The sequence below is a fragment of the Quercus lobata genome, chromosome 1, assembly GCF_001633185.2.
Source record: "Quercus lobata isolate SW786 chromosome 1, ValleyOak3.0 Primary Assembly, whole genome shotgun sequence".
NCBI lineage: Eukaryota > Viridiplantae > Streptophyta > Magnoliopsida > Fagales > Fagaceae > Quercus > Quercus lobata.
Window position 1 is genome coordinate 29,575,549 of NC_044904.1, and position 72,089 is coordinate 29,647,637.

Below are 72,089 nucleotides of genomic sequence, written 5' to 3' on the forward strand. Positions count from 1 at the left end.
ACACTAGCTTCTTTCACAGCTCCTCGTTATGTCCCCGTTGATGATATTACCCTCGATTGTGGCCGTGCCACTTCAAACATTTCGAAGGATATGGATGGGCGAGACTGGAGTGGAGACTTTCAGTCCAAGTTCTTCCCCAAAGACGAACATAATCTCAAATCTAATACCTCTCAAGCTCCAAAAGAAGGCACCATAACAAAAGCTCCCTACAAGACTGCACGCGTATCTTATTCTCAATTCATCTACGTATTTCCACTCCCCGCTGGCCCGAAATTCGTTCGGTTGCACTTTAACCCGGTTTCTTACTATGGTTTTGAGGGGTCTAAGCCTTTTTCACTGTCAAAGCAGGCTCGTTCACCTTACTTAGAAACTTCACTACTGCCGTTATTCTTGCTGATTCTTTGCAAAACCTGATTGTAAAAGAGTTCTGCATCAACGTTGCAGCCAATCAAAAATTGAATCTAACCTTCATCCCTTTTTCAACTACTTTGATTAATTTCTATGCTTTCATTAATGGAATTGAGATTGTGTCCATGCCTGAAAACCTGTATTACAGTCCAAAAGGTGCACCCATAAACCCACTTTGTGTAGGCCAAAGTCCTACGTTCTACATAAGCAACAACATGGCACTCGAGATGGTTTATCGATTAAACGTGGGTGGGAACTCGATATCACCAACAGAAGACACTGGCTTATTTAGAAAATGGTCCCCGGATATAAAGTACTTCAAAAATTCAGGCTTAACTATTCATAATGCATCTTTAATACCCAACTACTCTAAAATAGCAAATTACACAGCACCAGATGATGTAATCGGTCTGCAAGGACAATGGGCTTAGATAGCAACAAGAACAAGATGTCTAATTTGACGTGGGAATTACCAGTTGATTCGGGATTTCATTACCTGGTGAGGCTCCATTTCTGTGAAATAGACAAACTTATATACTTCGTTGGCCAAAGACGGTTCATCATATATATAGACTATCTGTTAGCCGAATTAGGTGCTGATGTAATATTGTGGACCGATGAACGCGTTACGCCTTTTTACAAGGACTATGTAGTAAAAATCCAAAAGAAGGGAGTTGAGGACAACAACCATGTTCTCTCCATTGATCTACACCCTGATACAGGAGCTACTTCTGACGATGCAATTTTAAACGGTGTGGAAGTGTTCAAACTGAGCAACTCAGATGGTAACCTCGCAGGACCTAGTCAAATGCTGCCCTCTCTACCTGCTGCCTCTACAACCAAGGAGTCCAAAACAAAGAAAACAGTATTCATTGCAATTGGAAGTGGTGTGGGGATCTTAGACATTGTGGCAATCAAGCGCTTGAACCCTGAGTCTCGACAAGCTGCTGGGGAGTTCAGGACTGAGATCGAGATGCTTTCTCAACTTCGCCATGGCCATCTTGTCTCTCTTATTGGATATTGCAATGATGACAGTGAGATGATTCTCATCTACGAATACATGACAAATGGTACCCTCAGTGACCATCTATTTGACACCAAAAACGATCCTCTCACGTGGAAACAAAGACTTGAGATATGCATTGGGTCCGCATGTGGTTTGCACTACCTCCACACGTGCATGAAAAACCCTATCATTCACCGCGATGTGAAGGCCACCAATATTCTATTGGATGACAAATGGGGGGCTAAAGTTTCAGATTTTGGATTGTCCAAAATGGGTTTGGATCAAGCTGTTGTTACCACCAATGTTAAGGGTACACCGGGATATTTGGATCCCGATTATGCAAGGCGTCTGCAAGTGAATGAGAAAACCGATGTGTACTCGTTTGGTGTGGTGTTGTTGGAAGTGTTATGTGGCCGAAAGGCAGTGAATTCATGTGACTCAAGTTTGTTAGTCTATCACTTTTTGCTTTCCAGTTCATGTTTGAGTATTTTACTTATATATATTCTGTATCATGGGTGGGGGTTGTGAAATGTATATATTTTGCATTAGCATTTGATGCTGTACAGGGCCTTAGACAAGAACTTTTTTTTTTAATTAATTTTTTAAAATAATTAAAATATGCTATTAATTCTGCAGCTCGATCCCTACTAATATCACAATACGGCAGACCTGTAATTATTTCTCATTTTTTGTTTTATGACTGAAATTTTATTATTCGTTTCTTTTAATTTTGTTGATGAGATTTTAAATTTTATTAAGCAAGATCACAAACATTTTAGTTTTGATCATTGCGTGGATGATCAGCATAACTGCATAAGTGTACCTACTCATTAAGGATAACTAAGTGTAGGATTTGCATTTTTGTGAAGAATTTGCTTAAAAGAGCTGCTTGTATCACTTATCTGGATGTCAGAATTTATATTTATAAGTTTTCAACGTAGGAATGGGAATTAATCTAGTTTAGTAAGTTTCCGGACTTAACCTGACTCTAATACTACAATTTGTGAATTTTAAAATTTATTTTTGGGTTCAAATATTTAAATCTGCTATTTTTGAGGAGAATTTGGATTTTGCCTCATAGGTAGCTGAATTTGACCTAATTTTGTATTCAAATAACAAAAATAAATTTATATTATAAATTTAAATGTATTTCCAATATAACGTCATTTATATTTTGAATGACATAGTAGCATGTACACCAATAATGACAGGAAATAAAATATACACAATGAAATGGATTTTATTAATTTCATTTAAATAGAGAGAATTTTTTATTTTTTTTATTTTTTTTAAAGTAAAATTAAGTGCACTACCTGGTGGCAAGTGGGGAGGACGTGAATGCTCGAAATCGCCTCGGATTCAAGACGTCTGGCCGATCTTCTGATGAGAATTAAGCTGATTTGTGAAATCAATTTCGACATTAATTTGACAAGCTCGGTAATGTTGAGCTGAGGTTGAATGAGCCTATGCTTGTATATATTGTAAATAATTTGTATGGTTTTTGTACATTCAAATAAATTGTGAGGGGTTGATTATATACGCAATAGAGTTGATATATATCAAACACAAAATCCCTTGAGTGAGACTAAAATAAAGATTTTATTAATGCTCCCTTAACTTTAGCTCAATCATGGATCTGATATATATTGAATAGACATCTAAAATATAGTACTGTATATACTAAACTACCCCCTCAAACTCGAGGTCTTAATTAATTAAGGAGGAATCCATCTTGACTTTTGAGACGAGATCCTGAAGACGGAAAAATGGATGAGACTTGGTGAACAAGTCAACAGTTTGTCTTAAGAGGAAACTAAGAATAGGTGAAAACTCCCTTGTTAGAAGTGTTAAACAAATAAAATCACAATTGATCTCAATATGTTTGTTAATAAAAGACATCATTATGGGTGATTTGAATGGCACTGCAATTATCATTGTCAACAGGTGTACTAGTGATCAAAGAAGCATACATGTTAATCAAGAGCCAAAGAAACTAGAGTAGATCAAAGGTGGTAATCGATACTGTATTTTGTTCACCTTTGTTTTGCCTGTAAAATCCCAATTTGAGCAAAAAATAAAAATAAAAATAGAATATATTTTCATTCCAAGATCAGGAGAATGTTAGATTTGATGTTACTTATCCCAACCAAATGTTGGAATTATCAATTTTAAATGCCAAGGGAAAAATGACTAAAATATCCTTTGTTGATCAAGTTTTAATCGAATTAACTGAGGGTCAAACAACTTCAAAATTTTATTCATCTACTAAAATTCATCATTTTGTATTAAAATTGACATTTTCTATTACTTTTCCCAAGTTCGGCCACGGTTGACCTGGGTCTAACCAATGTTTGACCAAGATTTGACCGTTCAGTCTTGATAAATTTGGACTCACATTATGAACAATTGAATTCTCTTTAAAAAATGGCTCATAAGTCGAAATAAGACTTGAAACAAGCAAGATATTGCAAAAACAGTAAAATGGAATCCATCCAACACTTGTGTAATACCCTGCAAATATTAACATATTGATTATTATTTTATTAATTACGTATTTTACACAACATAAAAAGGAGATTAAAATTTTTATAAATGGTTTGCATTGAGAGTGGCAACTTTGGGCTGAAAAAAAAAATAAAAAAATAAATAAAATTTAAGAGATTGGACTTTGTTTAGAAAACCCTAGCCCACCAACCTATCTATATAGTGTGTGTTTGTATAGAGCGTTGCGCGTCTACGTTTCACGTTTTCTACGTTTTCTTTTTTTTCTTTTTTTTTTTTTATTCTCCCCAGCAGCAATTGTTGACCCGGTCCTCTGTGAACAGTGCACTTGTGCACTGTTCACGGGTCCCACAAACTCCACTTTTTATCAACTTTTTCATTAAAAATGGGTCCCACAGCATTATTCACACATTTAAAAATTATTTTGCTACAGTGTTTTCAGTTTTAAGTTTTCAGTTTCAACAAAATAAGTTCTATCCAAACAGACCCATAGTATTAAAGAAAAAGAAATTGTTCCTCTCCTTTTTAAGCCGCCAGCTTTTATTCCCACTCTCTTATTCTCACTGCCCTTCCCCCACACACCTCTCGCTTTCTCACCAGACCAACCTCTTTCAATTTTTTTTTTTTTTTTTGGTTGCTAAAAATAACAAGTTTTCTAATTCGGCGAGCCTTCTGGTAAGTTCATCATCTTTAATACATTGATATCAATCATAAATTGATGCTTCTTTTTTTTTTTTTTTTTTTTTCTAAGAAAGCCGGTTACGTGATAAAATAAACTTTACTGTAAATAAATTTTAAAAGCAATGTAATATAGTGTCCATTTTTAGTAATTAAATAACATAATATATATTTTCACACACTTTTTTACTCACACGTATTTCCAAAAGAGTAATACTATAGTCATAAATTATTTTACAATATTTTTACAAACTATCAATGTGACAAATTCTTATTAGTTCTAATATGGACTCACCACTAACATCACATTTATGTTTATCAATGATTATTTGAAAATTACTAAAACCAAGAGTCCAAAACAAAGAAAACAGTGTTCATTGCAATTGGAAGTGGTGTGGGGGATCTTAGTGGTACTCACTTTAGTGTGTTGCATGGTTCTCTTGAAACTAAGGAAGTCCGGGCACTATGTTTATTATTATCAACTATCAAAGTGCTGTTGCTGGCATGATCCATACAAAGGAAAGTCAACAAGGAAGAAGGCTTCATCATTACGTGAAGAACTATGCCGCCGGTTCTCAATAGACCAAATCAAAATAGCGACTGATAACTTCCACCAAGAACTGATTATCGGCCGAGGTGGTTTTGGGTATGTATATAAGGGTTTCATCGATGAGAGTATGATTGTGGCAATCAAGCGCTTGAACCCTGAGTCTCGACAAGGTGCTCGGGAGTTCAGGATTGAGATCGAGATGCTTTCTTAACTTCGCCATGGCCACCTTGTCTCTCTTATTGGATACTGCAATGATTACGGTGAGATGATCCTCATCTACGAATACATGACAAATGGTATCCTCATCTATGCAGAGACGGAGTCAGAACTTAGAATTAGGGGGAGCAGAAGTATAAACAAAAATAAATAAATAAATAATAATTTGAAACTCCAAATAAACATTCATTTAATAAACGTTCAACAAAATATATATATATATATATATATACAACATTATTGTTATGTTATTATATGGTCAATAATCTACAATCATTACACACAATAGACAAATACTATGCACACAAACATTCAACAACTAACCAATAAATTTTAAAGTTACAAATAATCTCTTTAATTATTTATCCAACTTTAATGTTTTAAAAGATGGGTCATAGCAAAGCTTCAAATCTCTCTCTCAAATCTCAATTTTATTTTGAATTAAATTTTTTTGGCTGATGGGTTTCTCCCTATTTGTTTGTTTACCTGTTTTTAAATTTTGTTTATTCTGATTTTAAGAAGTACCTCTTATAAGCTTCCTTTGATCTAAAAATCAGTATGGATTAAAGGGTGTTTCCAATAAATCTTATTGTGGAATAGGAGGCACAGTTTTTGTGCAAGAAAGTTGAGTCACTTCGCCTTAGTAATTTTACCAGGTGCAGTGAATAACGCCTTACCAAATTTCTAATATTTACACAAGTTAATACCTATATAAAAGACACTAACTAATAGACAAAAACACTAAAGACAAAACTACAAAAAAAATTTAAAATAAAATAAAAATATCACAAAACATCACAGGCTATTGCTAAAGACAAAACTACCAAAAAAATAATTACAAAACATCAATAGCAATATGTGTTGACTGTTGCGTGTGGTGTTGTGTTTTGTCAGATCCAACCTTTTCATTTATAAAAGAATGCTAAAGACAAAGATGGGTCTTGGATCAGATTTTTACCTTTCTTTTGACTCTTTCTCTCTAGTATGTTCTATCTTTGAGTCTCAGGTCTCTCCGTCCCAGGCTCCCAGCCCCAATGTCCTTGATTGGCTGACTCCGTATGCTAGTTGCTTAGTTGCTCTGTGCTCTCTCTTAAGTTTTTTTTATAAGTCACAGTGTCAAGTGTCAACACATTATTAAAAGTAAGTCATCCTAAACAAGAATTCAATATAAGATGAGACTTGAGAGGGATACCTTTGCTTCTTCTGCCGCTGGCTACTGAATTCCTCTCCTCTGTGTTCAGCTGTAAGTTAGGTTTTCCTTTATCGCTTAGAAATCCCCTTCTTTTTCCCTTTTATTATATGTGTGAGGTAAGTTAGGTGTTTCCTACTCCTAAGCTAGGTAGATATCTAATTAGAACTGGCTTTGATTATTATTATTTTTTTTTTTTTTTGGACTTAATTTTTGTTGTTGAGCTATTTTTTTTTTTTTAATAGCATTTAAAAATATCAATAATATTATTAAGGGGGTAAAGTGAAATTTTATTGAAACAAATTACTAAAAATAATATATTATATATATACTAATTTTTTTTTTTTTTTTGAAATCTGGGGGGCCACTGCCCCCCTAGGTCCAAGAATAACTCCGGTCCCTGTGTATTACTCCGTCCCTGTGTGGAAGTGTTCAAACTGAGCAACCCAGATGGTAACCTCGCAGGACCTAATCAAATGCTACCCTCTCTACCTGCTGCCTCTTCAACCAAGGAGTCCAAAAAAAAGAAAACATTATTCATTGCAATTGGAAGTGGTCTGGGGGTCTTAGTGGTACTCACTTTAGTGTGTTGCATGGTTCTCTTGAAATTAAGGAAATCCGGGCACTACATTTATTATTATCAACTATCAAAGTGCTGCTGCTGGCATGATACATACAAAGGAAAGTCAACAAGGAAGAAGGCTTCATCATTACCCGAAGAACTATGCCGCCAGTTCTCAATAGACCAAATCAAAATAGCGACTGATAACTTCCACCAACAACTGATTATCGTGTTGGGACCCAAATAATATTATCAACAATATTAGCAATCCAAAATAATAATTACACACAAGAACACAAATATTTACGTGAAAAACCCTTTCTTCTTAAAGGGAAAAAACCACGAGACAAACTCCGAATAATTTCACTATTATCAAATCAATTACAAATTTTTGTGTATGTCTCACGACTAAAGAAAAATCTCTCTTATTTTTCTTTCCTCTCTCACACACACTAATTATCTCTTTCAAAGGCGGCAATCCTTTTGCTCTCTCATTTTTATTTTCTTCTCCACGTGGCTCCCTCTTGGTTGTTCTCTCTTCTTTTTCTTTCTTGTGTGGCTTCCTCTTTCTTTGCTCTTGCAAATACTCTCTTTGTATCTTCTCGAAGGTGGTAGTACCTTAGTCTCTCCTTCTTGTGTTCCTCTCAAGCGAAAATCCATTTTCTCTCTCTTGGTTTCAAGCTCTATTTTCCCTTTCCCCATAGGAAGGACCCTTGAGTCAAAGCCATCAAATTCTTTGTAGTATTTTCTATTTATAAGACTCTGTTACTATTCCCTCTTAGACTAGGAATACATTACTTCTTTAACAAGGAGTCTATTCCCTTTTGGACTAGGAATACATTACCTCTTTAATAAGGAATAAACTTCCTTCCACACCAAGAAATAGTCTTTCCTTCTATAACAAGGAAACCCAACAAGGAAACTTAATTGACTTTCCAAGTCACAATTGGAATTTGAGGCAATTTCCCAACATATCGGCCAAGGTGGTTTTGGATATGTATATAAGGGTTTCATCAATGAGAGTATGATTGTGGCAATCAAGTGCTTGAACCCTGAGTCTCGATAAGGTGCTCAGGAGTTCAAGACTGAGATCGAGATGCTTTCTAAACTTTGCCATGGCCACCTTGTTTCTCTTATTGGATACTTCAATGATGACTTGCATTGTATTAATTACAGTATTGAACAACCCAAGCATACTCATTTATATATAAATAATACATTAAGGGTCTATTTGGTTGGAGGGGTGGAAAAGTGTGAGAATAGAAAAGATTTTAATTTCTCTCCTTTTTGTTTAGTTGGAAGTGGAAAAGTGGAGGGATGGAAAAAATGAGTTTGTATAAATTTACTCATACACCCTTGTTAAAAAATGATGGCCAATTAAAATAGAAAAGTGACAAACAACCAAAAAAAAAAAAAAGCAATCACCCAATTTATTAAAAAATAAAAATCTTGTCCAAAAAAAAAATCATGTCAAGTTAAAAAAAAAAAAAAAAAAAAAAAAAGAAGAAGAAAAACAAAACAACTATTACATCCACAACCCAAAAAAAAAAGGCAATGTGCCCACCCACAGGAAATAAAAAACAAAAGAAAAAAAAAGGGAAAAAGAGAGAGAAAAGAACTGGACATGGGCATTTTTGTTCATTAAACAGCCTTATTTTCTTCCTTTTGCCTTCTCTCCATTTGGGGAGAAAATTTTTTGGTGGGCCCGGGGAGAAAACATCCAGGCCCACCATTTATTTTCCTTCCTCCCTACCCAACCAAACACACTCAAAAAAGTTTTTCTTTCTATTTTCTCTTCAAAGTTTTCCGTCTACCTTATTTCACCTCCAAACAAACACACTCTAAGTGTCTACTTAACCAATAAAATGTTTGAACAATCACCAACTTTACTATTTTTTTCTTGAATCACTAACTTTATAACAAAAAGTTAATTATTATAACATGATAACAATATGCACATATATAATAAATCCTATATATTTCTTAATTATTAAATTATATAAAGTCATATTATGTTTATACTATATATGCACTCATTCGCACATAACATTTATAATGAAAATAATAAATAAATAACACACAATTAGTATCGAACACACACTCACATACAATATATAATATAAATTTATAATAAAGAGAGAGACGCTCACAACTTACAAACGCTCACACTTTACTTTTAGAGTTGGAGAGAGAGAGAGAGAGAGAGAGAGAGAGAGATATGATTTGTATTGTTGTTTGGCTTTGAAATAGGTCGATCTGTGTTGTTTTTTTATTTTCAGTTTGGCTAATCTATGATTAGTATGTGATCAGGTGGTGGTGGTGCAAGATTTAAGCCAAAGTGTATAATTATTTTAAGGGTAAATTAAATAAGTAAAAAATCATTTTATATATAAATTTTTTTCAAGTCAGAAGTACATGTACAGCCCCTAAATTAGGGTTTAATAAAAGTTAAGTTCATGCGAAAATAATATTTTTCTAAATATAACATTTTAAAGTATTTTTTAGAAAAGTGATGAAATTTTTTTCCTTGACATTAAATTAAAATAAATGCTCTCCTGATATATAACCATAGGTTAATATTAATATAATATCAGGTTAGTGCCTTTTGGATGAAAAACCAATGGAAAACTATACACATCGGTACAGAAACGTAGGTGTTTCGTGTCGGTTAAATTACCGGCCATGCCGGACCTGTTTCAGCCGTACCAGGAAATATATTAGGTTTCGGTCGGAAATTAGATACCGAATCGGAAGAAACAGCTGTTGATCTTAACACACACAGTGACTCCAAAACAATGTCAATCAACGTTGACTAAGATTTCTTTTCAAACCTCTCTATTGAGTTTATTAGTTAATGTCAAAATAATTGTAATTATATATATATATATATATATATATATTAGCGAGTAATTCCGAAACAGTATAAAACGGTACGCCGAAATAGGTCAGTACCGAAATATTCCATTCCAATAGATAAACCAAAACGGTCACCGAAACGGTATTCATAACATTGTTTGATTCTACCAAATCCATCCCACTTATTATCTTTTTAATTATCTCATCTAAACCTTTTTGTTGATTTTCTTTTTTTTGGTCTTATTTTTTTTAAATAAACCTATAAGCTTAAATAGTTTAACTGCTTAACAGATTAACTTTTACCAAATAATTGAATTTATAAATATACAAATAATATATATACTTTTAAATTTATTAACATATATATATATATATATATTTAAATATAGTAGATGACACTATGTAATTTGTGTTAACTTAATTATTTGTATCATTTGTTTTCTTTGTATGTAATGAACAATTAAGTTTTCTGTTTTTTATATCGTGTGTTTTTTTTTGGTATGCAATGAACAATTGAAGTAATGTTTTATGGTAAATAGGGATTTTTGATGTAATGTTTTATGGTAAATAGAGATTTTGTGTGTGTGTGTGTGTATATATTAAATATATAAAATAGTAGTAAACCTGAAACGGTACATCGATATTGACCGGTATCTGAAATATATCGTACCGTTGGCCAAACCGATACAGCCTCTAATACGGTATTGACTTCCTTGTATGAAATAACTAAGGATATATATTATATCAAAAGTCGATTTCTTTTCTTTTTCTTTTTTATTTTTTGCTATAAAGAAATCAGTCATATGCCATATAAATTCTTTTCCACTTGCAAATTTTCTAATAATTGATGTCTCCTTTTCTAGTGTAATGTGATACGTTTTATTTGGTATTATTATTTCAGTTCTCACCAAACAGTACTCACCCACTTCTTTAGTATTAACTCTTTTTAATTTGGAATAAAAAAAAACAAAAAAAAAAAACTCTTTTTAATTTAGAATAAAAATTGTTAATTTTTTTAATGTTTTTATTTTTTTCATTTAGATGCTAACATGACATTTTTAAAATATCAAAAAAAAAAAAATTTATTATGAGTTCCAGTTAACTCAACTGGTAAAATCTTTGATGGTTGAATAAGATATCAAATTAAAAATAAAAAAGACTAAATTAACTGTAACATCAAACTATAGGGACCAAAATGATATTTTCTACCTATTTTAACTGTTGAGAGAAAAAAAAAATTCCTTACACATAAATGTATAAAACTTGTGCTAGTTAGGATAACTAATAGCCTTATGAGGCCCCGTTTAGTAAGCCCAATTAGTCAGACTCTACAACCCAACACTCATGTTCAATCTATAATATGGTTATTTAAGATATAATATCAAACAATAGCTCTAGAGAATAGGGTTACAACAAATTTCATAATTACTGGCAACACAAGTTGTTATTGATTGATTAAAAAGTGATGTTAGTAATGGGCTTAAATAAGAAGTCATAAAAATTTGAAAACTCACTTATAATGAAACTTTTTGTATTTGTAGCATTACTAAATATCAAATTGTAGAAATCTCAGCATGAAGAGATGAATTCTTATTGAATTAGCACTTGACACGAGGGTGTACAATGTAATATTGTATCTTGATGATGTGATTTCTTTCTTGGATGAAAAATGCAAATTCACCCTTGGATCAAATCTAAACTTGAATAAGCATGGGCAGAGCAAAAGAGTCAAGTTGTGGGGACAATAGATCGCTAGGCTCCTGCAAAAACTGCCTTTCCCCTATTGATGTCATTTTCCACTAAAAAACAAAATAAAAGAAAAAAAAAAAAAACAAAAACAAAAACATATATACCTCTCACTTTTTTAAGTAGTAGAATTTGAAAAGTACTTTCTCTTTCAATAAAGTCCAACAAATTGTTCTATTAGAGCATCCACAATGGTGGTGCTAAAAAGCTAAAAATTTACTTTTAGCACCACCATATACAAAAAGGGTGCTGCAATGGTGGTGGTATAGGTAAATTTTTTACCTACATTGCTACAATTCACAGCTATATATGGCTGTGCACTATAGCTGAAAGCAAAAAATAAAAATAAAAATAATTTTTTATTCTACCTCCTATTAAAATATTATTTATTTGTTTTTTTTTTCTATTTCTTTTACTCATCCCGTCATATCTATCACCTCTCTCTCAACTCTCAACTCTCACAACTCTCACCTCTCTCTCTCAACTCTCTCCACTACCGAGAGTCTCACCACCACCAGCCTACCCCGAAGCTCAATATCACTAGCCCACTCCCTTGACCCACTCTGCCAACCCACGCCACAGACCCATCTTGCCCTTGATCTAATTTTTGGGCTCATGGGTTGCAATGTTGATATGGTTTGGGTTTTTGGTCATGGTGGTTGATTGTGTTTGGTTTGCGTTTTTGGTTTGGTTAATCACAATGGATTGGCGGTGGTTGTTCGAGTTTGATCTGGGTTTTCAGTTGGGTTGATCACTGTGGATTTTGTCAACAGTGGATGGATCTAGTGGGTTTTTGGTTGGGTTGATCATAGTGGATTTTTTATTTTTGATTGGTTGTCGGTGGTGGATCATGGTGGTTTTGGGCTTTGATGGTGCTATGGGTGATGTGAACTAGTGGGTGATCATGGTGGTTTTGATGGTTGCTATGGGTTGTGGATGATCATCGTTGTGCTGTGGGTTATAGGGAAATTAATTTTTATTGGGTTTGATATATTATTTTATTGGGTTTTATGTTAAAACAAAATATTATTGTTACACTAGATGATTATTTGCTATCATGATGATTGAGAAATTGTTTTAGTAAAAAAAAAAAAAAAATTGTATAAGTATAATTTGGGGTTAAAAAAATTACTTGTTAAACTAGACGATTATTTGCTATCAGGCGGCAATAGTGGCAGCAGTAGCGGTTGCGGTGGTTGTGATTGTTGTTTATTGTAATGGATATATCATTTTATTAATTATAGTAGATATATTTGAAAGTTCAAATAGTGTAAAAACACCCTTGAACGTTTTGACCCCCAATTTACAAATTAACCAATTTAAGCTTTATGTCAAACAACTAGTGTGCGGAAAATGAACAAAAGCTATAAAACAGAATTGGAAAACAATCTAAGCCAATTTAAAATCACATCCACAGCAGAAAATAAAAGGCAAAGATAAAGGGAAGAGAGATGCAAACACAAGGACAACACATGATGTGTTATCGAAGAGGAAACCGAGCCCTCGGCGTAAAACCTCTCCGCCGCCCTCCAAGCGGTCAATAATCCACTAGAAAATGTAGTTGGGATACATGAATAGCAGTAGACCCTCCAAGGCTAATCTACCCGATGTAACTAAGCCCTCCAAGCTTCTTGCTCCAACGAGGTTGCGCCGAACCTTTTTCTTTTCTAGCTTACTGGATTCCGCTATAATCCATAGCATCCGCCATCCTTGGCATCTTCCAATGCTTCACAAAGCTCCAAAAACTCTCAACACTCTAAATGGGTGTGGGTAGTGTTTGGATAGAAATCTCCTCTCAATAGGTATGACAATGAGAGAGGGAATGAGAAGAGACTACAAAAATTTCTCTCTAAGAATGAGTAGCTCTCTCTAATTGGGTAGGTGTTTTGAAGAAACCTCTCTTAGGGTTTTTCTTTCTGAATAGCCACCCATATTTTGTGGGAATGAGGAGTATTTATACTGGTGTGAGAATGGAATGCAATGAGTCAGATTTTCCAAAACAGGGTTAGCTGGCGACTTAACCTCACGACTTGACTGAGTCGCGAGTTCAAGCCGTGAGCTAACTGAGTGGCCAGTTTGGATTTTTGTCCTGTAGTGCTCCAGCTGGCATGATTGTTCAGCTCCCCTGCATGCTCTGCACGTGTGCTGCTTCTGGCGGCTTGCAACCGCGAGATCCAGCCGCGAGTCCCTGCTTCACTGCACAATCTTGAGCATTTCTTCACACTCTCTCACACACTACCATTACATGATTCCCACATATATACAGGGTTTCTAAGTGCTGTATTACAAGCAAATTTGTCACGGAAAGCCAACACATGGTTGATTAAATTCAACCTTACAATCTCCCCCTTTGGCTATTCCGTGACAAAACACCCAAAAACAGACTCTAGACTTAAATGTGAGTTTGGGAACAATGGCAAAACTCACTCACACCTAAATCTAGAAGCTGTGAAGCTCTTGAATCATATGAACATGAATCTCCTGAAACACAACAATACACAATGATCATTGTATGCAGAAAAACATGAAATGCATATGAAGCAGGCATGATGTGATCAAGCAAAGATGGAGTTAAGAAACAAACCATGGCTTGATCAAACAAGCAATCACTATAAGGTAGTGACCACAATGTTCATTCACACTTGGAATGAACACTTGAACATACAAGCTAACAAGAACAATGCAAGTTACTTGTATGCCCAACACTCAACCAATACATAATACACTAAGTATATGCATTTAGGAACAATCCTACAAGGGCACAAGAGTGACAGTACTTAAAAGAAAATGCATGACATTTAGATAGAAGTATTGATTTAAACAAAACATAAAAGGCTACATAAAGCATGGTACAAACCATAAAGCCTACAAATATGCATAAAACATAACCCTAAAAGCTTACATAAGCAACATGGGTACAAAACACAAAATACTGAATATAAACTTAAACAATATAAACTAAAAGTGCTTAAAGTTTCTCCCCTTCAAAGTGATGAGAAGCTATGATGCACTTGGAACATATATACTTGTAACCTGAAACACTTGCACAAAATACATTAGACCCTCAAGGTAAAGCAAGTAATAAAAGGACAAATATAATGTAACAAGTAAATTACAATCAAGTAAACATGATGAGACATGTGAGCAACTTGATCATACACGAAAACAGTCATATAGAAATGACTACAATGATCACATAGCAAAGAAATGATCATCCGAACAAGCATTCAATGGAGCACAATAGCATAGGGATATATGCATGTCCAAAACACAAAATTGATGCAATACAAGAAAACAAACATAAAGAGAAATAAACAAAACAAAGTTTTCTTATTATCTCAATGTCTTCTCCCCCTTGGTATATGCATCTCCCCTATAGAATATCTTTCCCCATACAAATGTGCATGAGAAATAGAATTTCTCCCCCAAAGGATGTGCACAAGAGTCATATAAAAATGACAAAACACTCCGGTATACTCTTTAGAGTATACTCTCCCCCTTTTTGTCAGGAATAGACAAAGGGTCAAGAAGAAACGAGGGCAAGAGATGAAGGTACGAACAATGCTAATGATGCATGAGGGATGCAAGAAGAATGAGAAAATGAAGCTCAAACCTAAGACAATGTAAAATGCTACAGAGTATAAGGTAGACATGACATGCTAGGATGAAGAAGCAAGGTCTAGACTAATGCATGACAAGGGTAGCAAAGGTGTATGCAAGAGGTGGCTAAGTGCAATGCATGACCAATGCATGAAAAATGCACATGTGGGGCAAGGTGTGTTAAATACACAACCAATGAACCAAACATGTTCCTAATGAGGAAACATGAGAAACCCCAAAGTTTGGTACTCATCGGAGTCCAAACAAGCGAGAAAATGTCTAAGAGGCATTTTATCAAACACCTAGCATGCACACTATGAACAATAAAGTGAAACAATGCATGAACATCATGAAATCCACTATTAATACATGTTCTTTTTGCCACAAGGGGCCAACATCTAATGCAAATTAGCAAAAGAAACCAATCCCATGAAGAAATTTGACAAAGAATTAAGTTTTCCCAACCCCTATGATAAAAATCCCAACCAAGAGCACAAAACTCTCCAAAATATAATCTAAGGATCAAAATTAATGAAAAGAGTTTATACATACCTTAGAAATGTTAATGGAATGAAAAGACCATCCAAATTGGTTGGGTTTTGATGTAAAAATATTGAAAGAGGGGTTTATTTCCCACGAAAAAGCTCTTTAAAAAGCTAATTCTAGGCGTTTCGCGACTGGCGAGTCGCGAGCCGAGTCATGAGTGAGTCGCGAAACCCCTCTATATGAACTCGCAGCTTAAACTCGCAGCTTGCAAGTCACCAAACCGAGTAGCCAAAACTGGCAGCTTGTTGGCAACTCACGCAAGTAGCCAAAATGAGTGGCCAAAAATTCTGACACTTGTTTTTCAAAACAGAACATGTTTAAACATTGAAAAACAAAGTAAGCACGAAACATAAACACAAAAAATGATAAAAATCACTTCCAAAAACATATAAAATGATCAAAAATCTTTTTGGATTAATCAATATATGATAGAGCACACACACATCACATTTAGACAAGTACAATCTTAACAAATGAATAAGACATTCATTGAACATTAGGCATGTGTGTTGTGTGTGTGTATCAAATGTGGAATAATCCTTAGTCTAGAGTGAAGCTTCAATGATCAATTCAATCAAGTCATACACAACTAGTGCTAAGTCAAGTGGTCTATCTCAATTATAAAAATGAACATATATAACCTCCCACGAGAAAATGATTACATACGTTGAAGCTTTTCATTTGACTTCTTTACAATTCATAACATTTGATCATTTTGAATCAAAATATCTCATTTTGAAATCGATGCTTGAGATTTGTGATATTTCAATTTGATGAACAAGCCTTTGGCTTTTTGGGCATCATACATTTTCATATAAGTCGCTTTCCCCTTTTCCTAGTCGAATACTAGTATGTGCGATGGCTTTTGCAGCTCATTATCTCTTTTCATTTTGAGATTTACATTTATTGAGCTTTTTAAGCAATAAAAATAAAAGAGTGGGAAGAGATATAAGCACAAGTCTACGCAAGTATCAAAACCAACATGACTATTGACTAATCATTCATGACAAGTTTGAAGATCGATTTACAACAATCACACAAAGACGTAAAGATTTTTCCCACAAAGATATAAGTGCAAAAATAACAAACTAAGCTCGTAAATGCACAAAGCTATTTGTACAAAGGTACAAGGCCAAACTCACATGTGATATGTGCTCAAACATATACGATCAAACTTTTTGGAATTTTTCACTTTTTATGTGGTTTTGGATTTTTTACTCACACAAAACTAAAATATAAAAGTAAGATCAAAAACAAAACAATGCATACAAATAAATGCAAGATGCACAAAATGCATGAAGATATGACATTAAATGCATGAAGGGTCCTACAAAAATCAAAAGAATTAGATCAAGGACCAAAAGAGCAAAAGCTCAACCATAGGAACCCTTCCTCATCCAAACGGAATGATTGTTTGAAATGAGTGTCTCATGGGAAGTGAGATGAGGGTTGGAAGAATGAAAACCGGAGATGCACATAGACAAGGAGGTAAGAGCATTAACCACTTTCTTCAACAACTTACCATTTTCAATCCAATCCGGTTTAGCTTTCAGAGCACAACTTCCAAAAAAGCTCAAGTTTCTCTTTTCTTTTGATTCTCTTAAGAGCTTGAAACTTAGAGCAATGAGGTCTTAGATGACCAAAGGCACCACAATGGTGACAAACAATTTATTTAGGTCCATTAGGCTTTTTGGGAAGGGATCTAACAACAAAGGTTTGTTCTCTTTTTAACTTGGGGCATTGGGGTCTTATGTGACCGATCACACCACAATGGTGGCAAGTAGGAACAAACTTAGATTCACTCAATTCCCTAGATTGGGACCTAAATAGAGGCTTAGGCTTAAGAGCCTTTCCCTCCACTTTTTGATTTCTTTTGTGTGGAGGAATGTACACCGATTTGTTCTTTGAAATAGAACACACAATAGGCACAAAATCGGGTACCACAACATGATTGCAACATATATTTTCTTCCATTTTAGTAACAGGTTTAGCAATCAAACACTTGGCATGCATCTTAAGAGATTTATTTTCAGATTTAAGATCATCAAAAAGTTTGTTAGACAAAACAAGTTTAGCATCCAAGTCCTTATTTAAACATTCAAACTCTTTCAGCTTTTCAAGAAAAATTTCAGCAAGATTCTTATATTTCTCAACCAATTTGTTGGATTCATTGAGTTTAGCAATCAAATCATCCTCTTCACAAACTAACTTGCTTAAATTCTTTTGAAACTTCTTAGCTCCTTTCTTTAAGAGTTTATCAACAACACCCATAGATTCAAGTAACATGTCATCACAATTATGAGGATTAACACTCATAGAGGCATTTTCACAAACACATGACATGTTACAATCAACAATACCCATAGAAGCATACAAAGCATTATCCATGGAAAAACACACAAGGGGTCAAGGATCACACTTAGGTAATAAAACCAAAACAAGTGTACCCGCTCTGATACTAATTGAAAGTTCAAATAGTGTAAAAACACCCTTGAACGTTTAGACCCCCAATTTACAAATTAACCAATTCAAGTTTTATGTCAAACAACTAGTATGCAGAAAATGAACAAAAGTTATAAAACAGAATTGGAAAATAATCTAAGCCAATTTAAAATCACATCCACAGCAGAAAATAAAAGGCAAAGATAAAGGGAAGATAGATGCAAACACAAGTACAACACACGATGTGTTATCGAAGAGGAAACCGAAACCCTCGGCGTAAAACCTCTCCGCCGCCCTCCAAGCGGTCAATAATCCACTAGAAAATGTAGTTGGGATACATGAACAGTAATAGACCCTCCAAGCCTAATCTACCCGATGTAACTAAGCCCTCCAAGCTTCTTGCTCCAACGAGGTTGCGCCGAACCTTTTTCTTTTCTAGCTTACCGGATTCCGCTATAATCCATAGCATCCGCCATCCTTGGCATCTTCCAATGCTTTCCAAAGCTCTAAAAACTCTCAACACTCTAAATGGGTGTGGGTAGTGTTTGGATAGAAATCTCCTCTCAATAGGTATGACAATGAGAGAGGGAATGAGAAGAGACTACAAAGATTTCTCTCTAAGAATGAGTAGCTCTCTCTAATTGGATGGGTGTTTTGAAGAAACCTCTCTTAGGGTTTTTCTTTCTGAATAGCTACCCATATTTTGTGGGAATGAGGGGTATTTATACTGGTGTGAGAATGGAATGCGATGAGTCAGATTTTCAAAAACAGGGTTAGCTGGCGACTTAACCTCGCAACTTGACTAAGTCGCGAGTTCAAGCCGCGAGCTAACTGAGTGGTCAGTCTGGATTTTTGTCCTGTAGTGCTCCAACTGGCATGACTGTTCAACTCCCCTGCATGCTCTGCACGTGTGTTGCTTCTGGCGGCTTGCAGCGCGAGTCACCCGCAAGATCCAGCCGCGAGTCCCTACTTCACTGCATAGTCTTGAGCATTTCTTCACACTCTCTCACACACTACCCTTACATGATTCCCACCTATATACAGCGTTTCTAAATGCTGTATTACAAGCAAATTTGTCACGGAATAAAGCCAACATATGGTTGATTAAATTCAACCTTACAATATTATTTTATCATGATGTTTATATTATTTTATTGTATTGAATGCTAAAATAGATCCACTGATGATGGATGTTTTGTAAAGTGAGTAGGTGAAATAGATAAAGTAACTTTTTATGGTGCCAAATAGCTAAAAAAATATCTCCACCAATGTGGATGCTCTTACATTTTGTATATTTAGGATTCAATTCAAATTTGGAAAAAAAAAAAATAAATTCCATTTTGAGCTTCTTCTTTGTTTTTATTTTTTCCTCTCTCTCTCTTACAACTTTTTATAGGTTACGCTCCATTTATAGTGGGGCATCTATCTAACTAAAAACAAAAACAATTGATACAAGGCATGGCCTAACAATGAATTGACAATTATCAAAACAATGTAACATATTTGTATAAATTGGAAATGAAAGATATGTACTTAGGGTAGAAAAAAAAATTTTAAGTATTGTACTAAATTTTAAAATAAATCAAATTCTTAAGAATTGGAATCTTGAGAATCATTTAGCTAGTTAGAAAATAAAATAATATAGGAGTCTAATGCATTATAATGACTATGTTGACAACACATGGTGACATGGCACAAGGCCAAACAAGCCTAAGGGTTCATTTCACATATGCCATAATGTTGTAGCAAAATTTATATGTGCTAGGTTGTTAGAATTTTGGAGGGAAAAATAGATACTAGCTCATGCACATGCACAAGCTAAATGTTTGGAAGATGTTAAAAGTAGGTCAAAATGGCACAATAGCATTGTTTACCAAAATATATATCAATCTACCACTGTTTCAGGAATATGTTGGAATTTACCACTTTTTGGGTACTCGAGTTCCATGTGTAACGCAGTGAGAGACCGCGCTCCCGGCTCCTTTTTTTATAATTTTGGGGCAAACCCACGTGAATGGGTGGAGTCGTGTTATTATCTCTCAAAATAGAGGTTCGACTAGTTATATTTTCCCCTTTAGATTAAATGTTTTATAATGAAGTCACCACTTATTTAATTATTGAAAAAAATAAGAAAACCAAAATTAAAAAATTCCTCATTTTATTTATTTGAAATTGAATTTACATTGATCATAGAAAATTACATGGTTTTGGTCCTAAATACAATCTAAGATAAAGTACATGACTTTGTTTCCTAGTTACAATCTAAAAATCGAAAATTGCATGGATAAGTATTTGATCTATTAACCCTTGATCTAAGCTCGGAAACTATGTTATAAGGTGGGACGGTGTTAGGCACCCACATTGCCCAGTGAAACCGATTTTCTAGACTATAGTGGCCAACATTTATATTACATCATCCAATATGTTATCAATCAATTTGTATGTTGAATTTAAAGTGTGTGTGCATGTGATAAACCCTAATTCAATTTATTAAGCATTTCATTTGGATTGAAAAATAAATTCTAGTGAATGTATGTGCATGGTGATATCCTAGATTCAAGAATTTAAAAGAATTATTAAACAAACATATTTTTCATGTTTTTTTATGTGAATTTAAGATCAAAACTAGTTTTATGCATGAACATGTGATAAACAGCCAATAACATGTGAAGAACATATAAGAACAATTAAGAACATTCAAACATATTCAAAGGAATTTAAATGATTACTATCATATTTTAATCTTAAATTCTCATCATGGCAACATAAAAAACTAATTAGGGAAAGGGATTATACCTTCATACAAGATCCATATGGTGGAGGAGGGGACTCTTGATGGAGGTCCTAAGGGTGGAGGAAAAGAAGAGTTAGGAGAGGGAGAGTGAGTCCTACTCAATACCTTGAGTCTCAGGAAGACCAAAATATGACAAGACTACTCAACTTTACTAAAACTCAAGGGAGGAAAAGAGAGGGTGTTTTTTGTGTGCTTTAGAATGAATGAGAGGGAGGGTTTATATAATAGTGGTGAAGGAAATATGAATGGAAGACCATTTAATGAGGGTTGAAAAAGAATCATAAACCTAGACCTCATTTTAGTTTTAGGGAAAATCTGGTGCATTAAATGGAGAGATTGGTGGGAGTGAGGAGCAAGCCAAAATTCAGTTTTCCCATAGCTGCTGTAACAGCCTGTAGAGCCAATTTCAAAAAATCATATCTAACTTAATTCTGATCGGAATTGTCTCGTTCTTGTGTTTAAATTGAGCCCCGGACGTTTATTTTCTGGAAAAATTAACCTCATTCACAGATTCATAATATTCTGAGAGATATCAATGAAATGGTGAGTAGATGTCATTTGTTAGAAAATGGTTTCAGCACAATTAACATTAAAAGGTCCCAAATTAGCTCCCAATTAACATTAAATGGCTTTAATCACTCCCATTTCAGACTTAATTGATTCCAAATTTACTCTAATTAAAAGATAATTGCACAAATTACTCATTGAATAATTAATGTTTAACTATCTAATTAATTAGGTATATGCAACCTCACCATAAAATGTAGTCTTAATCAATCAAATTATGACACATCATTGATCTCAAATTGATTACACTTATAACCAATTGAAATCAATTGTTTATAATCACATATAGTCAGACTCAATTTGTGATAATGAATCTCAGCCATTAAAACTTGATTTGATAGTAACTTTCAATTTGGTGGTCCGATTAGGGTTTATGACTAGTCGATTTGATTGTTACAATATCAAGATCATTTTAGTGAAATGAGATTAAGGATCTAATGGTCAGAATCAAAATGTATATTTTCAAGGCAAAATTACCCTTTTACCCTCCAAATAAGGTTAAATACGGGTTGCAAAATGAGGTGTCAACAAATGCCCTAGCCCACTTATATATATATATATATATATATATATATAAACGGGTCAGATTTTAAGGAGCCACACTTGACCCACCAACCCCTTATTTCCCCACCACACACCACACATTCACAAATATCTCTTCTCTCAGCTAGCCACCTTCCTTCCTCATTTGTTTTGTTTCTTTTTCTCACAAACACACACTCCTCTCTTCACTCCCTCACACTCCCACGGTACCCACTCCACACCACCACATCCACCATCATTTTTCTAGCAAAACCACCGGAAAACTCTCTAGTAACATCTAAGTCACCTTCATCTATTTTGATTTAAGGTAAGACTCCCAATATTTTGGTGGGTTTATATGCTTTTACTTGAGGTTATGTTTATCTAAGCTTTAATGATAATACCCATGTGATTTATGAGCATTAGAAGTGATATTTATGTGTTCTTATGTATGTGTTTTAGTCTTGGTGGATGTATTTGATGAGTGGGTTTATGATTTTTGCAATGGTGGTTAGCTAAGTGGTGAAGATTTGGGAGTTTTGGCTTTCTAATGTGAAATAGTTGATGAATCTAATTTTTATTGTGTATTTGGAGGTAATGGAGGATTTACATTTGGGGATTGTAATGGTGGGTATTGTTATATATGTTGTTGTTTTGTGGGTCTCTTGAAAATGACATGTATATTGAGGAAGAAATTCATAAAGTGTTAAGATCTCTTATGGTAAAGGTGAAGCTTGGAATGACATGATGATAAGTTGGAGTCTATGCCTTGTAATGAAATTGTTGAGAAACTTTAGAAGTGGAATACATTATTTGTGAGGTTAAATGCTAGGCTTGCCTAATTTATTTCTTAGTTAGCAATTTCTAATAGGTATCTAGATACAATTTCAAGCTTTATGCTTATTTTGATAGGTTTGCTTGGTATTGTTTAGGTTCTAGCTAATTTCATTTGGAGCTTGGAAAATTAGGCTTTTGCGGATTGTGAGGTAAGTAGCTTTTTAATGGGATTTTTCTTTTGGAAAATATCCATGTTGCATAAACATTGTTTTTGGGTCAAACACATTTTGGAAAATTAATGGTGGAACTATGTTTTTCTAAAAAGTATTGTGTTGTGACCCTACTATATATGATTATATATGAAAGTGCATATTTTTATTGCATATGGGAAATTGCATGATTTGTTAGCATGGAAAAGACTAGAATTTTTTATTAAATTCTTGAGAATGCGTTTTATGGATTTATTGCATTATTTGCAAGAATATAAAGATGCTTTATCTTGACCTATGTTATTTGGGAAGTTAATACAAAATATTTTTGACAAGAAATGAGTTGAAGGCTTTGAGAACCTTGTGAATATCTTGGGCATTCAAATATTTTATGAAACTACTTGGAAGTGAATTATGGATTTTGAATTAAAGGTAATTTGTGAGCTCTTTATGTTCTACCCATGGGCTGTGACATGTGATTACCTTATGATTATCTAGCTAGATACTATAGTCTGTGTGGCATTGGTATCTTAGCACCCGTCTTTGTGATGGTTATTGAGTTCCGTCTTTGTGACGGCGATGAGTTTTGTCTTTGTGATGGCATATTGAGTTTCAACTATATATCGACGATGAGTTCCGTCTTTGTGATGGCAGATTAGTTTCATCTTTGTGATGGCATATTGAGTTCTGACTGTGTGTTGGCGATGAGTTTCCTCTTTGTAATGGCAAATTAGTTCCGTCTTTGTGATGGCATTGTCATGTGGCCTTGGGTTTGGAATTGTATTGTTATTGCTCACAAATTATAGTATGTAGTTTCATGAGAGCATTTTGAGAAGCTTTGTGCCATATCATTTTATTCATTCTTGTCATATTATTTTTGGAAATGGTTTTGTAGAAATTATTTGGAAATTCCAAAATTAAAACATGATTTGTAAATTGTTATCATCATGAAACTTGTGTTTCCCCCACCCCCATTAATTATGCTACTTATTGGGCACTGTCTCATTCCATTAATTTACAAACTTTTTCAGAGTAGGCAACTATCGTTTTAAGACAGCTTTTTAGTGGCTAGCAGTAGTTAGACTAACTGTTGATGGAGGCTGACTTTTGTAATGGAGACATTAGATGATGTACAACTTAGAATAGGCTTGACTCATTCTTCTGTATATTATAGTGGCTGTGATGTTATTCCCACTGATGGGATAAGCTGATGATATGTAATTATGCATTCAAACCTCTATTCTTTTGTGGCCAATGGTCCTTGTAATTATTGCTTAGAGCTTTGACTTACATTGAGAGTATATTCAATGGAATTATTATGATAATCCTTAATATTGGTACTTGATATGATTTATGTGGATTGGATTGTCAAAAAGGAAAAATCTACAGGTACTTGAGATGTCTTTCTCATGCTTTGCACCCTTTGGGTTTGGGGCATGACACCATGAACTTGAGTTCCATAAAAAAAAAATTCAGCAATTTCGAAGGCTATTTTTTCAAAAAAAATTGAGTTTATAAACTTAAGTTAAACAGCAAACTCGAGTTTCACAAACTCGAATTTCAAAAAGGTATTAGATTACTAAATATTTCACAAACAGTGGTATATTGCAAAATATTTTGCAAAAGAGTGGTATTTGGCCGTTAATTCTCTTCTTAAAAAATAAATACATACTTAATTCAAAGTAGCATGTGATTAATATATTACAATTGTATTCTATTGATTCATGCAAATATGTCTCTTCCCAAGAAATTCACGGTTTGGCCTATAAATACCCTTGGACGTTTATTTGAACAATACATAATCTTTATCTCCACAGACACAATTATGTAGTCTTTGATCACCACCCTAAAGGGGCTGCCATCCATGTTTAGGACAAACAATCCAGTCCATCAAAAATGCTCTTAGTCATTCAACCCCCAATTTAGTTTTGTCATTGGTCAAACTCCTTGTTGGTTTTTCATTACCAAATCTATTTCCCTCAAAGGGTCTGTTTGAATATAGCTTATTGCAGAAAATTGAAAACTGAAAATACTGTAGCAAAATAATTTTTAAATGTGTGAATAGTTCCGTGAGACCCAGTTTTAAAGTTATTTTTGCTGAAAAAAGTACTTGTGGGTCTCGTGAACTGTGCACGAGACCCACACAAAAAACGCAGATGCGCATCTGCTTTCCTTTTCAGTGCAATCCAAACGTGCACCAAATTTTATTTTCCTTCGCTAATTAAGCTCCACTCTCTCTCTACCTACAACCTCTTCACCTTCATATCCAATGAGCTCCAAACAAACAAAAAATCTCATCCAAATTTAAAAATGAAAAAAACTATATTTTAAAAAGGATATGGGGGATCAGAGGTCATAATTAGGCGGGTCGGTTGTGTGTGTGGGGATCTGGTAGGATGTGTGTAAATGGATTGAGTTGTGAGAGGTGAATTTTTTTTTTTTTTTTTTTTTTTCATTTTTATTTGAAAATATTTTACATAAAAAAAAAAAAAAATTTACAATGAAAAAAATGGAGTAGTTATAATTTTTTTTGGTCTGCAAATATTCTTGAACTTGCATGGTCCTGCCATCAATCATATGTTGGGGCCCATGTGTTGTAAAAGGGCTACTGTATACACTAGAAGTAGAATATATCCATTTTTCCTAATATGGAGGGTTATGGAATGAGATATGAGTTTGAAAAGTAGGTTCCTTAGAGCATTTCCATCAGCTGTTCTATAAAAATGCCATTTTGACACACAAAAAGGCTCACTTTATTATTTTACCACATCATTTTACAATATCTCCTACATCACATGTTTTATTCTTCAATTCCATACATTAAAATAATATTTACAATACATTAAAATATTATATTAACTCCTTCTCAACAACAACAACAACAATACAACCACCGCTACCGCAACAACGGCCACCAACAACAATCATTGCCGCAACAACAACACCGATAGCCACCACCGACACAAACCCATTACCAGACTCATACCCACAACAAATCCACAGCCACCACCGACACAAACCCTCATCCACCATTACCACAAACCCACAACCACCACCGGCATAGACCCATAACCAACAACACCACAAACTCACAGCCACTATAGCCGGAATCCTCCCACAAATTAAAAATCGAAAACCATGAAATTAAAAAAATAAAAATAAAAACACAAATCCCCACAGCAAGGTTTGATATGCACTGAACGCCGAGAGAGAGAGAGAGAGAGAGAGAGAGAGAGAGAGCAAAGAACACCAATCCAAAACGCCGACCCACAACCCACACAACCACTACTGAATCCACCATCAAATCATAACAAAAAAAGAAAAGAAAAGAAATCATTGCGATAGAGATCGGCCTACCTTGATGCTCTGGCCTGGGTTTCGTCGGAGAGGGAGGCAAAGATATCGAGAGAGAGAGAGAGAGAGAGAGAGCAAAGAAATGGTCTGATGTCTATGCAAGAATGAGAAAACATGGAAGAGCGAAAATAAAACTAAAAGAAAGAGGCCCCCACCTAAATAAAAAAATAATATATGTTTTACAATTAATGAACAATGTGATCTCAAATTCAAGATTGCACTGTTCATCAATGCCAAATATTTTGGCATTTAAAACACCTGATGATGATGGTTTTTTAGTTTTTGGTGTGTCAAATGCCAAATATTTGACATTTGACACACCTGATGGGAATGTTCTTATATATATATATATATATATATATCTTATTAAATATGTTATTTTCCTTTTTTTTTTTTTTTAGAAGAAATATGTTATTTTCCTAAATCTACGCTAAGTGGCAAATAATTTTTATTAGTTTTTTAATAGAAAAAAGGAATAATGAAAACTAATTTTCAAATTGATCCTATGAAAGTGTCACACAAGAAATACCTTAAATTTATTTGCTTTGGCCCATAAGACTTTTAGTGTGCTTGCCCTAGGTCAATGGTTTGCACATTTTTCTAAATTAAAAAAAATTAAAAAGACTTACGCATGCTTAACCAACATATAATTTTAATGGGATTTTAATATTAGGTAAATTTCGTTCTCAAAAAAAAATAAAAAATAAAAAATACTAGGTAAATTTCCTGCTTTAGGGGTTTTTATTTTTTTTTAGAGACGGAGGGGGGGGGGGGGGACAAAACATCGGCCTTAATTAAAATATTATTTCTGGTGGTTTTTTTTTTTTTAGAATTCCTGGTTTGTTTTTTAATGTAGTTCTTTCTTTGAGCATAAGGTACAAGAACATGTCCACTTCTACAAACTGTCCTTGTCAACCAAAAAGCAACAAGTGTTTGCATTATTTATTTTTTATTTTTATAGAAAGAGTGCTTGCATTATTGATCCTATAGTTACTTTTCTTTTTTAATTGAACCACTATTTGGCAAAGAATAAAAAGAAAAGAAAAGAAAGTGAAAGTGAAAGCACTAAGTTGTCTAAGTTGTCTCAATGACAACTTAGTGCTATTTTCTTTAGGAAAAAAAAAAATAGTGTTATTGAGACAACATTTTCATAATAAAGTTTATGCAGTAAGTTGTTATTAGTTCTCATTTGGACTTACTAGTGGCATTATTATTATTATTATTATTTTATCTACCATTAATAACTTGTCATATAGACTTTATTGTGAATTTTTTTGTAAAAATGTTATATCCATAACTTGCATTAAGAGAAGTAATTAAAACAAAGAATTCTTATATATATATATATATATATATATATATTATCATTTTTGGTAATTTGCAATTCAAATCTCCATTTTTATAAGTGTTAACCAAATACTCAACTTAAAAAAAAAATACTTTTTAACAATTTTTACCAAATACTTTACTTTTTAAAAAAATCCAATTTTATACTGGACTTTTTAAAACTACCACTTTCTCAAAAAGTACTGTTTGAAACAGCCGAACCAAACTCACTCAATTCAGCATAAAAGATTAAAAAAAAGTCTTCAATAAATTTTTTTTTTTTTTTAATTTTTTTTTAACTCTTTTGTTGACACATTGGTTCATAAAATACTGTACACCAATGCCGTGAAAGACACCGCTACCCCTACCGACAGCAGAAATTTATGTAATATGTATGACTGAAAATTTTGAAATGGATAGACATTGAGCGAAAGAAAGTAGAGAGTCCATTTATTTAGGTATATGAAGTTAGTTTATGTATAGTTTTCTTCGTATAAGAAAAGAGTTTATGTATTACTTTATTATAAAATTCTAATCCTTTTTACTTGTACTTTTACTGATCTCAGTTTTTAGACTAAAATATATGACGCCTAAAATTTGGACATGTTTTTGTTATAAATTTCTAGGTTTCAAAATTTTCGTACTAGCTCTTTATGTTTGATTTATTTTCATATTAACATTGTTATCAATTTCTGTCTGTAATCAGATTGTTCATAATATACCTTTCTGCCAATAACAGTAAAATTCTTACAATTCTGAACATTTTAAAACTAGTATTTCATAATGTAATTAAATATGAAGGACACTTAACGGTCAGATTACTAATAAAAATGGAGTATAATATGAAAATATAATCAAATATGAAGGTGCAAAATTAAAAGTTTGAAATATAAAGGGTCAAATAAAATATTAAAAAACCCAAACTTTAAAGGCCCAAAATGTATTTTAGTCTACCTTTTACGCCAAACAATTGAATGAATTTAAGTTACTTCGAGAATAAATTTTTTTTTTTTAATTTTTTTTTTCTATTTAAATTCAATAGTTACAACTTACAACAATTGGGAATGTCAGATTTGAATCATGTATGTCTCCGTTATAAATACTAAGAGATTTGTGATTTCTCTCCTATAACATGTTTCTCGCTAGAGATTGAGATTTTCAATAGTATATTTAGTGAGAGTATTTCAATAGCGTCTTGGCTTTGCAATTCAATTGTCGATTGCAAATCCTACTACAACAAGAAATTTGAAGATTTGTGATTATCTTTATGGTATCCAGCAGCAATCTAATACATTCATGGACAAAAAAGGTGTTTGGATGAAATCTTCTCTCAAAGGTAAGTCCATTTGGATAGGGTAAAGGTATGCAGGCTACAAGGATTTCTCTTAGGGGTAATAGATAGTCTTTCCTTTGTTCTATCATATTAGGGTTAATTTTTTGTTTTTATACAAGTAGTAATCGATGGTTGGTTGGCTCCAAGAATATTCAGGGAAAAAAAGTGGAAATTCTTGGGCAAACTTACTCAACCAAGTTTTAGAAAAATTTTAGGAAAACTATTAGAGTGTCCATAATGGTTTATGCATCCTATTCTATTTTACCATCCTAAAAAGTCATTTTATCAATTATACAATACAATTTTACAATTCATCCAGCATCCCAAGTTTTATTTTACTATACTACACATTAAAATAATATAAAACAAAATAAAAATAATATAAATACATTTCTCACTTCTCTATTTCTCTCTCTCTCAACCACCCACCACCACCACCACCGTCTAGCTTCTTAGTCACACCACCCACCTTCGCTGAGCAAAATCCATCCAAAATCAAAATCCACCACCCTAAAGCAATGCCACCACCATCAAACCAAAAACAAATGATCAAACCCAAACCAAAAACAAACGATCAAACCAAAACCAAAACCAAACGATCAAACCCATAAAAAAAAAACACCATTGGAGCCACCACCCTAAAGCAACGCCATCACCATCAAACCAAAACCAAAAACAAAAGCAAACCCATTGAAAAAAAAAAAATAAAATAAAAAATTCACCATCGGAGCTACCGACGATCAACCCAATCGATCCACCCACCGATTCAAACCCACTAATCAACTGATCCAAACCCACCATCAATTGATCCCAGCCCACCAATCCAAACCCAGCCCGCCTGTCCACACTGATCCAACCTCCAAAATCCAAAACCCAGCGTCAGTGCAAGCTTTGAACAAGAGAGATGTGAAAGAGGGAGTGAGGAGGTAGGAGCTGTTGTGAGAGACAGAGAGAGGAACTGAGAGTCAGAATGAGAGAGAGAGATGAGAGACCGTGGAGAGAGAAAGGTTTATGCATAAAATATTAATATACCTTTTACCATTGAGCTACAATGCGGTTCTACATTTAGAACCGCACTGTAGCACAAATGTTTCTTTTTTTACAATAGTTACATTTTACAACATCTAATGGAGGGGGAATTTTGGGTTGAATGGTTTCTATAAGCTCAAATTTGGCATTTAGGCTGTGTTTGGTTCGTGTAAAAGCATTTCCGGAAAATATTCCATTTTTCGGAAATGCTATTTTCCGGAAAGGAAATGTTTTCATGTGTTTGGTTGCATTTCAAAAAAATTTCCGAAAAATATTTTCCGATGTTTGGAAAAGAAGAAGGAAAAGGCAAGCCCAGAAAAAAAATCATCAACGATTGACTGGCTAGTTCAACGAGGGGCGAGATCGCGATCGACGCTTGACTGGGTTCGACGGTGTGGTGCTTCGCAAGCTCCAGTCTGACGACCGCGCCTTCGATCGCGATCTCGCGAAGGCAAGATCGCGATCGACGGCGCGATCTCGCGAAGCATCGATCGCGATCTCGGATCGCGATCGACGGTGTTGGTGCATGCGAACGACGCGGACTGGAGCTCGGGGTTCGCCGGCGATCGTCGGACTGGATTGGAGCTCGAGGGCCTCTTCTCCCTCTCGCGCGCTCGTTCTCTCTTTCTCTCTCTCTCTGGAATTCATTTGAAGTGAAAATAGGAACGAAAATTCATTTCCGTAGTCAAAGCCTTTTTTTTTCGGTCAACAGAAAATCAATTTCTGGAAAATCCTATTTTTCGGACCAACCAAACACCCGCATTTCCGGAAAAGCATTTCCGGAAATGATTTTCACCCAAAACAAACACACCTTTAGCCATTCCGTTGCTTATGCTCTTATGTATAACCGAAATTCAAATTTTGATGATCCTGCTTATAATTTCACTTGACACACTGAATCTTACTCAACTGAGATCTCTGCAGTAGGACTTGAATTCTTTCTTCTAAACCTGAGCCTCAATGACTCTGGGAAATTATAATTTAGATGAAATTGAAATACATTGAAATTTCCCCCTTTATCAATTCCAAGACAAAATGCCTTAAAATAGACTCGAGACCCTTTTTTTTTTTTAAATAAAATTTTTTTGAGAGAAGACTTGAGAATGGAAATAATGAAAACTAATTTTCAAATTGATCCTGAGTGTCTAATAATTTCCCACCCTCATGTTGTCTAATGCCTAAATTTATTGGCTTTGGCCCATAAAACTTTTTAGTGTGCTCCCTACCTTTCCCTAGGTTTAGAGTCGGCTTACACATTTTTCTTAAAAAGAAAAAAGAATAGACTTACACATGGAGGAAATTTGCCATTTAACATTATTTTTGGAACAATTTAGTTGTCAGGTTTGCAAAACTATTTAGTTGTCAATGAAGAAACTCGAGTCTCTAAGCCTCGAGTTCCAAGTGTGGGTTCTTCTTATGCATGCATGGGTGGGTCGAGATCTCCTCAATTTGCTTTTTTCTTCTTTCTTTGTATGCTTTATGGAACTTGAGTCTCTCAGACTTGAGTTTCTTCACTAAACTCTAGTCTCTAAGGCTCGAGATGCTAATTTGCTAAAATGTTTTAAAAACTTGCCAGCAACTAATGAAATAATTGCTAAAATCATGTTAAATGGTAAATTTCCCCCTGCATACCCAAACATATAATTTTAATGTTTTTTTTATTATTTATTTTTTATGTTTTCTAATGTTAGGTAAATTTCCTGCCGTAGAGTTTTTTTTTTTTTGGAGTAAAAATCAGCATTGAGATATTAGTTCTGGTTTGTGGTTCGTTTAATATAGTTCTTTCTTTGAGCAAGAGGTACAAGAATATGTCCACTTCTTCAAGCTGCCTTGTCAACCAAAAATCAACCAGAGTGCTTGCATTATTGATTCTATAGTTCTTTTTTCTTTTTTAAATTGAACCACTAACTGGCTGGCAAAAAAAGGAAAAAAAAAAGAAAAAAGAAAAAAAGAAAAAAAGTAAGAAAAGTGAAAGTGAAAGCATTTGTAGCATTATGGTTCTTCAACTTTAGGGATTTCAATTGCAAATTTCTCCGGTGTGGTATATGGTCCGCACCTACTTAGATCCGGCAATTGCACTTCAATACGTGGCAAGGCATTGTACTCAGAAGCTGCAAAAAAACAACCTAGCTTTGGTGATTTGACCCACTTCAGCCCCACCTTCTCACTTAAAAATCTAAGAAGCTCTTTATGTGATGTACTTCTGTTCCAAAGTGTTGGACACGATTGCCCCATCTCACCTTTCTTCCTTGGTCTTAACACCACCTGATTTTCTCCCACACATAGCGGAACTTCCTCATTAATCATGACCCTGTGGCCTCCATCATCAGCAATTTCTTGCAACTCCTTTGCAAACTCAAGAGCCCTCAACACTTCAACCATTTCGGGTCTTTGATCTCTATCTTCACACACACATTTATATGCGATATTTGCATACATCTTCAAAGACTCCGGTGACATTAGATCAATCAGATGAGGATCAATGATCTGATCAAGTTTACCTTCTTCAAAACACAAACTGGCCCAAGAGGCCAAACTTTGTTGCTCATAATCTAAGCCCATATCCACTGCTGGTCTAGCACACAACACCTCAAACAACACCACCCCAAATCCATAAACATCAGACTTTACAGTTAAATGGCTGGTCCAAAAATACTCGGGGTCCAAATAACCAAACGTTCCCTTCACATCAGTAGTGACGTGGCTCATTGACAGTCTTGTAGGGCCCAATCTTGAAATCCCAAAGTCCGAAACTTTGGGTACCCAATTTTGGTCCAAAAGAATGTTGCTAGTCTTGACATCGCGGTGTATGATTGCGTGCTCCTCACCTTCATGAAGGTACAATATTCCCCGAGCAGCACCAATGCAAACCTCCAACCTCTGCTTCCATGACAATGGAGGATTATCTGTGTTGTAAAGATGATCATGCAGTGCTCCGTGAGCCATTAACTCATATACAATGATCATGACCCGTTCATCGTTGCAGTAACCTATTAAAGATACCAGGTGGGGGTGGCGAAGCCTTGAAAGCATTTCGACCTCTGTCTGAAATTCGCGAAACCCTTGACTTGAAGTTGGCCCGAAAACCTTGATCGCAACTGGGGTGTGTTCATGATCGATGTAACCTCTCAATACATAACCACAGCTGCCTTTTCCAATGATAAGGTCCCGGTCAAAGTTGTTTGTGGCAGTCTTGATTTCTTGGAGAGTGAACCGACGGCCGACAGCTTGTAGAATTGGCGGTGTTTCACTTTTGATGGACTTTGTTCTCATCCTTCGCCAGATAATTGTTAAGCCCAAGAGAAATATGACAGATATAACACCTACAGTGGCTTCAATGAAGATTACTGATTTTGTGCCGCTCTTGGAATTCTTGTAAGGTAGTGGTTGTGGGGCACGTGATTTGAGCGGAGATGGGAAAGGGGAAGGAGGGTGTGGAACTTCAGGATTGGGAGCCGCGAGATTGGCATCAGAGTTATTCAATTTGAACAACTCGAGACCATTGAGGATAGCATCAGAATAATCAGAGCTTGAATTAGCATTAGGACGAAGCTCTATAAAGAGAGGGCTCTTACCATTACTCGTTTTATTTGGTATCATCACAACATAGTCCCTATATACCGGAATGCCTTGCCCACCGCTCCAAGTGATAACATCAGCAGAAATCTCCACTGTCTTATTTCTTATGGAAATTCGGAACCCATTGTTACTACTCTGCTTTACCTCCGGTTGGATTTTGCAGAAGTGGAGTCTCACGAGGTATTTGAACCCCGAGTCCACTGGCAATCTCCAAGTAAGATTGTACCGTTTGTTGTCTTCGGATGTTCTTGTAGTTCGGGCGGTCTGATAGACTTCCTTTGGTGCTGTGTAAGGAGGTATGCTTGTGTAGTTGATCTGAATTGCCCCATTACTAATAGAGTTTACATTTGAAGCAAGAAAGAAGTCGGTGTCATTAAGCCATTTCCGAAAAAGCTTGCCGGAGTCATTTATTGGTGAAATGGAGTGCCCACCTACGTTTAGTCGGTAAATCATCTCAAGAGCACTGTTGTTTTGGATATGGAACTGAGAGTTATGGCCGACAAGGCGTGCACCTTTATCCCCAAATTGACTGTAGTAAAGGCTGGTGGGCATCGAGACAATTTCAATCCCATTTATAAATGCATATGAAGTATTTGTAGATGGAGTGAAGGTTATGTTCAGTGTCTGATTCTGCAGCACATTCACGCAAAATTCTTTGACAAGGGATTTTGATCCTATACTGAAGTTGCTAAGTAGAGTGAAGGGACCAGTAGTAACAGTGAAAAAGGCCTTAGACATATCGAAATTATCATGGTATGTAGAAGGGTTAAAGTATAATCTTATGAATTTTTGGCCAGGACTAACACGAAATGTGTAGATGGATTGAGAATGAAAGATTCGAGCGGTTTTGTAAGGGTCATGGTCAATGGATGAGCCATGGGGATTGGAGAGTATAAAGGTGTTATTTGATTGTTCTAAGGAAACAAATTTTGAGTGAATACCTACATCTCCAGTCCACTCTCGGCCATCTGGGTCAGTTGAGATGCCGGAGGAGCCACAGTTAAGCATGATATCATTGATGGAGGAGGGCTTAGCAGTGACAGTAATTGTTAGGTAATAGAAGAAGAAGGACACTGAGAATAGGTAAAAGAAAAATCTACAAGAGTTTTGCATGGTAGACTGTGACAAAACTTAGAAGTGTATGTGAAGCTGCGACTGCGAGCGATATAAAACATGTACATCGGAGTGGAAGTGTACATAGCAGTGCGCGGGGAAGCCCGCGTAGATGGTCAAGAGAACCGTGTGGTTTCTTTTTGGATATAGAGATGGCTACAATTATTCTTTGGAAATCGGAGAGTAGTGACTCTTGGTCCTCTAAGAGAGCAAAAAGGTAGGACTTCTCAGTTGATTAGTAAAAGTATACGTCAAAAAGCACACCTTGCATAGTATTTTTAATTATTAGTCAAAAGCTCACTAAAGTTACAAAAGAGTGTGGAAAACTAACCAGCACGTGAAAGAAGTTCTTTATTATTGCCACAAAGATGGAGTTGATCTTCAAACCTTAAAGCAATAATGCAAATAATAAAACAGAGAGTTGGGCTGTTGTTGGCATAGTAACAATTTAAATTTAACGTGTTAGTCTCAAATAAATATTATACGCACTATCATAATTTCCAAGATAATTAAACACTTATAAACCCACGATTATTTATTTTTATTTTTTTACAAGACTCCTATCTTAAGCACACATTCTCAACCAATTAGTAATGTATGAAACTTATCTCATGGAGCTTGTCTATACGGGCAAAACTGGAGCAATGACTCTCGTCAAACCAGAGGGCAACGTAAGTGAGTCATAACATAAGTGTGTTATGACTCACTTATGTTATTCCTATATTCGATGCCAATAATAGGGCCCTCAACATCTTTTTTTTTTTTTTTTTTTTTTTTTTTTTTTTCTTTTATTTTATTTTATTTTATTTTTTATTATGAATAATAAAATTGTATTAAATAAAATAGAGCCCCTATGCCTTGAATTTAGTAAACAAGCTAGTGATTGTTTCTTGTTGCCATTTAAACGTAGTTACGAGGGCAAAATGTGCAAATTCTCTTTTCACGCAAATTATACAGTCTTCTGCTCTCTTTCTCAAACTAATTAAGAAAATGTCACTCTTTTGTAACTCAATTTTTTAAAAATCGAGTTTCAACTTAAAACTTGATTTTTGGACAATCGAGTTATAACAAACTGAAAATTATTTAAAAAAAAAAAAAATTGCTGGAACTCGAACTCCATGAACTTGAGTTCCATGCAATTTTTTAAAGCCCTATAGTGGAGTTTTAAAACATGCAATTTTTTTTTTTTTTTTTTTTAATTTTAAATTCAGATCGCTCCATAGGGACCCTATAGTGGCATTTTAAAGCCCTATAGTGGCGTTTTAACATGCAAGTTTTTTTCTTAAGTCTGATCGCTCCATTAGGGAGCCCTATATGGCATTTTAAATACCTACAATGGCATTTTTTTATGGAACTCGAGCTCCATGAACTCGAGTTCCATGCAACTTTTTTGTTTTTTATTTTATTTTATTTTTTTTAAGTTTTACCTATAACAGCGTTTCATGGAGGCCTATATTGGCCTTTTTTATGGAACTCGAGTTCATGGAGGCCTATAGTGGTTTTTTATTTTTATTATTATTTTTTTTTTTAAGTTTGACCGTCTCATACTTGATTTTCTACAAATCAAGTTTTACATTGAAACTCTATTTTGAGAAAATCGAGTTACAAAAGATAGACATTTCCCTAATTAGTTTGAGAAAGGGGGTAGAAGGCTATATAATTTGTGCGAAAAGGGCATTTGCCCAGATCCCTCGAAGTTATGAAGTGTGCAACAATTTCTCATTACATTCACTTGTTGACATGATCTATAATAAGCTATCATTTTATAAAAATGAAAATCGTGCATTTTAAATGCCAAAACATCTTTTAATTACATTGCAAAAAGATGAATGTATGTAATTGAACCCATTGGACAACTCCCACCTCAAAAATCTTGTATATGGAATCTCTCAATACAGAATGAAGGTAAAAAGAGAGAGCATAATTTCTGTCCGGAGCTAGCGTAAAACAGCTCTTTTACGTAGCTCTTTTACACCACCAATGATAAAGCACCACGTCAGTTCTTTAATGAAAACCCAATACACTAGCACACACAATCACAACTCAGACCTGGAGAACTAACGCCTGCACAATACTCTCAGAACTAGAGTATTTACGCCTAAACCCCAAATCAAATTCCTCCTCTCCTTTTAGCACCAGAGCTCCACCTGCCACTACCCCCATCTCACACGACAACTTTGGAATTGGCCCTGCCTCACTGAACCTCAAGGTTTGTTCTTTTATGATTTGCTATTTCCCCAAATTTTGGATTTTGAAATTTTGATGGGTTTGAGATAATTTTTTTGGATATCAATCTATTCATATTGGAGTGGGTTTTGTTGATTTGGTATGGATTTTGCTGTCTTTTTTAGTATTTTCATGGGTTTTAATTGGATTCTTTCAATGGTAGGTTCAAACCCTGAAAAAAAAAAAAAAAAAAAAAAAAAAAAAAAAAAAAAACCTGATTGAGTTTTATTTTTTAGCTAGCCTGGGTTCTTATGATTTTTATTTCGGCTCAAAATCATGATTCTTGTGTGCTTCTTTTTGAGTTATGAATTTTTTTTAAGCTTTTAATGTATTTGGATCCCCTGAATTGCTCTGCCCGTTGTTCTTTTGAAAGAATTCATTTAGTTAGTTGAATTGTTCTTTAAGTGGAGTTGAAAAATATGACAAGTTGACAACATCAAATGGAGAATATATGTTCTATTACTTCATTTTCTAAATCTTTTAGTAAATGGTGCCAACTTTAGCTTGTGGTTCAATCTTTAATTTGTCACTATTATTAATTTTGTTGTTGACAACTTATCTATCCGTCTAAACTTTTCAAATGAAACCTTTTACACCCATATGAATGATATTTGAACTCATGCTTCCTTGTAATTTCATAATAGGCTTTGGGTGCTGAATCAAAAACAGAAAAAACATGGGTGAGAAACTGCTGAACTGATCAGTGTACAAATGGTTTTTCTATTCACATGTTGAATAGCTACATTGTTGTCTTCCACCGTAATTACCTCTTGAATTCATATGATGTCAGTTTATCACTGTAATTATTCCTAGTTACCTTTTTTTTTTTTTTTGATGATTCAATAGTTGGGGGAGGGAGATTTGAACTTTGGATGTCACCTTTAGAAATACTAGGAGTCACTAATTGAGTTACAAGGCTCTTGGGTAAATTTATTAGAACTGTTTTTCGACAGATACCTATAATTTATTTATTGTTTCAGATATTACATTTCTTTGGCATTTCTAATTCATTGTAGAACATTATCATTGTCATTGGCATCTCACAATATGCTCATTGTGTTGTGATTAGATAGCACCTTCTCTCACCCCATATATAAGGTCATGAGTTCAAATCTCCTAGGTTTTTGTGAGTTGTGTTTGTAATTCCTTGATTTTCTCAAACTTGTAAATGGTTCATTGTCCTATTTTTTGCCCAATACTAATAGCAATAGCATTGATTTTCTGTGTTAATTTAAGGGTGTTTTGAAATTCTTTTGCTCACAGCTTCTCCTCTACATTAATAGGTCATAGGAATTGCTGGTATCAAGGGAGCAAGTAGGATTGATTTACTTGACCTGGAAACATATGATCTTACTAGCCGGGTTGCCTTGGGGGAAATGCAAATGACTACACTGATCAGAAGACCTTTACAAGATGTTGTGTTAGATGTATTGTTTTTAAAAGAAATTGGAAAAAGGATGCTGTGAATAGAAGCAACCATATGTTATTCATGAACTTGTCTTATCATTGTTCTGACTGTGTACAGGTCATTCTGATTTTATTATTTTGTTCTCTAGATGAAATGGATTTGATTTGGGGTGTGCAACACTTGGTTTTTGTTAAATGTCTGCATATAATGATTTCAATCTATATCATTCATTGTCTACAAGTAATTTTTTTTTTCTCTGTAGTTCAAAGAACAGTTGTGTTGTCATGATCATGGGGCTTGCACTTTTGTAGCTTCAAATGAATGTCATATCGATCTAAACATTAAAACTTCAGTGAGAGGAGTAGTTGTTGTGGATGATTAAACTTCAAGTTTGAAATAAATCAAACAAGTAAAATAGTTTCGCAAATGTGAATTTGTATTGATGAATATGTGGTACAATTCACTAAAATTACGAAAGAGTGATCATTTAATTTGATCTCCTTGAAAGACTTGTTGATTGGAATTGTGGTAATGTGATCCTGACTCAAACACCAAATATCCTTTAATTTGGCTAAAGAATATATCAAAGACTCTTGAAACAGAATTACAATGAATCTCTGGCTATAAGCTTATTAGAAATTCTTTATTCTTCATGTTCTTCGCATGTTCTTCATCTTCGAAGGTTTATGGTGGAAGTTCTTTGGGGTTTTTGGGGCTTAATTCCATAGAGCTTCTTTGATTTGTGGTTTGTTGAAGTTTCAGGAGGCTTTTGAGCTTGATTCCAGCAAACTTTAAGATCTAGGCAGGTAGTTTGGATGGTTTTGCTTTGAATGTTCTTCGATTTTGAGGTTGAAGTTCTTGAAGGCTTTGAGGCTTGATTCCTGTAGATTTTCAGTACTTCTGAGTGCTTCTAAATCTTCTTTGATGCTGCTTGTGCTCTAGATGTCTTGGTGGATGTCCAAATGCCTTAGGAAGGCTTCAATTTATAGTAGTTTGGAGGTGGGTGAGCGACACGTGTCAGAATCTGAATGGTGACACATGTCACAACCTGATTGGAGGAGCTTTAAGACTTTTCCTCCAAGACACATGGCATCGTTTGATTGGCCGAAATGTCTTAATTTTCAAGGTGACACATGTCAGCACCCGATTGGACTACTTATGTCATTGCTTACACACACCGATGTGTGATTGGTTTTTTGCATGCTTTTTATGCTTTTATTTCAATGACACTTAGTAAATCTCTGTTGGTTTTCGAATAGTGATAGCAGAACCTAATAGCAGTACGTGGCGCTTTGTAATTGACCGTACATTATGGACTTGGTAGTATGATGTGTCAACTTGTGATAGGTCGGGAATCTTCCTTCTCTACAACTATTTTCTGATTTTAACAATATTGGAGGGGTCCTCTCTCGATCACTTGAGCTAAAAAAAATCTTAGAGCCTAGCCAATGTCTTTTTTAATGTTAAATTTATCTCTTTGTCCATTCATGTAGGGGATTCAACATGATGCCTAACAAATCAAGAATTTGTAAAAAAACAAAAGGGATTGATTGAGATTTTCTTGATTGAAAGTTCATAACTTTTTGGTTGAATAATGTAGAACTTTGTATCAGGTTGAGATAGAAGTTGAGGTCTGGTTGTATCCTGTACAGCTGTGATATGTTTGGATCATGTGAATCTTTGAAAGAATGCAAGGTTTTAGATTGCCTTCTCATCTATTTACGAAAGTAAAAGTAAATGGAGGGTTTGATCTTTATATTATAAAATTTTTTGCAATATTTTTTCCCTCACCTCTCTGAATGTGTGTAATAGAATTTATACTTTGTATAGGGTCTATTGTATGATATTCGGATTATGTGCATGTTCATAACTGTCCCCAATCAAATAAGTTTGCTAATGGGTTTGCAAGCAAACCATCTCCTAAATATAGTTAATCAAGATTTTAAAAATAACAAAATTGGAGTATTCTCCAATTTTGTGAATTTCATTATATGGAGAGCAAAATTTGACCCCACCTAAATATGGTTGTTTATTTATAAGCAATGAAGAGTTGTAATAATAATAATAATAATAAACACATTTGAAAAGTGACTTATACCTTCATTGCCAAAGAAAATACACATTTTAAAGATCACTTATGCTGAAACAAACACTCTAAAATGTTGCCAAGGCTCTCTTCTTTTTCTACAAAATTTTCTAGTAAACACTTTTTCTTTTTCAATTGTTTCTTGAGCGAACGACTAGTTAGGACTTCAGTACAAGACATCACAACTATGATAATTGTGTGCAATAGGTACTTGTACAGAGTTAGTTAGAACAAGCATCAAAGTATTATACATTGTTAGTTGTAGTGTTGAGCTGTAATATGTGTACTTTGCGGTTAGTTACTTAGTTACTACTAACAGTACCACAGTAACTAGTATAAGACTGAGATGATTGTAACAAGAAGAATTGAATAAGAATGCATTTGTTTAGTTCTCATTGAGGCTAGCTTGGAGGTTGATTCCCTCGAAGAATCATTGGAGGACTTGTTCCCTCGAAGAACTACCATATTGAGTGAGTAAGAGAATTAGAGAGTTGAATCATTGAGGATTCTACCACGACCCTTCTTACTTGAGTAAATTCTTCAATAATAGAAAAAAAAAGTCTCACTTATCCCTCACTCAAGCAAGGTCTTTACAAAAAGTTTGCTTGTCCTTTGCTGGAGTGGAACTTAAATCGCTTGAGCAAAACTAAATTTTGCTAGAGAAAATTTAAATCTTGATCAAGTGAGATTTTGAAATTTTCAATTTAATTTTACATTACAATACACTCTATTCTTCTAATTACAACCATGTATAACTTCGATGTGGTAAAGGGTAGGAAATATTTGTCTAGTATAGATTATAGTATTATACAACTCTTTCATGTGATTACATAATTAGCATGCATTTGACAACAAACAGAAGAAAAATACAAACTATATCACAGTAAATTTATCATGGTCCATCCTAATATATTTGATTACAAGGGAAGAAGTATATTGTTCATAATCAATGACAATGCTTTCTGTGTGTCTTATCAACAGTCCTTTCCAGCAACACCAATAACTGCTCCAACTTTAGTCTTCCCTATTGCAAACCAGCATAAAGAAATAACTCAAGTTAATAAACAAAAGTGGGTCTAGAAATGGACTTACATCTAATTACAAACATCAAGTTTAGATTGAATTAAAACTCAAATTCAAATTGACTGAGCTAGAACCACTTTTTCTTAATTAAAGTGACATACATATGAAATCAACCAATGGTTAATCCAAGATAATATAGGATACTAAGGATATAGTATGCAGACTTTAGAAAATTTAAATGATGTTAGGTTCTAAGACTTTAGGAACTAAATGTATTAGAACTTTATTATGTTTTATGTTGGCAAACCATGATCAAAACATAGATTCTAGGTTAGGCTCGCTCAAAGTGTGTTTATGTGTAAAGTTGGAATCGAGGGTTTGCAGAATTTACTAGACTAAATTTGTAAGGCTCGATCGATTGAAAATTAGACTCGATTGATTGAACCTCGTGCAGATTATTTTTTCTACAGAATTTCCAACTCAGCCCAAGCCTGTTTGATGTGTAAGGTTTTATGTTTTACTCCAAGTATAAAAAGAAAAACCTAGCTACGTTTTAGAAGTCTTTTGATGTTCTGTGTGTTGAATCTCTTGTGAGATCTAGAGGTGTTTACCCTTATACACACTTAGGGTTATCAAGATCAAGATTCATGTCAAGAACTTGGTGATCGCTTCAGTTGCTACATAAAGAATTTAAAGAAGATCTAAAACCTTTGAGTGGAGTCTCAAAGTCACAAGTGGGAGTACTTGTGGTTGCAATGGATCAAGGAAAGAAGTAGTCCGTGGATTCGGAGTTGTCACATGGTTGTGGTAGTAAGTTTTCTACGTGAGGTAGCAATATGATGTTAGTGGTTTAAGTCTTATTGTACAAACTTCAATTCTTTTATAATGGATCTATTTTACCTTGAGGATAGCTAGGTTAAATCCTCCTTAGGTTTTTTACCTGTTTGGTTTTCCTAGGTAATCATATCGTGTTCTTTATATTTTGCATTACTTACATGATATGATTTGAATGTATTAACCTAGATCTGAATAATTTATCTAAGTAGTCACTTGGCTAAATAACTAGCTTAAACATCTTGTGTTTTAAGGGGTCTAAAAACGTACAAATGAAAAGAAATTTAAACAGAGCAAATACATCAATTTGGATATGATAAATTTTTGGTAATTGTTAAAAGTATTTGTCCATCAAAAATTTGAAAAAAAAAATTATACATACTTAATACACACACGCACACACAAGATTTTATTAGAATTTTGCCCCCTAGCCCTAACATAGATTTGCCAATGCAGATGCCATTGTAACAAATTTTGGAAGTAGGACTGAGTTTATGGAAAGACTTCCAGCAAGCTAACATGCGAGGCCACCTGTGATAAACCCAACTGGTTGTCCTGATATGATGGGACTAATGAACTAAGAATATAGGCAAAATCTTTCCTATATTTTAATTATTCTGCTTAAATAAAATACTTATAGCCCTCTCAGTTACAATAATGTGTACTCTTCAGTACAGTCTTGTTGATGGTTTGACTTTTGCTGATTGTTGGGGTTGTGATTTGGTGGACTAAAAGTGACATAAAACTATAGGTTCTACTAGTCCACAAATATTGTACAGAAACCCATGTTTTGTAGGTTTTGAGTTTTGACCTCAATACCTTTTACTCTTATCTTTAAATGGTCGCACGCCTTGATTGACTTAATCAACCTATATGGCTAACTAATGTACATCATAAAGAACAATTCTACTAACTAAATGAATCCTTTCAAAAGAACAATGGGTAGAGCAATACAGGGGATCCACAATACATAGAAAACCTCAAAAAAATTTCAAAACTTAAAAACGAAGCACAGCAAAAATAAAAATTCATAAGAACCTAGGCTACAAAAAAAAAAAAAAAAAAGTCAGATTTTTTTTAGGGTTTGAACCTATCATTTAAGAATCCAATCAAAGCTCCTGAAAATACCAAAATCTAGCAAAATCCATACCAAATCAACAAAACCCATACCAAATCAAGTGATTGATATCCAAAAAATAACCCAAACCCATTAAAATTTGAAATTTCAAAATTTGGGGAAATAACAAATCATAAAAGAACACACCTTGAGGTTTGGTGCAGCAGTGTATGTGGTGGGGTGGAGCTTCGGTGCAAGGAGGAGGAAATGAGATTTGGGGTTTAGGCATTTAGTTCTTTAGGTCTGTCGTGTATTCGTGTTTAAGGATTGTAAGGTTTAATTGAGTTATGATTGTGAGTGCTAATGTGTATTCATTTTTCAACAAAGTGATGACGTGGCGTTTATTCATTGGTGGCGTAAAACCTCGCTTTTATGCTAGCTTCTAACCAAAGTTAATCTATAAAAAAAAAAACCATAGTGCATGGTTAACAAGAGTCAACCAAATAATAGCCACCTAGCACACACACATGCCACACAGAGAGAGAGAGAGAGTATGAAACAATAAAAATTTAAGGCGAAAATACACTTTTGGTCCCTACATTTTGGGTCAATTCCCATTTTGGTCTCTAAATTGATTTTGCTACTAATATAGTCCCTAAAATAAGAAAATCGATTTTATTTTAGTCCTTACTGTCAACCCACTAATGGAAAAACTCCTATGTGGTAGACGGAGTGCACTGTTTGCAGACATGGTGCTGAAATGGCCATTAAAATATTATTAAAAAATATTTGGCATTTTTAAAATTCCATGTCAAATTTAAATTAATAAAAAATTAATTTTTAAAAAGCTAGGTCAGAAAAAAAAAATTAAAATAAACATTAATCTAATTAATTTTTTTTTCATTTTTTTTTTCTGTAAGAACATACATCCACAAGCTGTAAAAATTTCAAAACCAGAAAAATTCACATCTGGTTGGACTTTGGAATCCTTTGATCTTAATTAATTATTTCTTAATCTAAATGAAGAACACACAAGTAAGAAGAGAAAACAAAATCAAAAGCACCAGTACTAAAACATTCATATATTCAAACACACATAGACAGTTGCAGTGTCAAACTCAAACACACACACACATCGGTATTAAAATCTAAGCCTGAGATGATAGCAAAAACCCAGATTGAGTAGAAAAAAAAATCGATAACAAACTTTGCAACCGAAATCACAATGTTATTAAAACTCTCCATCTCTTTATTAACATAAACCCAAAAAGTGAACACATAGTAAAAACCTAGATAATGAACACAAAGCTGGGTCCTTTAACAAGTTATACATCACCAAACCCACATACAACAACCCACAATTCTTCAATCACCAAACTCACTTTGAAACCCAGAACCTAGTTACCACCAGCCATGCCGTGATAACAACCAAATCAATACAAGCTGTCGTTTACCAACACCTCCCTCTCTAATTCTCTCGCTTCTGTGACTCACCCAGCTACCAACCATCTATATGTGATTCACAACCCGTGAATCCAAACCAATCCACAACCACCACTGATCTGGGGTTTCACAACAACACATAACACACAACACCTACCAACAACCGATACAAAACCCACGAATCCAATCAATCCACCGTCTAAACTGATCTCGCCGCCTTTACCCAACCATAAAAGCTCTATGGTCAAGCTTGAGAACCTAATCTAGACCAAGCCCCATTCCAAAGCACTCAATCGGCTGGGAGAGAGAAAGATCAAAGTGTTAGGACATATGTGATTCACCTGTTAGGAACATATGTCACTATTTTATGTAATTGGCTAATCCTTTGACAAAACACACTGTACTTGTATTTGGGTAGATCTAGGATGTGTTTAATACTTCAAGAAACATGTTGTTTAAGTCTAGTATTAAAGCCATGAAGATTGGACCAAGAAACAAGTGAAGAAAAGCTGTTCACTAAAGTTGGATAGATAGCTCGACACCTGCGAACAGATAGCTCAACACCTCTCGACAACTAGGCTATCTATCGAGCTCTTCAGTTGATTGTTATCGCAATCTCAACACCTCTCGATAGCTAGTGGATCGATCGAGAAAGCTCATGTCTCCTCGACAGCTCCTCAATAGCTTCTCGATAGCTGTATCGTTGAAGTTTAAAGCTCTACACCTCCTCAACACCTCCCAATCGATCGAGGTTATGGGAATTCAGATTTCCAGATCTGATTTTCGGCCCAAGTTTTTGTATTTGTGTAGGGTTTCTTTTCTCACAACCCTAGACCTATATAAGGCTCATTTTAAAGGTCATCACATAAGAGAATACAAGGAGAACATACGCAAAAGGTGATCAATGCCTTATTATCTTTGAAAGAAGTTATTGCACCGTTGCGCCTTAGGGTTTTGTAACCAAGTGCTTCTTGATCTTCATTGTTGATGAAGTGAAGAACTTTGCAACCAACAATCTTCTTCTAGTTGGTGATTAAGTCGCGTATTGGGATCCGTGCATCAAAGGGTGGCGTTTATATATTCAAGAGTTTAGAGGTTCTGAAGCGGTAGAAGGTTTCTGCTGTGAGTTCATCTATGGGGATTGTAGAGTCTAGGGACAAAGGTTCTGTACTAGATCTAAAACTTCTCTTTACTATAGTGGATTGCTTTTCAGGAAGGTTTCCACCCAAGTTTTTTATTGTGAAACTAGTTTGTTTCATTGGTTTTCCTAGGTCATCATATCTTGTCTTATTTATTTTTTCGCTACATGATTTTGACATGATATTGATGTTTGTTTGTTTTAACAAGTTTTATTCATAATAAATCTAATTAACAACTTGCGTTTAAAACTTGTTAATTCTATCAACCGGGGTCAAAATTTCTCAACAAGTGGTATCAGAGCAGGTACACTCTGATTGAATTAATTTTCTTAGTGTGATCCTTGACCCCCATTGTCATGGAAACTCTTGATTGCTTTGATTTGCATGATCTTGTGTTGAATGATGATGATGATGTTCAAGATGCCTATTGCAAGCTTTATAATTTTTGTATGAAATAAATTAAAAGCTAAATTTAAAAAGGTCGAGCTTGAAAAGGATGATTTGATTGCAAAATTGGATGAAGCCAATAATTTGAATGAGAAATTTAAAAATCAAATTTCATCTCAAGAGGACAAAATTAAGAGTTTGGAAGAGCAACTAGTTGAATCTAAAACTGAAGTTGAAAATTTAACTAGTGCCAAACTTGTTGTTGAGCCTAACTCAAAAGATTTTTATATTCCTCCATTTAAAAGGAATAATGAAGAGTTGAAGGCTAATATTGCTAGGATAGACAAAGGTAAAAATTATGATGTTAACGCTAAAGTTTCTAAACCTATGTCTAAAACTCCTCCTAGGTTGAATAAAAATTCTGATTTTGTCCCCACTTGTCATCATTGTGATATTGTTGGTCATATTAGGCTAAATTGTCCTAAGTTGAGGTCTCTGTCAACCTCTAAGGTTATACCTCCATCTGGGAAGCATAGTAGTTCGAAAACTACTCATGTTTTCACCATTGTGGTGTTTCTGGATACATTCGTCCTAATTGCTTTAAGTTGTTTCCTCATAAGCAATTGTCCAAACAGTCACAGGTTTCCTATCATGGACCTACACCTTTGTTTGGAGAGTTATTAAAAGCTTTGAACTTTTTAACTCAATTTTAGGAGAATTTTAATTCTTCTATATCCTTTAGTAGACATACTAGGACACGTGCCTTTTCATCTTCACAGCCAAAGACTCGTGCTGTGTGGGTGAGAAAGAAGCCTAAGACTTAATTGTCCTTTTTGTTTGTCCTCTACTTTAATTCTTTCTATCTAAAGTAGGACTCTCTTTGCTTGTTTTCTTATCTCTTTTGGAATCATGCTTTCATGCATCTGCACTTTTCTATCATGCCTTCATGCATATGCATATTTCTTTCATGCTTTCATGTTGTTTGTTTTTTCTTTTTTTTTGGTTGTTTAGTTTTTATTTTTTTTATTTTTTTTCAAAATAAAAACAAAAAAGAAAAATACAAAAACAGTGTGTGTTTGTGTACATTGGTACTTGTGTACCTTAGATGACTATTGAAACAAAGTTTTCTAAACTTTGTATCTCTTGTAGCTTAGATAAGTATCTCTATGCACAACTAAACAAGTGAGCTTTGTGGCTCTCGTTTGTGATGAGTAAGATTAAGTTATCTCTTATACTTAACACTCGTATCACTCTTTTTGATGGGTAGGACTAAAAAATCCTAAGAGAAAAGCATAAATAACCATCTCACCACTGTTGCCCGCCAATCATAATATGACACCTGTATGCTTCGGCATAGCAAAAGTGCAGTGCCAATGACATTTGTGTCCTTTGGCATAGCAAAATTGGAATGTCAAATGCTTACCATCATTGGGTATTTCTTTTCTCTCTCTTATATGCCCATGCATAATTTGCTTAAAAGAAAAATATGCAAAGAAAATAAAAAGCTAAAAGATCAAAATGCTTTAAATATGATTGCAAGCGTGTATTCTAGGAGATGTGAGAGTTATAGGATGTATCTCGAATGTGATAGTCCCCATCAAGCAGTTATGATTGTGTGTGAGTTAAAGTGATTTTCTCATATCTCAAATCATCATAACATGTATACACTTATGCAATCTTGCGATGTTTTTCACACACAACACGCAATATTCTTTGCTACTCTTGATACATGTCAGGTACAATGTGATTTGGCCATCACAAGGTTTTACATGTGTTAATGTATGCTCACTAAACTGTCTTAACTTGTTTTTGAAATATAAAATTGGTTAGACTTGTTTAGTGTGTGTGTGTGTGTTTTGCATCCTTCTATTATCTTATCATCCATAGCATCTTATTTCATTACATTCATGCATTTATATGGATTTCTTGTGCCACCTTGATCATCCTTGATCATCTTTATGTCTCTCGGGTGAAGCGTTCTAGTTTCTTGTACCCTATGTCAATCATGACAAAAATGGTAGAAATTGTGGAGACTCTGTGGTTTCCTTTTTTAAGATTCTACTTGTTAGGGGGAGAAATACATGCCTCTGTAAGGGGGAGATGTGTTTCATCTTGTTAAGGAGAGTGCTTACTTCCTTCTTCTTGTACACCGGTCTTATGACCATGTTTACATACATTGTGCATATCTTTGATATATATATATGATGATGTATGTTTTCTTCACCGAGACATGTGTTGTTTCTTTTCTATCTTTATACACATGTTTCTACGTGTATGCAATCTATTATTTCTGTCTCACACTAAAATGCCTTGATGAGTTTTATTTAAAATGTTTCAGAAATACAGGTTGTCAAAGTCTTCCTTGCCATAAACTCTTTTCTTGCAAAATTTTTCAAGAGTTTGTGTTAGGATAGATTTTATTGTATTCAACAAGTGAATATGAGTTGAGTGATTTATGACTTCTCTCCTATGTTTATTTGTCTGTTGTGGTTTTGTCACGGATCGCCAAAGAGGGAGATTGTTAGGACATATGTGATTCACCTGTTAGGAACATATGTCACTATTTTTATGTAATTGGCTAATCCTTTAACAAAACGCACTTTACTTGTATTTGGGTAGATCTAGGATGTGCTTAATACTTCAAAAAACATATTGTTTAAGTCTAGTATTAAAGTCATGAAGATTGGAGCAAGAAACAAGTGAAGAAAAGCTGTTCACTAAAGCTGGACAGATAGCTCGACACCTGCAGATAGATAACTTGACAACTACTCGACACCTCTCGATAGCTAGGCTATTTATCGAGCTCTTTAGTTGATTGTTATTGCAATCTCGACACCTCTCGATAGCTGGTGGATTGATCGAGAAAGCTTCTGTCTCCTCGACAGCTCCTCGATAGCTTCTCGATAGCTGTATTTGTCGAAGTTTAAAGCTCGACACCTCCTTGACACCTCCTCGACACCTCCTGATCGATCGAGGTTACGGGAATTCAGATTTCCAGATCTAATTTTCGGTCAAGTTTTTGTATTTGTGTAGGGTTTATTTTCTCACAACCCTAGACCTATATAAGACTTATTTTAGAGGCTGTCACATAAGAGAATATAAGGAGAACATATGCAAAAGGTGACTGATGCCTTATTCTCTCTGAAAGAAGCTACTGCACCTTTGCGCCTTAGGGTTTTGTAACCAAGTACTTCTTGATCTTCATTGTTGATGAAGTGAAGAACTTTGCAACCAACAATCTTCTTCTAGTTGGTGATTAAGTCGTGTATTGGAATCCGCGCAATTGGTTAGTCACGTACTGGGATTGGTGCATCAAAGGGTGGCGTTCATATATTGAAGAGTTTAAAGATTCTGAAGCGGTAGAAGGTTTTTACTGTGAGTTCATCTACAGGGATTGTAGAGTCTAGGGACAAAGGTTTTGTACTAGATCTGAAACTTCTCTTTACTATAATGGATTGCTTTTCGGGAAGGTTTCCCCCTAGGTTTTTTTTATTGTGAAACTAGTTTGTTTCATTGGTTTTCCTGGGTCATCATATCTTGTCTTATTTATTTTTCCGCTACATGATTTTGACATGATATTGATGTTTGTTTGTTTTAACAAGTTTTATTCATAATAAATCTAATTAACAACTTAGGTTTAAAACTTGTTAATTTTATCAAACCGGGGTCTAAATTTCCCAATACAAAGAGAGGGAGAGTGAGAATCAGCAAATACCTATAGCTTAAAGTGGTTGTTCATGGAGGGCTCTGGGTGGAAGGAAGGGAGAGAGTTTGTGTGAAGGGAGAGTAAGAAGAAGAACATGTTTGGGGAAGAACTTGATATTCCGAAAATTCTCTAATGAAAAAAATGTTTCAAAATTTTAATAAAAGAAACTCTTACTGCATCAAGAAAACTAATTTAATTAGAATGAAAAGTAAAAAAAAAAAAAAAAAAAAAATGAAAAGTAAAAAAATTTAATTAGATTAATGTTTATTTTTAATTTTTTTTAAATTTTTTGACTTGGCTTTTTTTTTTTTTAAATTAATTTTTTAATAATTTAAATCTGACATGGCATTTAAAAATGCCAAATAATTTTTTTAATAATATTTTAATGGTCACGTCAACAAGCAAGGCGCTCCGCCTACCACCTAAGAATTTTCTGTTAGTGGATTGACGGCCAGGACCAAAATAGAATTAATTTTTTGTTTTTAGGGACTATAATAGTAGCAAAATCAAAATAGGGACCAAAATAAGAATCAGTCCAAAATGTAGGGACCAATAGTGTATTTTCGCCAAGTTTTAAATATACTAGGCAACAATATTACCATATGGAGGTTATGGGAAATTATTTTATAACCTTTGAAGTGCATCTAAAAATACTTGTGAGTAAACTAGTATATTCAAATGTAAACTTTATATCAAAATCACACGCAGACAATCTCAACGACTAAAGTATAATCATGAACTATGAGTTCTCTGTACAACTTGCATATATTATGTATAAATATACATATATGGACAATTTAATTTGAAGCTAGTTTTTAGTACTATACTACAATGCGTTTTGACAAACAGTTTCAACCTTAGTGCTGAAGCATTAGGTCTCTCTCTCATTCTCTAATCAATTTTAGCATGTACTTATTCAATAAACACAACATTTTCGGTTGTTCATAAAAAAGCAAAAGCCAAGCTAGTACTAAGAAGTTCAAACCTAGCCAAGAAAATCCAGGTAATAGCCCTGAAAGTGGATGGATATTTGAGCAATGGACAATTCGATATTTAAAAAGAAAGTTATTGCAGTTAATCAAGGTAAACAAGAAAAATTTCTTATTAAATTTGAAATTGCTTATTGATGCTATATTTGGACAGATAAACTTGGAGTTCAATGGAAAAGGGTTAAGCAGGATGGATATTTGCAATGTGTGGTATGTATATCTGATCAAATCATGGTCTCTAGGTATGAAAAAAATTCAAGCAAAAGGCTAAGCAAAGTATATTGTAAGACTGTTGTTAATACCCATTTTAGCGACACATTTTTTCCACAAGCTCAATTCATGTATTATATTTATATTTTATTCTTTTAAGCATGGCAAGCCAATGCAACTTATTGGAGAAATTGAGGAAGTGTAGTTTGGAGGATATGGGTCAATTTCCTTCAGACTTTTTGTATAAGCTCAACTCAAGCGTGCTACCAAGTGGGCAAGGACATTGGTAGCATATCAAGCTCATGGAGGAGGTCTTGTACCCTAAATTTCCACCCCACAAGAGCTTTTATACTCTAACTGACTATGGTCCAAAGTTTCTGCCCTAACCCATTTTTGCCTTTAAAACATAGTTGGCTCTCATTGGCCAACTCTAGTTGCTAGCCCTTACTTAGGTGAGCCTCCCAAGAGTCTGAAACAACTAAAAATGAGGAGCTGATGGGGGTTTAGTCAAATTTTTCCTTAATTATGCATAAAGCAAGCTAATTCTTAAACCCAATTAAAGCAAATCTGAACTAAATATCAATTTTGCATTTAGGAGGTCCAAAACCTCTCTCCTTGCCCAAAACTAGTCACTAAGAACACCTAAAACTCAATATAAAAGGCCCTAATTGGGTTCAAAGCAGGCCAACCACTTTTTATCCTTGGAGTTGAAACTTTAAAGCAAAAGCTCATTTAGCTAGCTAACATTCTCACAATTCTGAAGCTTGGGGTGACATATTGCTCTTTTCCAAAATATCAAGGGGGAAATTGCTTGATTTTAAAGTTTAAGGAGGAATTGTGAATTACCCAAAACATAAAGGATGAAAAGTGATTTGTTTTTGTTTTTGTTTTTTGTTTTTGTGTGTGTGTGTGTGTGTGTGTGAAACTATGTGGTTTTATGTAAAATGGTGCATAAAGAAAAAAAATATAAAAAATCAACCTAAGAAACTGTATATGAAATAGTGAATTTTGGCTCAACAAAAATTGACTAATAAAAAAAAATTTCTAGAAACACAAAGAATGGCTCGACATTTTCATAATGTCTTTATAACTTTGTTATATTTTACTTTGACTTGTAAAGAATTGATATCTGAGTAGTTGTGAAAATATTGTGATGACAACAAGATGTCTTAACATTTTTTACAAGAGAAATGCTATGTCCACAATATTTTCGTTACAAATCATAAGTAGTAGGTTGTTATAGGTTATTATTGGTGGTCAAAAAAGTAATTTCATTGGTAAGTTTAAATTAAAATAACAATTTACAACTGAAGATTTGTTATGAAAATGTTGTGAAAAATGTTGTGGATACAGTACTTTTTTTCACAATACCTTTATTTTTAGTTGTGGTAATAGTATTAAATACTAAGTGTTACGTTTACAATATTTCTACAATATTTTTACAACAGATCTTCGACTATAAGTTATTAATGATTCTAATTTGAACCCACCATTAAAATTATTTTTCCCCACCAATAATAGTTAATAATAACCCTTTTTTTTTTAGAATGAGTCAATAATAACTTGTTACTTAAAATTTATTGTGAAAATATTGTGGGTATAATATTTTTTTAATGTAAAACATTTTTCTTTCTCATCAAACTCGCCTTTTTGGCTTATTACAAAAAACAAAAGTTGAATAAACCAAAAGTACTGTAGCAAGAGCCATTGGCTCTTTTTATATAGTTATTTTATATAGTTAGTAGATAGAAGTAGAAATTTGAGAGGGTAGGGGACAGGTGTGGGGGAAAAAGGGTGGGGGTGAGAAATAAAAAAAAAAAAAATCAGTCTATACCTATTCTATTGCCATTCCTATGTGGAATGTCAAATATGCAAGCTAGGTTGGTATGCAGGGAGGGACCCAGATGGGGGCCCAGGCCCCCCAGGTCCAAAATATTTTTTTTTTAGTTATTCTATATTTCATTTTTGTAGTTGAGCCTCCCTTCTCTCCAATCAGTCTAGCTATTCTAACTCAAATAGCAACTATCCAACCCAAAAACTTAAAATATATATATATATTCACAATGGTGATTGTATTTTAGCAAAAAAACAATTTTACTACCAAAGAACAAAAAAAATCATGTGTTATTGGAGAAGTTAAAGCTAAATTTTTTGCATCTACAATAAACTAGTATAAATGAGAGTTGGCTGTAGCAAGTTGTTAAAAATAAAATACAATATTTTATTAAGATTATATCTCTTCAATCAATTAAAAAACTCAAATTCTCCCTCTTCCTTATTGTTTTAATGTGTTATTTATATTATTTTAAATGAAGTCATAAATAAAATAGAACATTTAATATTAGGTATATTGTAAAATGAGGTGGTAAAATTGATAAAGTAGCTATTTGAGGTACTAAAATAGCACCACAATTGTGAATGCTCTAACTTTAAAAAATAAAAATCCTAACCAACCTAATATTAAAAAATCATTATTTTGTTTTTGTTTTTTTAAATGATTGCATCTTAATGTATTTAAAAATAATGATTTTATGTATTTATAAATTTTTAATACTATATGAATATCTATTTGGAGTTTTTTTTTTCTTTATACTCTGCCCCTTGCTAGCTTAAAATCCTAGGTCCGTCCTTGTTGGTATGTGATTTTTTTTTTCATTATACAGCATAATATATCTTCATTCTTCAATTAAAAAAAAAAAAAAACAAAAAACTTAATATACCATGTCATAATTATGAAAAAATTTATAAAAATTGTTATGACTAGATAGAATTATTATTGCATAAAATATCCATCATATCAAAAATCTTCCACAAGACAATTTGCTTAACTCTAAGGGCTTCATTATCCAGTGCAATTTCCTTGAGGGCGTGGAACACATGTTAAGCAGTGAGCCTTTTCTGCCGAAGACCACATTTCTTCTTTGTGTCCGCGTATTCTTTTGTTCGTTTAAGATCTTATCTTTGTAGCTTTTTTGTATTGACCATAAAAGAAACCAAAAACGTAAACATTTGAAGTGCATTATCACTTCCAATCATTTTGGTTTCTTCCTCAAGACTTCGCAAGTCTTCCCTGCCCCATTCCTCTTACTTTTCTTGTTCTTTTTATTAATCTTTGTTTTCTCTACCACGGTTGCCCCTTTCTTTCTTTTATTTATATATAGGAAAAAGTTAATAAATATCCTAAAGGTCAATGTTTAAAAAAAAGGCGTAAATGCACTTTTGGTCTCTACATTTTGGGCTATTTCTTGATTTGGTCCTTAAACTGATTTTGCTCTTAGGTCAGTCCCTGAAATCAGAATATTAATTTTATTTTGGTCCCTGCCGTCAACCTACTAATAGAAAAATCTGATGTGGCAAACGAAGTGCCTTGTTGTCACATTAAATGATGATGTGACTATTAAAATAATAATAAAATATTTTATTTGGCCTTTTTTTAAATGCCACGTTAGCATTTTAATTTTTTTTAAAAGCCACCTCAGAAAATTTTAAATAAAAATTTAAAGAAAAACCTTAAATTTAATTTAATTAAAAATTTTATTTATTTATTTATTTTTTTCTTAATGTTGTTCATGTTCTTCAACTTGTTCTTCATGTTCTTCAAAAACCAAACCCAACAACCAAGAACTCAAACCCATTGCAAGAACACAAACCTAGCAACCAAGAACTCAAATCACAATAACACAAACCAAGAACTCAACCATCACAAGAACACGAACCCAGCAACCAAGAACTCAAATCACAATAACACAAACCCAACTACCAAGAACTCAAACCCATATCAGAAGAACACAAATGACAAGAAGAAAGAATTAAATTAAATACTAACAGGAAATATTCTTCATGTTCTTCCCAAGTCCAAGAAGCAACCAAACCAATCTCTAGCAAACCTCAAATCCAAATCCAACAACCAAATCCAATCTCCATCAAATCTAGAAAAACAAAAAATAAATCCAAGAAACCAAACCATAAATAAACTTGAGAAACAAACCTATAAACACAGTAACCAACCTAATCTCCAACAACTCATAAACCCATAAATTTTCTTGGGAAACAAACACACAAAAAACCCATAAAATCAAACAACTCCGCATTCTCTCCAAAAAATAAAAACAAAAACAAACCCAGAACAAGAGGAACAAAGTTTTGCAATTGAAAAAGGAGAGATTGATAATGGAGGAAGCAAAGGGCAATTCATGGATTATACTCCACAACGCTGTGATCGTTTCCATGGATCCTCAAAGTCGAGTCTTTCGCAATGGTGGGATCGTCATCGAGCACGATTCAATCAAAGCCATTGGTCAGTCATCAGATATTCTTCATGATTTCTCTACTCTCACTCACCAAATCATCGACCTTAACTCCCAAATCTTACTCCTAGGTACTTCCTTCTCTTTCTAGCTAAGCTAAAATTGCTTTTACCCAACAAAAAAGGAGAGGAAAATGGGACCACCAACGAGCCTCCCACGTGAAAACCCTCAAGGGAAACTCCGCCGAACCAAGGCCCAAGACCGCATCAAGCTTGTGAGCTCTGGCCATAGAGTTACAATGGAGAGAGATTCCGTCCATAGACAGTGAAGAGAGAGAATATTTGAGATTAGAAAAAGAAATAGACTTAAAAAGATAAGATTAAAGAAATGAGAAGAAAAATAAAAAGAATTTTAAAAAGAGAGAATTTGACATTAGTAAATGCTAATGAGGTTAAAGAAATAAGAAGAAAAAGAAAAAGAATTTAAAAGAAAAAGACTAAGATAATGATTTTCGTTTTTTTTTAAGAAATGATTTTACTTTAAATTAGATTAATTATTTTTTGTTTAAATTTTCTGAGCTGGCATTTTTTTTATTAATTTAAATGTGATATGGCATTTAGAAAATGCTAATTATATTTTCTTATTATTATTTTATTAGCCACATCAGCAAACAGTGTATTCCGTCTGCCACATATGTATTTTCTGTTAGTGGGTTGACGACAGGGACCAAAATAGAATCGATTTTTTGATTTCAGGGACTGACCTAGGAGCAAAATCAGTTTAAGGACCAAATCAAGAAATGACTTAAAATTTAAGGATCAAAAGTGCATTTACGCATATAAAAAATTTTTATAAGCAAAAAAAATAACTAATTCTTTTTAATAATTTTTATATTTTCCATGAAAGTGGTATAAATTTTTTTCTAAAATAGTTTATACACAAATGGCCTAAGGGCATCTATCAACCATGAATCCTCTTAATTCTAGTATATTTTGGTGTGTTTTGGTCAATTTCAACTTGTATTGGGATTTCACGTGTAACAACTGTTATGATCTTGTTCAGATGAAATTTATAGAAAAAAAATTAGTAGATTATCAATGGCAGATAAAAATAGTAATGTTAGTAATAAGTCTAGACAAGAACTAATATAACTTTACCTACTCAATTTTTCTAAGGGTTTTTTTTTTTTTTTTTTTTTTTTTTGGTGGTGTTTGTAACTTAGCTCATGTGTGCAAATGAAGCGAGACTTAAAATTTTCATCATAAAAGATGAGTTTTATTTTTTATTTTTAAGGAAATGAGTGGCCCCCCTTTTTTCTATTGTTTTCTTAATTTCACTTCTCTCATTCTTTTTTGTTGGATTTGATATTGTATGAAATAATTTTCCGCCTACCAATAATTTTCCATGTAAAAAAAGTGAAAACCATAAGCCTTACACGCAAACTTGTCACGCGAGAGAAGAAGAAAACCTTACAAGTGTGAAATTTTGAGCTTGTGCAGGTTACAACAATGGTGGATTTGTAACTGTGTGAAGAACGAGAGAGAGAGAGAGAGAGAGAGAGAGAGAGAGAATTGAGAGTAGTAAAAAAACTGAATTGTATTTCAAGCTCAATAGTAATACAATACACTGAGATTCTTTTTATAGCGAATAGGTTAGACTAAAAACTAGAACCTTCTAGAAGGTTTTGCAATAATAGAAAAATCTAACAAACCTATAACAACCTCTAATCAGATATTTTGAGTATGGTACAGCTGTCAAGTAAATATCTAAATCTTAACTATACGAACTGAGCTATGTAGAGAAGAAGAACAGAGGATTTCAAGATCAAACCCCATACTTCAATGAAGGCAGAAACAGCGTCATTGCTCTTAAGTACAAATGACATTGTTTGTCATCATGACTTATAACTCAGACCATTGAGGCTCAAAACGATGTCGTTTGTAATTAAAACAAACGGCACCGTTTTAGCTCTTTACTGTTGGAGATTAGTCATTGTCTTCCTTGTCTTCTTCATTAGCTTTATCAAGATCTGTTCTTCTTCTATCATCCCCCCTCAAAACCATAGGCTCAACAGAGACCATGATTTTGGAGCGAAGAAAATGAAAGCGAGAAGTAGAAAGACTCTTGGTGAAAATATCTACCAACTAATCATCCGTGGAAATATACTTCACTTCAAGGTCTCGACGATGTACCTTCTCACGAACAAAATGGTAATCCACCTCCACATGCTTTGTACGAGCATGAAACATAGGATTGGAGGCAATGGCAGGAGCAGAGACATTATCACACTAGAGTTTGGGAGGAAAGGCAAGAAAGATGCCAAGATCCTTGAGAATTTGTCGAAGCCAACAAAGTTCAGCAGCAGTGGTTGCAAGAGCTCTATATTCGGATTTCAGTGGAAGATCGTGACACTGTGTCTTGTTTCTTAGCACTCCAGGTAATGGGATTGTAACCAAGGTAAACTAGAAACCTAGTAGTGGAACGCTTATCAAAAGGGTCCCCAGCCCAATCTGAGTCAGAAAAGGCTGAAATAGAAAGAGGACCAGGTTGAAGAAAGATCCCAAAATTGGAGGTGCCATTAATGTACCTCAGAATGCGCTTAGCAGCAACCAGATGAGCATCGGTAGGAGTGTTCATGAATTGACACACTTGATGCATAGCAAAACTCAAGTCAGGCCTAGTAAATGTCAAGTAATGAAGGGAACCAACCATGCTTCTATACTCATAGGGATTAGGAAGTATAGAACCCTCATGAGGGACCAATCTAAGAGTGGGGGCACAAGGAGATCGAGCAGGCTTGGAAGAGAGCATATTGTGCTTAACTAGAAGATCATGAGCATACTTGGTTTGACTTAAGAACAATCCTTTGGAAGTTCTAGTGATATGAAGTCTAAGAAAGTAGTGAAGAGGACCAAGGTCCTTGAGCTCAAAAGCTTGACTGAGTTGCTTGATTAGAGCGGTCAAGAAGTCAGGATGATTGCCAGTAAGAACAATATCATCAACATAGACCAAGAGGTAGACCAAGACCTTCCCTTGCCTAAGGATGAACAAGCAAGAGTCTGCCAAGGAAGCCTCAAATCCCATGTGCAAAAGTTGAGTAGAGAATTTGTCAAACCAAGCCCAAGGGGCTTGCTTAAGACCATAGAGTAACTTCCACAATTTGCAAACATGATTGGGAAAAGCTGGATCAACATAGCCAGGGGGCTGAACCATATAGACCTTCTCTCTTAGAAAACCATGAAGAAAGGCATTCCTTACATCCAATTGGCTTAATGGCCAATTGAATTGAACAGCAAGAGAAAGGATGATCTTCACAGTGGGTGGCTTAATGATAGGGCTGAAAGTTTCCTCAAAATCAACACCATACTGTTGGTGAAAGCCCTTAGCCACCAATCTGGCCTTGTACCTACTAATGCTGCCATCACTGTTGTGTTTTAATTTGAACACCCATTTACAACCAACTGCATTCTGAGAAGGGGAAGCAGGAACTAAAGACCAGGTGTTTTGCCTCTTAAGGGCATCAAATTCCTCATCCATAGCTAAGCACCACTGAGGGTATTGAGCAGCAATCTTGAAGGATGGTGGTTCAGTAAGAGTATAGTCAACAGTGGCCTTGACAGCAGATTTTGGTTTGGACACAGTTGCAGCAAGGGCTTTGGGCTTAAAAATGCCAACTTTAGATCTAGTGGTCATAGGATGGGTGTTGGTAGCAGATGTTGAGGTAATAAATGGGATAGGGTCAAGTATGGGAGATAAAGGACTAGGAGCAACAAGTGGAGAAGTGCTTACACCAGTAGGAATAGGGTCAGCTATGATAGGACTAGGTGTAGAGGATTCAGCAGAAGTGGGAAAAGCTGAAGATTCTATAGAATTAGGGGCTAGTGAAGGAGATGGGACAGGTATGGAAGAGGCAGATTGAGCAGGTGTGGAAAGATTGTAGAGGAAAGATAACCAATGTGCAATAGGAGGTGTGGATGAGGCAGAAGTATCTATAGAATGACCAGTAGATAAAGAGGGTGAAGAGAGTGACAAAAATTCATTTTCATTGAACAAGACATGTCTTGAAATGTAAACCCGAAGACTTGAAGGTTCTAAATAGATATACCCTTTAGAATGGGTTGGATATCCAAGAAATATACAAGGTTTAGTGTGTGGTTGTAACTTATGGATATTGTATGGTCTCAATAAAGGAAAGCAAGTACAACCAAAAGTCCTAAGGTGTGTTATGTCAGGTGTAGAGTGAAAAAGAGATTCCCAGGGTGATTTATTGTTAAGGACAGGAGTGGGAAGTCTACTGATTATATGTGTAGTAGTAGAAATAACATATGACCAGTAGGATAAGGGTAAATTGCAATGAGAAAGCATTGTAAGAGAACATTCAACCAAATCCCTATGCTTCCTTTCTGCAATGCCATTTTGTTGGGGAGTGTGAGGACATGAGAGTTGATGAATAATGCCATGAGATAAGCAGAAAAGATTAAAAGCTTTAGAAGTGAATTCCCCACCACCATCTGTTCTAAGAATCTTCATTTTAGAGTCCAGTTGGTTCTCAACAGTAGCTTTAAAGTATTTGAAGATGTCAAACACATCAGATTTATATTTCAAGAGATAAACCCAAGTAAATCTGGTAAAATCATCAATAAGAACAAGATAGTATCTAAAATTATTGACAGAAGAGATTGGTGCAAGACCCCATACATCACTGTGTATCAATTCAAGAGGTTTGGTAGAATGAAAATCTGATTTATTAAAGGAAAGTTGATGCATCTTTCCACTAAGACAATGTTTACAATGAGATACAATATCAGATTTGGAAAAATCAACAGAACTATCAATAGAAGAGATAGCTGAATTAAGAACAGCATCACTAGGATGACCTAGTCTGTGGTGCCAAAGCAACCACTTATGAGATCTATGTACATGAAAAACTAAAGAGTTAGGTGGCTGTGATGATGTGTGAGGCTTGGAGAAGAGCTTTGAATAGATGGGATAAACACCATTTTCACTTAAGCCCCTGTAGAGGAGTCTCCTCGTAGGAATATCATTGATTTCTAGTTCATTAGCATCAAAGTGACATGAGCAATTGTTATGCAAACATAATTTGTGAACAGAAAGAAGATTCATGGCTATTCTTGGAACATGAAGAACATTTTGAAGAAGAAATTTATGGTATTTGGTGTGAAGAGAAGCATTACCTATATGGTTGATAGGAAGAGTTTGTCCATTACCAACATTGATTTGGTCAGGACCTTTATATTGGGATTGAATGGACAGGTTATTGAGATTGGCTGTGAGATGATCCGAAGTGCTTGAATCTGCTAGCCAAGGATCTTGATTGGAGGTAATAGCTGCATTTGAGGCAGATGCCATAGCTGCTAGCTTGGTGGGAGGATGTTTACCTTGATAGGCAAAATTCATCCTGTGATAACAATCAAGAGCTTGATGACCTGATTTGCCACAAATCTGACATGTAGGTCTATCTCCCTTATAAGTTTGACCACCAACAGAGGATGAAGATGATGAAGTCTGATTAGAATAGACTTGAGGTGAAAAATTCTGAAAATTCTAATTCTGATGAGACTGATTATGATACTGAGGTGAAAAATTCTGATGAAACTGATTATGATACTGCTGTCCATTCCTTCCACCACCTCTTCCTCGATTAGAATTGTTTCTGCCTCTACCTCTATTGAATCCACCTTAAGTGTGAGACTGTGGATGTCCAGAGGTTTTGTTGTTAGATGCAAACATAGCCAAAGAATGAGAGAAAATTTCAGAGTTCTCAGCCATGGCTTGCTCTTCACTTTGTAACATGATTGAGAGTTGCTCATATGTGATTGGATCACTTCTAGTACGAATTGCAAAATAGAAATGTGCAAATTCCTTTGGTAATCCACAAAGAACAATGCACAGTAGTTCTTTATTATCCACAATTACTCCAACAACAAGAAGTTTGTCTCGAGCAACTTTGATTTTTTGCAAGAAATTGTTCACAGTATCATTTCCTTTCTTGAGACTCTGAAGTTTAAGTTTCAGATTCAAGATATTAGCTCTCGAAGTTGAAGTAAATCTCTACTCCAAAGTATTCCAAACTTCCCTTGAAGTTGTGATTCCAACAACAAGTGAGAAGACTTGTGGAGTCAAGGTTGAGTTGATCAAAGAAAGCAGAGCTTTATCTTTGATTCTCCAGGTTAGAAAGTCTAGATTGACACTAGTAGTCAAATTCCCTTGAGTATCAAGAAGGAATTGACAAGGCTGAGTGATTGAACCATCAATGTGTTCAATTAGGGAATAGGCTTCCAATATTGTGATGAGTTGATGCTTCCATGGAATATAGTTGGTGTAGTCCAATTTGATTGACATTAGGTTGGACATGTTAGAGAGAAGAAGTAAAGGTGATGGTGTTGAGTGTGGTTGAGTAGCCGTGTGTGTTGTGGTAGTATGAGAAGTCTGAGCAGTGTCTGTGGTGGAAGCCATGATTGGCTCTGATACCATGTAAATTTTGAGCTTGAGCAGGTTATAACAATGGCGGATTTGTAACTGTGTGAAGAACGCGAGAGAGAGAGAGAGAGAGAGAGAGAGAGAGAGAGAGAGAGAGAGAGAGAGAGAGAGAGAGAGAGAGATTGAGAGTAGTAAAAAAACTGAATTGTATTTCAAGCTCAATGATAATACAATACACTGAGATTCTTTTTATAGTGAATAGCTTAGACTAAAAACTAGAACCTTCTAGCAGAAAATCCAACAAACCTATAACAACCTCTAATCAGATATTTTGAGTATGGTACAGCTGTCAAGTAAATATTTAAATCTTAACTATACGGACTGAGCTATGTAGAGAAGAAGAACAGAGGATTTCAAGATCAAGCCCCAGACTTCAATGAAGGCAGAAATGGCGTCGTTGCTCTTAAGTAGAAACGGCATCGTTTGTCATCATGACTTATAACTCAGACCATTGAGGCTCAAAACGATGTCGTTTGTCATTAAAACAAACGGCACCGTTTTAGCTCTTTACCGTTGGAAATTAGCCGTTGTCTTCCTTGTCTTCTTCATTAGCTTTATCAAGATCTGTTCTTCTTCTATCAACAAGAAGGTACGGCAATTCTACTGCCTAAGAGAAGGGGAAGACCACCTTTTTTAATGACTGAGAAACTTTTTGCTATATTGATCAACTTTTTACTGGTTGTCCAATAAAACCTCTCATTCTTTTTTGTTGGATTTGATATTGTATGAAATAATTTTCCACCTACCAATAATTTTCCGTGTACCAGACTATCAGTTGTCAGTTATCACATCATTACTCGCGTGGAAAGAGTAGTCTCGACATCATCTATATATATATATAAAACCGAAGCTTTTGAAGCTCCTACAATTTTCCACGTCAGCACAACATTAAAAAAAATAATAATAAAACATAAAACAATAAAACCAAAACCAAAAAAAAAAAAAAAAAAACCGAAACCTAAGAAAACCATTATAAACCTCTCTTTTTGCAAGCGCCGCTCCTTTTCTCTCTCTCGCAGTCGCTTGCTCTCTTCATCCATCAGCAAAAGGGTCTGCTTTTCTCTCTCTCAGTCGCTCTCTCTCTCCATCCATCAGCAAAAGAGTCTATCTCCAAACCTCGCTTGGTCTCTTCATCCATCGGCAAAAGGTTCTGCCTCCAAACCAAACAAAGTAAGTTTTTGTTTTTTCCATCCAGCAAATTGCTTTTCTTTTTGCGTGTTTATTGATTTTGGTTGGTGGGTATTTATACAATATCAATCATCAATGTTTACGTGTTTTATTGATCTTGCAAACATAATTCAATATGTAACCGGGCAATTCAGGCTGATGAGGCTGATACAGAATAGATTAACATGTACTGTGGCCAAAATAATTTTTTGGTTTTCACTTGAATCAATAATAGACATGGATAATAAGTATTAAGTAATTTTATATGATTTTCAATTTTGTGACAAACCTTATTGTTGTACTTGGATGGTGAATTACATTGGGTTTCTAAAGCTATTTGTTTCGTCTATATATATATATATATATATATATATATAGTGTATTTTGGTAAAGAATTGCACTTTTCACAGCATAAGATTTTAGTCAAGTGCTTGGCATCAGAATTCTTTTATTAACAATCTCAGGATTCTTATGAATTTGATGTAATTATCCAAGTATCATTGGTCTACAAGGAATGCCAATCGTGACCATTTTTCTGCAATCATATTTGAATACACTATTGAATGTTCGTCAGCTCCCTTATGGAGAACCTATAATAAATTTTCCTTAAAGTAGTTTGTACTTTTATGGTCCTACTTTTTTGCTGGTTGGTTTGCTTGTGGCATTTAGATTGGATGTGCCATGTATGTATGAGAAAGAAAATGAAATAGAGACTGCTGCTTCAGATTTTGTTAGCCTTAAATGGCTCACAACTATTGATTTGTATCTTCTTTTTCATTCACTTCATCCTTCTTTTTTACTCATGTTGGTTGGTTCAAGTTACCTGCTGTTGTTAAACTGTTTGAGACTACTTTCTTAGAAGATGCCCCTTACTAGAAACTAGGAACTTGAGAATAACATCAGTTAGAAAAGAACTCTCAACCTATCTGTTAAGAACTTACATCCAACTTTGGCACAATAGAAAACATACTTCGGTAGAGATTATTTCTTTCTTTCCCTGTTGGCATTGTTCAGTATGTATGTTCTTTGAATCCTTGCTGTGTCCCTGTGTAATTTGGTTGTCTGTGAGAATGGAACCCTTAACCTATATGTTGAAAATTTACATCCACCTTTGGCACAATAGGAAACATGCTTTGGCAAAGAGTAGTTTTGTCTTTCCCTGCTGGCATTGTTCAGTATGTATGTTACTTTGAGTCCTTGCTGTGTTAGAAAGTTCCATTTTTTAATCATATTCTGTTCATATTTTATGACATGCTATAAATTGCAGGGGAAGTGGCAATGCTGTTCAGATTGTTCAGAGACACCACTTTGCATCCCACTTGAAAAGAATGGTAGTTGTTGTTCGCATTCAGGAGGAATTTTTTGCTTTTGTGAAGGTCTGTTTTATTCATGAACCCTGCAATTTGTATGCATGCATATATGGATTAGGAATGCTATTTTACTTGGTGCTTGCATAATCAGGTAGCTTATAAGAAAGAAGTTATTGTGTATTTTATGGTAAAATTTTGAAAATTTTATAGGTAGATACGAAAATGTATTTGGGAATATGCCATGATATATAACGTCAAGAGAAGTTCCCAACCTATTTTGTATTCTAGAGTTGATTGAATTGAGTTTTTGTGCACACACTAAGATAATCAAATTGAATATATGTTTTTGTGTGGAAACTGAGCTATTGGTCAATTCGAATTGTTTTTGTGTGGAAACTGAGCTATGGGTTTGAATTTGTTTAGTGGAAACTGAGTGAGGTGGAGTTATCACCTTGCTCCTTTGTTTTTGTGTGGAAACTGAGTTATGATTTATTTTTTACCCCAGCCTATTTTGTATTCTAGAGTTGATTGGATTGTAGTTTTTTGCAAACACTTAGATAATCAATTTGAATATATGTTTTTAAATATAATGAATGCATTGAATATTTAGTGGAAGACATGAAATAAATGAAATAGAAAAATAACAACATGCTACTAGAGAATCAATGTTGAATTCCAATAGCTAATGTCACATCATTTGGAAAAAATTGGTAGCTTTCCCGTGCATCGCACGGGTTAGCGACTAGTATTATAAATAAATCAACTTGTCCACTTGAACGAATTATATCAATTATCACATTCTTTTGTAATAACTTTTTAATTATTTTCTTTTGAAAATCACTCACACTCGTTCTCCCTGTCTCTGCTACAATGGGCAACACGAATCTTTGCACCACAGTCCTACCATGTTTAACTTTCACAACTCTTTACCTCACCTTCTTGCTGCTCCACTTGTCCAACACATTGGCCATTAACTCTCCGTCTCCTTACAAACCAGTCGATAATATTATCCTTAACTGTGGCTCCTCTGACAATTCGACTGCATTAGATGGTCGGACCTGGACTGGAGATGTCAATTCAAAATTCTTCCCTCAAGAACTATCACAAAACCAGGCCTCTCTAGCCACAAACTCAGTTAAGCAATCCTCATCTGCTTCGCGAGTACCCTATACCACTGCCCGCTTGTCTGTCTCCCCATTCACCTGCATATTCCCACTCACTACCGGCCAAAAATTCGTTCGACTATACTTCTACCTAGCTACGTACAGCAATTTCGACCGCTCTAATGCCCTCTTCTCTGTCAAAGCTGGAACTTTTACCCTTCTTTGAGACTTCAATGCTTCACTTACAGCAGATGCCGATGGTGATCCGGATGATACAATATTTAGAGAGTTCTGTATTGACATCGTGGAAGATTTGAGGCTGAACATAACCTTCAATCCAAGCAATTCCAATTCATTTGCTTTTATCAACGGAATTGAAATTTTGTCCATGCCTTCTTATCTCTATTACACTCCGTCTGATGATAAGAGGTTCCCTTTAATCGGCGAGGAGTACATGTTCAACATTGATAACGGAACTGCTCTGGAGACGGTATACAGAGTAAATGTTGGAGGGAACTACATCTCACCCACTGAAGACACTGGAATGCTCCGGAGCTGGAGTCCGGACGAAAAGTACTTGGCAGATGTTATGTCATCTGTTATACCTGTTAACTCAACTATTGAACTTATGTTCACCAAAATACCTCCATACACTGCACCGGAAGCTGTCTATCGAACTGCCCGGACTATGGGGAGGTACAAAGCTGTCAATAAGCTGTACAACCTAACTTGGGAATTTCCCGTAGATTCTGGGTTTTATTACCTTGTTAGGCTGCACTTCTGCGAGTTTCAACCGGAGATTATTGAATGGCATGACCGAGTATTTGTTATTTTCATAGCAAATCAAACCGCTGAGAAAGAAGCCGACATTATAGTATGGAGTGGGAGTAAGGGTGTTCCGGTATATAAGGATTACGCTGTGGGATGTTTGGCGAAGAAAGCGAGAAGAAAAAGAACCTTTCTATAGCCATAAAAGCAAATCCGGATGACTCGTTGACTAGTTACAGTGATGCAATATTGAACGGTATTGAAATCTTCAAAGTAAGCGAGTACTGTGGCAATGTCGCTGGACCCAACCCCGACCCACTTCCGTCGACCCCTCCAACGGCTGTGCCCCAGCTACATTTAGCAGAGTCGACGAATAACAGAACAACAATAATTGCCGTCATTGGCGGTGTTACCATACTCTTGATTCTCGGATTCTTGATTTTCCGACTAGCCAAAAGAGACAAGGATTTCTGCAATTCAACCCAGGCCTCCAGCTCAACTCTACCGTGTAGTTTATTTCGTTACTTCTCACTCACTGAGATTATAGCAGCTACCAACAATTTTGACAAAGTATTTATTATTGGTGCTGGAGGGTTCGGTGACGTGTACAAAGATTATGTTAATGATGGGGCCACCCCAGTTGCGATCAAACGGTTAAAACCCGGTTCTCAACAAGGAGCCCAGGAGTTCAAGACAGAAATCGTATTAAAGAAAGAGGCTTCTGGAAGTTTAGAGAGAAAATATTTGAGAGAGAAGATATTTCTCATTCATCAAAATCAGAAAATGTACAAAGTAAGTAATTAGATGAGTCCCTGTTTCTATATATACAGCAACAGAGGAGCTAAGACTGAAAACAGAAAATTAACAAACTCCCTAATCTAACGAAAATGCAACTAAACCATTAGATGCTCGACAGGTGGACCACTAATACAATTAACTGGAATTAAATTACTTCACATGCTAAGCACGTGATCTTATTAATCAACACGCAGTCGTTTTGTTCTTCAGCTTGCTCTGATCTTTTAACCTCACGCGTGTCGTTTTGCCTTGCACTTGATGTTTGGCTTTGTCCCTTTTATGTGATTCAGTTCCAGCTTCAACACTCCCCCTCAAGTCCTAAACCTCAAGTTCTGAGACTTGACCTTCTTGAACTGAAACTTGATCTGTGATTTGTGCCTTTACAATCCTGGGAACAAAAATGTCCTTCAAACCCAACTTTCCAGAAAGTCTTGTAAAAGCTGAGAAACCAAGTGCTTTGGTAAAAATATCTGCCACTTGTGAATTAGTAGCAACATGAAATGTTTTAATCATACCCTCCATGATCTTATCCCTTACCAAATGACAGTCCACCTCAATATGCTTTGTCCTTTCATGGAAGACTGGATTTGCAGCTATATGCAAGGCTGCTTGATTATCACAGAATAACATAGCTGGTTTTGTATGATTCACCCTTAAATCTTTAAGTATTTGCAGCACCCAAGTGACCTCACACGCTACACTTGCCATTGCTCTGTACTCAGCCTCAGCTGAGGACCTTGAAACAACACCTTGCTTTTTATACTTCCATGAAATTAATGATTCCCCTAAGAAAACAGCATAACCCGTTAAGGATCTTCTAGTGTCAGGGCATCCAGCCCAATCCGCATCACAAAAGCTCTTAATATGCAGATCAGATTGGCTTGGGAAAAAAATGCCTTTTCCTGGTGAGCCTTTTATATATTGAAGTACTCTATTAGCAGCTAGTAAATGGGGCTCTCTTGGCTGTGATACATACTGACTTAGCCTATGCACAGCATATGTGATGTCTGGTCTTGTCAAAGTAAGGTATAAGAGTCTCCCAATAAGCCTTCTAAACTGAGAAGGATCTATCAATGGCTTTCCCTTATACTTGGACAACTTTAAGTTTTGCTCCATGGGAAACTTGACTGGTTTGGAACCTAGAAAACCTGTATCTTCCATAATTTCCAAGGCATACTCTCTCTGGTTCAAGCTTATACCTGCATCAGTTCTAGCCACTTCAAGCCCTAAGAAGTACCTTAAGGACCCCAGATCCTTCAAACCAAATCTGTCATCAAGAACCTTCTTCAAATGTTGAACACAAGTTAGATTATTACCAGTCAACAATATATCATCTACATAAACCAAGAGCACTGTGAATGAAGCTCCTTGTGTGTGCGTAAACAAAGAATAATCTGATTTTGATTGAATGAAGCCCATTTGCAAAATGGTGGATGAAAACTTCTCAAACCATTTTCTAGAACTAACAACCATGACAAAGGATGCAAAATGAGGTCCAAGATGTGAGTAACTGAGAACATTTGAAATGTCATAAGGCAAACCAGAAGCAGGCTTGGTACTAACTGCTTTACAAGAATAATCAGCAAGGTAAGAAAGTGGGTGATGGACTCTGGTTGATCTCCTTAAGGCAGGTAAGGAAGAGGATGAGGAAATAAGCAAAGATTGATCAAGGGAAGGTGGTGAAGGAGGAACAACAGGGTCCAAAGCAGAAGGTAAAGACACATCAGGTTGGTAATCACAATGAGAAGTATTAGAAGTAGAAGGAGTAGGATCAATGGGTGAATCAGGTTGGGAAGTGGCCAAGATTGAATCAACCAAAGGAAGGTTAAGAGGATCAGAAACATAAGGTGCATTAGAAACACAATGGGGAAACACAAAAGAATCAAGATAAGAAGTGGAAGGATGATTAGATGAGACAAAAGGAAAAATATGTTCATAGAAGATGATGTCCCTGGAAAAATGAATAGAATTGGATTCAAGGTCAAGAACCTTGTATCCTTTAATGCCATGAGGATAGCCTAAGAAGACACATTTTCTGGCCCTAGGTGCAAATTTGTGCCTATTATGTGGTAAAGTGGATATGTAACACAAACAACCAAAACACTTTAAATGCTTATAAGATGGAGAAGACTTAAAAAGCAATTCATATGGACTTTTGTTATTTAGAAGTTTGGAAGGCAATCGATTAATAAGATAGACAGCAGTGAGAATGCAATCACCCCATAAACACAAAGGCACATTGGATTGAAATTTTAGTGCTCTTGCAACATTGAGAATGTGTTGATGCTTCCTTTCAACAATTGCATTTTGTTGTGGAGTATCAACACATGACAATTGATGCAAGATGCCTTTGGAATGAAAAAATTCCCTTAAGAAAAATTATGTACCATTATCACTCCTAATAGTCTTAACAGAAGCATGAAACTGAGTATGAACCATGTTAACAAAATTAGGAATGAAAAACTGAGTATCAGATTTATTCTTGAGAAGATAAACCCAAGTACAACGAGAGAAATCATCAACAATTGTTAAGAAATACCTAAAACCTTCAACAGTACAAGTGGAAAAGGGACCCCACAAGTCACAATGAACAAGCTCAAAAGGCTGAACAAATACATGACTACTAGAAGGAAAAGGTAACCTCTTTTGCTTAGAAAGGTGACAAACTTCACAACAATCTAGATTATTGAAAGCTTCAGAACTTACAATCTTATTTAACAAAGAAAGCTTTGAAAAAGAGGGGTGTCCCAATCTGCTGTGCCATAAAGTAGAAGAGGTATGGGCAGCAAAAGTAACCAAGGCAGTAGGAGCAATCTGAGAAGCAGGAGCTTGCAGCAGATACAGCCCTTGACACTCTTTACCCAGGCCAATCATGCTCCATTGAGCTAGGTCCTGGATAAAACACCAATGTCCAAGAAAAATAAGACAACAAGAAGATTGTTGTGTAAGTTTGCTAATGGAAATAAGATTGAAACTGAAAGTAGGAACACATAAAACATTTGTGAGTGTCAAAGTGGGTGAAATCTGCACAATGCCTACATGTGTTACTAAGGCCTGATCCCCATTTGGCAAGAAAACATAGGAATGGACAGTGGAAGTGATGGTAGTAAGTTGTGACACTGAGTGGACCATATGGTCAGTAGCACCAGTGTCCAAAATCCAAGCTTTAGACTTAAAATGAGGTCTATCAACAATATGGGTAGAGAAAACAGAATGTGTAAAATTGGGAGGAATCCAAAAAGGATTACCTGAAAAGTTGGAAGCATCAGTAGTAAAGGAAGAAGCTGAGTTAGGTGGTAAGGCAGGTTGAATAATGGGAGCAGATGCCATGACAGTAGCAACTTGATGAGCAGTAGAAGTACCAATACCAGAACCAGAAGCTGTGACTGCTTTCAAATAGTTAAGGAGTTGCTCACATTGAACCTGAGAGATGGGACATTGAGGCTGAAAACTTTGGACAGAAGTCTATGGAGAAGCAACCGTAGCACCAAAGGAAGGCTATGGAAGAAAACCAGCTTCAGATTGAAAGTTGTGATTAGGAAAACCAGCATTATTTTGGATCAAATTTTGATTGGCTGAGGCAAAACCATCCATATTGCCAAAATGTCCAGAAGGCAGAATTGCTGAAACTTGATTTGCCATAGCTTGATTGCTTCCCTTGTGCTTATAGCCTGGAGGATACCCATGTAACTTATAACACTTGTCTGCAATATGACCACTAAGGCCACAGTAAGTACAAATGGGTTTATCCTTCTTGAAATGACCTCTGTTACCACGATTGCCTTGATTCTGTCCTTGATTGCCATTAAAACCCTTAGCATGATTAGCAAACATAGCAGTAGCCTTAGTAGGATAAACTATATTGACTCCATGCCCAAAACTCCTTCTCTTTTCTTCTTGCAAAATCAAGGAGCAGACCTTGCTAATAGATGGAAAAGGTTCAAGCAATAAGATTTGACCTATTATGTTCCCATAACTATCATTTAATCCCATCAAGAAACGGAAAACATGCTCCTTATGCTGTGCTTGCAATTGAGAAGCCTTAGAACCACATGTGCAAGTACAATTGCATACAGTGAAAGGTTGAAAATTGATAAACTCATCCCACAGAGTCTTAAACCTAGTGAAGTATGAACTTACTGTGAGTGTACCTTGAGAAAGACGAGCAATTTCCTTTTGCAGCTCAAATTGCCTTGGAGTATTGCCCTGTGAAAGTCTGTCTCTGAGGTCAATCCATAAATCCCTTGCAGTGTTGATGTACATCACACTTGCCTTGAGATCCATGCTGAGAGAGTTGGTCAGCCATGAGAGCACAGTGGTATTACACCTACTCCAAGAATTGTACAGTGGAGAGGTAAGATCTGGTTGTGGAATAGAACCATTCACAAAACCAAACTTGTTCCGTGAACTTAGAGCCAAGAACACTGATCTCGCCCAACTCAAATAGTTCTCTGGACCGGTTAAAGGTTGTGAAGTAAGAACTATTCCTGGACTCTTAGTGGCTGGAAGAAAATAAGGATTGTTAGCAAATTCATCTGCCATTGTTGTGCTTGGAGAAGGCACGGATTGAGTGGAAGATTGTGCTTGATTGGTTGTTGAATCAGAAGCCATGAAAAAAAAAAAACTAGAATTTCAAGCGAATCAAGAAGAAAAGAAAGAAACTTTGAAAACCAAAACTGTTTCGCAACTAGAATTTCAAGCGAATCACGAAGAAAAGAAAGGAACTTTGAAGACTAAAAACTGTTTGGCAACAGATGAAAGAAAATCAAAAGAATCTTGCTCT

At 35.0% G+C, this 72,089-nt stretch overlaps 2 protein-coding genes, 1 long non-coding RNA gene and 1 pseudogene across 4 annotated transcripts in view; 3 read left to right on the forward strand and 1 right to left on the reverse strand.

The window, feature by feature from the left end:
• The first annotated feature begins 856 nt into the window (after positions 1–856).
• Positions 857–5,355, forward strand: LOC115952216 (receptor-like protein kinase FERONIA). Its single transcript, XM_031069298.1, has 2 exons — positions 857–1,856; positions 5,114–5,355. Exons 1-2 carry the CDS (start codon positions 857–859, stop codon positions 5,353–5,355), a joined length of 1,242 nt encoding a protein of 413 aa, XP_030925158.1.
• Positions 5,356–32,204: 26,849 nt separating this feature from the next.
• On the reverse strand, positions 32,205–34,982 carry LOC115986148 (receptor-like protein kinase FERONIA). The gene has a single exon (XM_031109005.1). It carries the CDS (start codon positions 34,902–34,904, stop codon positions 32,205–32,207), a length of 2,700 nt encoding a protein of 899 aa, XP_030964865.1. The 5' UTR covers positions 34,905–34,982.
• Positions 34,983–36,967: 1,985 nt separating this feature from the next.
• LOC115986162 lies at positions 36,968–38,787 on the forward strand. The gene is made up of 2 exons (XR_004090609.1): positions 36,968–37,113; positions 38,414–38,787. It is a non-coding gene; the product is annotated as an uncharacterized LOC115986162 (long non-coding RNA).
• Positions 38,788–65,438: 26,651 nt separating this feature from the next.
• Positions 65,439–72,089, forward strand: part of LOC115986157 — an 8,026-nt pseudogene continuing 1,375 nt past the window's right edge. Inside the window, exon 1 of the transcript XR_004090608.1 lies at positions 65,439–67,207. The product of XR_004090608.1 is annotated as a receptor-like protein kinase FERONIA (transcript). The remainder of the gene's footprint in view (positions 67,208–72,089) is intronic.

Bases quoted from the DNA above. Each gene is read 5' to 3' on its own strand.
- LOC115952216 (XM_031069298.1), top strand. From the start codon at position 857: ATGTCTAATTTGACGTGGGAATTACCAGTTGATTCGGGATTTCATTAC. The intron at 1,857-5,113 runs GTTTGTTAGTCT...ATCCATACAAAG, and splicing joins AGTGAATTCATGTGACTCAA to GAAAGTCAACAAGGAAGAAG.
- LOC115986148 (XM_031109005.1), bottom strand. From the start codon at position 34,904: ATGCAAAACTCTTGTAGATTTTTCTTTTACCTATTCTCAGTGTCCTTC.